Source organism: Magnolia sinica, chromosome 17 (genome assembly GCF_029962835.1).
Source record: "Magnolia sinica isolate HGM2019 chromosome 17, MsV1, whole genome shotgun sequence".
Lineage (NCBI taxonomy): Eukaryota > Viridiplantae > Streptophyta > Magnoliopsida > Magnoliales > Magnoliaceae > Magnolia > Magnolia sinica.
The window spans coordinates 21,515,381-21,570,531 of record NC_080589.1 but is presented as its reverse complement, the minus strand read 5'-3'; the positions used below and the strand labels follow the sequence as shown (position 1 = coordinate 21,570,531).

Genomic DNA, 55,151 nt, shown 5'->3' with positions numbered 1-55,151 from the left:
TATGCTGCACAAACAAGGCTCACAGGTAAGTATCCTTCTCACCACAAGGTCAAAAGGCCCAGGTGAAAAAGTACAAGTCAATGGCCAAAAGTCAAAAGCCCATTCCCAAGGCCCATGGCCCAAGCCCATTTTCAAAAGCCCATTTTTAAAGGCCCATTCTCCAAAGCCCATTCTCAAGGCCCATTCCAAAGGCCCATTTTCACAAAACCCATTCCAAAGGCCCATTTCCCATAGAAACCATGAAATCACATCCAGGGACCACATTTCCAAATCAAGGTCCACCTCAGCTAAATCATGATTTGGGGCCCACTCAAGGAAAGTCATCCAGGCATCAAATCAAATCACATGGGATGTACCACAAACGGCGGCCCGCCATCCAAGTGCTCAAGTGGGCCCTAAATCATCCATTTTACGGTCCAGATCATCCCACACACAGAAAAAATAAATAAATAAAATAAGTAATGAAATAAGAAAGTGGGGCTCCCTTTCTTATCACACCGCACTCTAACAATATATATATATATATATATATAAACAAACAAAATAGAAAAATCCAGCCAACTCTAAGGCCCAAAATAAAAATCCAGCGAGATCTAACAGTTGAGATCTGGTGACAAAGTCCAATAGTCCCGATCATGGCCTCTTAGGGTCCAAGAGAAAAATCCAAAACCACCAAGATCTTCTTCCAAAATTCGACAAAAAAGGTCCTCAAGCTTCAAATACATGATCAAATCACCTGAAAATATGGGAAAGGAAGAAAATACAAAAACACCACCAAAGAACTTCCAGGGACCACAATGGAGTCCCTGGACATCCAAGGGCCGATTTTAAATAGAGGAAGAAGCCCCACCGTTCGGACCAACGCACAGCTCGGACCACCGAACCAAGTGACGGACCGGCGGTAATCGGACTGTCGCTAGCGGTAGTCCGACTTTGCCCTGAACAAAAGTTGCTTCGGACAGTGGGCCTGTCCCCTATGGGGAGATGGGATGACTGAATCCTCCTTTGATCCGTTGGATAATAACCTCAAGTAAAAACAAAAAAGAAAAAAGTAAAAAAGCAAAGATTCTTTTCAAAATCCCGCGATAAATTCAATTTCTCATGAGAAATTGAGAATCTCAATAAAGCATATCTTGAAAATTGCTGAAAAATGCACAAAAAGAAGAAAAATGGATGGTATTTAATACCCCATTAATTTACTAGTGGAGGCCATCTATCGTGCAATAAAAACCGGACGATCACGACCATCTGTGAGATTAGACGGATCTTTCAAAAGTCCAAAAATATTTCAAAACAATTAGCCCCATTAATTTATTAGTGGAGGCCATCTGACTTTTTACAAATAAAACGAAAAAAAATGAACGACGACACCCACCCACGAGATCGAATGGATATTTCCCAGAAAATCCAAAAAAATATATTTTTAAAATAAAATCCCTAAGGAATCTAGTTTCGAAGGGAATAGCTTTCAAACAAAACTTTTAAAAAATGCACGCGGCGCGCGATACACTGAGGAATCTTCCATATTCTCCAGTTGCGGTCAGTGCAAATAGCTAAATAACATTCAATCTCTTATAGTTTCCCCAAAGGACGATCGAATCCATACGTGATACATATATGATCGGCCCGATCTCTATATCTGGACAGTTGTATAAATAGAAATAAGTGGATCAATCTCTGGGAAGAACAATCAAACTTAAAGTGACAATAATTCATTGTAACCAAAGTATGAGAATCAGCAGACTGTATGGCAAAAGATTACCTGCACATACCTAGTCCGGGATGTTCGAAAAATTTGATCGAGTCCAAGTTGGCATAGTGAGTTCCCCATAAGGCCGCACCAACGCGCAGGGCAGCTAACCACTTTGACGTTCAAATGGATCAAATATTCTTAGGGTGATTATGTAGCAAAGGAACGACAGACCAAACAGTATGAGAATCCTCGTAAAGCCGCACCAATGCGCAGAGGCCCTACTTTTGAAACTTACCCTCCTATGCTATTAACAATCCGACATGAAAAAGGTTGTGATTGGTGACTCGTAATGCCACATCAATGCGCAGGGACAATCACAACATTTTCCTCAACCCTCATGATATGTGCAAGTCATCTCTTCTCCAAACAGTCAGCTGACAATGATATGATGGCAAACAACATATTTGAATCACTGTATTTTTTGACCAAAAGGGTAGGGTGTCCACTCGCTTTGGCCTTCGGTTGCTCATAACCTCAGCCAAAGAGGGGCATCTATAGATACCCCACCCAGGCTATCATAAACAAGGATAATACGGACCATGATCAACATCCGAACCTGAAACCCTAATCTAAACCGTACCCGAACTCAAAACCCTATCTGAACCCGAAGCCCGAATCCAAACCATTGGAACTTCCCAAACCCAGCCTAAAATCCCAAATCTAGGACCCATTCAAGCTAAGATTGCTTAGAAATACACCCAGCCAAGCCAAAAACTCAAAAAAAGGACCACCGGACAAACCAACGAGGACCACAGGTGCGAGCCCAGCCCGGGCGGTAGTTGGACTACCGTATGTGGTACTCCGATTACCACCGCTTGCCGGACGCGTGTGTCCTCCGAGCAACAGCTGTCCCTTAGCCTGAAAGTCAACTTTCCTCCGAATTTACCCCTTTAGGCTTTACTATTTACCATTTTACCAACCTTAAGAGCTAATGGGAATACGCCACGTGGCACTTCTCTCTCCCCAACTAATCACAAGTTGTCGTGTCATCTTTTAACCCTTACCTACCTACCATTTATCAAAGGGCCGTTGGAGAAGGCTATAAATAGCCCTCTCCTCCTCTCATTTCAAAAACAACAACAATTTCTCATCCAAGAGAGAGTGAGAGAGAAAGAGAGTGAGAGAGAGAGTGAAGGAGAGGGAAGGAGCTCCCAAGCCTCCAAAGTTCTGATCTTTTAAGCCACCCCCTAGCCTCCCCTCTCGACCTTTTCCACCTCTTTAACCTAGCCCAGTTTGGTCATGGTTTGGTCTATGTGATGACCTATATGAGTTCAAAGCTAAAGATCCACTTATTTCATACATAGTCATGACATTTATTCCCTTCTCAACCCCCTTTCTAATTTAGATTTCTAATGAACGTATGCTCTGTGACTTGCCATACATCGGATCCTATCACATCAAAAATTCCCTGCATTCTAGTCCACTTTTATTACTTCCTTTGCATGAGCATCATTACATCAGCCTTCTAGACACACCGTTGATGTATACTCTGTGGCTTGCCGAAATCTCGGATCTTGCTACATCAGAAATTCACGTATATGCCTAGTCTCATCTCGACCACAGCATCCCTCATCCCTTGAGATTGTTTTACCATACTAAGTAGAGACCTTACATTCATACGGGTAGAGAGGGTGCCTAACCCCTTCCCTCTTTGTAATCGAGGTCCCTTATCCAGAATCCCGGATCGCAGACTAGGTGTCAATCTAAGGTAGGAGAATCTTCGGATTTCCCTAACCTTACGTATTCCGCAGTTCTAGCCGACCGCGGGATTCTAAGATCCATTGGCTACTGGCGACTTCAACATCCAAATCAGCCTAATCACCCGCAACACCAAACAAACCTTAATATAAAATCAGTGTGGGCATTAATTTTCAGTGTCTACAGATACAAAGCTAGATTGGTAGCGAAGGGTTACGCTCAGAGAGAAGGAATCGACTTCACAGATAAATTCACGCCGGTGGTTAAGCAGGTGTCTATCAAATTTATGTTGGCACTGGTTGTCCAATACGATCTCGAGATGGAACAAATGGATGTCAAGACTGCATTCCTGCACGGGGAGTTGGAAGAGCAGATCTACATGAAATAACCAGAGGGCTAAGAAGTTAAAAGGGGCAGAGAAAAAAGTTTACATGTTAATGAGGTCATTGTACAGCCGGAAACAGTCGCCTAGGCAGTGTATAAAAAATTTGATTCTTTCATGTTGAGTCAAAAATTTACTCGGAGTGAATACAATCACCGTGTCTATTACAAGACACAAAGTGATGACAATTCATCATCTTAGTATTGTATGTTGATGATATGTTGATCGTTAGTGTATAAAAAATTTGATTCTTTCATGTTGAGTTAAAAATTTACTCGGAGTGAATACAATCACCGTGTCTATTACAAGACACAGAGTGATGACAATTCATCATCTTAGTATTGTATGTTGATGATATGTTGATCGTTAGTCATGATATGTCTGAAATCAACATACTGAAGACTTAATTATCAGGGACATTCGAGATGAAAGATCCGAGGGCTGCAAAGAGGGATCTCGCCATAAATATTCGTAGAGAAATGAAGAGGAGCAAGCTTTGTAATCACAGGCAGAATACCTTGAAAATGTGTTGTAACACCCCAAAAATCGGCACCCGAGTACAAAGACCCCGATCCGGAGTTTTTGGATGTTAACCAAATAAAGTGCACATGTGACCTCGTTCACATTCACACTCATTTTTTTTCACACAAGCAATCAGAGTAGCGTAATTCAAATTAGCGGACCCAAAGTGAGGTAGAGATAACAAAGATAAATAAATATGGGGCTAATAGTAACAATATAATTAAAATATGATGTCTGCCCAAATGAGGATTATACAAGACATAATATACATACCAAAAGTGATTAAAGTGTAAGTTTTCGGTTTGGTCCAATCCTCTAAAACACAACATCGGTGGTGCAAGCTACTCTATGTCTATCTATTTAAAATCTCGATAGTACCTGCATCGATAATATTGCCTGGTTGGTGTTTTAAAATACCATCCCAGAGTGGGAGTGATAGATCAACTCAGTGGTTCCATTAACATTAAGTTGCACAAGCTAAGAAATCCACATGCACAATTAATGAAAAACAAAGTAAGCATACAATTCCTAGACACTCTTGTTAATGTACATGCATGATATTATGATATGATGCATGCTCTCACCATCTAACACTCCCTCAAGCGGCACCATTTAACGTTCGTAATGCCAAACACTCCCCCATAAGGCGACCTCGACTGCCGAGTTACAAACCTGACTAATACAATGCATGAATATTCATGTTAGTCAAGTATTTAATTAAGTCTGTTCATCCAGCAAGATTAGGGAAGCTGAAACACCTCTACTTAATTAATGGCCTTATCCAGATCACTTGACCCAAGGCGGCCGTAGCGGCTCTGAGCCTGCCATCCTTGATCCAAAATTAGGTTTCATCTATTTGTCTCGCAAATCAATAATTCCAAAGGTAAGGCATGATAACCAAAGGTATGAGGATCAACTCGGTGTAGGTCGTCACCCAAACACCGAGTATGATCACTCAGTTTCGAGGTGCGGGCTTACCACATAACCAAATCACCACAAGGAAAGGTTCGTCACCCAATTCCATTCATGTCCGGGTCGTTCGAATGGTACATGGCATAGAACTATCGGCCGGGTAATTTAACGGGGGCCATTTGAACAAAGACTTATCACCTCCTATGCTCGCTGGTCACTACGTGGAGGCTCGTCACCCCAGCGTAGGCCGAAAGCACGGACACATTGTCTCATACCACCATGCCTGGCTCCCGAGTCTTAGTTGTTCATTGGTCACTACGGGGAGGCTTCTCACCCCAATGTAGGCCGACAACTTAGACACTGTATCCTATACCATCATGCCTGGCTCATGAGTCTTGGGGATCGTATCACTAACGATTAATAGTAGGTCTCTCAAAGGTATGCAGTGCTTCAAATTCAAGCAAGAGTGACCATACATGGTGAATATACATGGTTGGCCAACTAGTGGACTAATTCGGTTGACTCGAAAAAATTCTGGCATAACTGGCATTGGGTGCAAGCATCCCGTGTAGCCCAATTACTGCTGGTTATTTGTATTTAGCCTGGATCAATTGGACTAGCCTGGGGCGACCAATCTAATTGGGGTCACCCTCATGGATTGGCAGTTGCCAGCCAACCCGACTACCCAGGTAGTCTCGGTCAATCAGTTGCACTAATAAATTGACTACCGTGACTAATAGGGAGGGATATAAACAGTGAATTAAGAGTATCCTAATTTATAGTACAATTCATCGAACATGCAGGTTGTATTATACTAGGACAGCAGTACATGAAAAGTAAGCGGCCATACAATTGTGTACTGGTTAGCATGCATTCATCTACGCATTATATCAATCATAAATCGACATTGATTATCATGCGTTAGCCCATACATTACTGTAACGTCCCCAAAAAATCTGTATAAAGACCTAAGTACAACCTCAGGCGGAACAACCTAAGGACCGCACTCGGTTGTATAATTTAAACAGGATTTAGTTAAGTGCTAAATAATCGGTGGATTAAGCTTGGGCTATCATTTTCACAAATGGGAAGGCCTAGAATCAGGAATACCACTGGCTCAATGTCATCTTAAGACCTATGAGAAATTCGAAGGGCCTGTCGCTATCAGGAGTACATTGAAACTCTATAACGGACCTATACCGCACGTCAGGAGTCCGATGACCCTGGAATTATAGGACAATGTCCGTCCTGCTGGGCTTGACAACCATAACGGGAACCAAGCTCAGATAGTGTCCAGAAACACCTAACTTGAGCCATGAGTTAAGTGCATGGGAAACGCAAATACCTTAAGAAAATGAACTGAAACTTAAGTGAAAAGCATATCCGTATAACCGTGGCCCCGATTGGACACATATGACCATTGATCTGACATAGACTCTCCATGGTCGATCGGCTTATCCGATCGCACCGAAATCATGTCCTGACATGGATCCATTGTCAGGAAGTGTACCCTATGACGTAGATGAGTTGTGGGCCTCCCTAAGAGCCTTATTCATTAGAAACATCCGCCCATAGGGTATAAACATAGTATATGAAGGCCCTGGGGTCATTTGCACCCCATCTGGGGCTATAAATAGCTCCCAACTCACCCTCTCTCCCCCATATACGAATTTGATAAACCTTAGAGAGAGAGAGAGAAGACAAGAGAAAATAGAGAAGAAGTTTGGGAGATCGCTGTAACTGTGGGGAATCTTCTCCCATGGATCCACGTGCCTAATCACTGTTACTTTTCGCTACCCAAACTCTTTCGGCTACAACCTAGGGTAAGAAATACCAACCCTAATAGTGATGTAAATCCACCGAATAGCTCTTCTCCAACCTGGCTAACCCGTTTAATCGTTTAGGTGCCCGACGTTTCGTTTTTGGAAACGTGATCCTAGAACCGAGTCCAAATCGAGTGTGTTACTGCCAGCTGTAGACTATAAATGCTTAGGTTGCGGTTTATCAATGCTTTTAAACAGCTAATGATTTATATATGCTATGATTGTGACTGCAAGAACTCGTATTGTCTTCAATGTGCCTAACTCTCTATGAAATAAATCGATGAATTACAAATGATGGACCACATAGGCTATGTGGTTGATGAAATGTCTAAATGAGGAATAGATAATGATTAGTGCTTGCCATGATTGTTAACCTAGGATTCGTTGTTGTCATATGCATATGGACTTCTATGTGTAATGAATTGATAAAATGTAAGTTGTAACTAATGAAGTCTATGTGTTTGATAAATTGTCTAAATGAAAAATTGATGATGATTTGTATTTACTACGAGCATTAAGGTAGGATTCTTTATTGTCTTATGCATATGTATATTTTACTCTATGTAATCAATTGATAAAATGCAAGTTGAGCTAACATGGTTTATGTGTTTGATGAAATGCCCAAATAAGAAATCAACTTGGATTATTTGTTGAATACTGGGATGGATATTACACGTGGTTGTTAGCAGCATTTGGATAGGATTGGGGCTACAATCGTAGTCCAGGCAATCGGTAAACATCCATGTTTGGGTGGCCGAATTAGTCAAGCCACCCTAGGTAAACTCGATGGATACAAGTCGTACGACGACTGCCGATAGTGGCTAGGCCACGAGGGACACTTATGTGCTCCATGTCGATTAAGTCAACGTGCGCCCGTACTATTTGAGCATGCCTAACAAACTGGTTGACTTATTGTGAGTTCACCATGTATGGATGAGACTGTTCAAATCTAAGGTACCCCTCACTAATGTAAGAATCCACCTTTAACCATGGTACCACGATCCTTAAGACTCGTGAGCTAGGTATGGTAGTATGAGACACCGTGTTCGTGTTGTCGGCTTACGCTGGGGTGACGAGCCTCTCCGTAGTGACCGCAAGCACAACTTCTTGCAACTTGCCTATCGTATGTGTTTATCTAGGAGTGACGAACCTAGATGGATCCAGAACATAGGAGTAGGACCACTGCGATTGTTCGATGCCTAATATTCGATTTGGGTCAATATTAAAAAGGGAAGTACCCTAGCTTCCCAAATTTACTGTATGAATGAGCATAATTAATCACTTGGCTAACATGGCATGCATCACACTGCATTAGTTAGAATGTTGCAAAAAGGCATTGGAGCTGCACATTTGAGGAAGTGTTGTCATATGCGAAATAGGTAGTCGGAGTCGCGTGTTAAGGGAGCATTGATGGGTGAGGGCATGGATCATTACTTACACTCCATTCCTGCATTAAAAAGAATATTTAGGAAGTGATTGTTATGATTGCCTTATCATTATTATTTTGATTGACTTGTAATATGTGTAACTTTTACCTTATAGAACCACTAAGTTGATCGCTCACTCCCACTCTGGGACTGTGTTTTAAAACACCAACTAGACGCTGATGTAGATGCAGGTACGACGACGTCTATGCATTAGAGCAGGACTTCTTGGATGAAGAGGAAGAATTCTCCTACTTCCAACTCTCAGGCGGGCCGACGTAGGCCACGTACCGTTACGTAAGGAACACTAGGCATCTGAGCTTAGTGAACACATTTACATGACCACATTTTGTTCATTTTGAAATTATACATGTATATATTGAACCTGGTCACATACTCATACTTTGGAAGAAATTTTGTGAAACATCTGCATACTTACATACACATGTTTTAGAAATCCACACTTGCTTAACTTCATTAAATCTGGACTATGATACGCCGTTCAGTAAAATTTCATGCATGCTTAATCAATCAACATGGAAGAAATCAGAACACTATCTTCCATTGGACGTAAGTGATGTTTAGAATCTCGGGAGTCGAGCCTTGCTCGACCCTCGAAATTAAGGGCGTTACAATGACCCAAGTTAATAATCGGCACTGGTTAGCATGCATCCGTCTACGTACTATACATTCACAAATCAACACCAACTAGCATGCATTCATCTATTCACCACGTAAATCATTAATTGTGACATGAGTTTGATAATTGGCAAACTAAAGGTAATGGTCCACACCTAGAAGTGGTTCGTCGATTTTTAGTGTCGCCCCTAGGGTTAGGGTCCATTGATTAACGTGTCGGTGTCCTCTCTTGTTGCCGGGCCATTTCCTTTCAGGGGCCCACTTCCAAAGGTAAAAATATCCATATGATAGTTATATGTATAGGCAAAAAAAAACTAAACTTCGGTTCTCATTAATCATGCATGCACAAGTATTTGTGAAGGCCCAAACATGGGTGCTTGGGAGAGATGTGCATAAAAACTGTGTAGAAATGACCCTTGGCCATTTTTGGGTGTGTCCCACGATCAGGTGGGGCCACCTTTTGACATGCCATTAGGTTCCTTTGGTAGCCCTATGTCGGGCCTTCAAAATACAAATAGTTCGGTTCATTGGATTTGCGCATATGAGTTTTGGCATAAGGCCATAGGCATTTCAATTTTTTTGCGCAGGATTTTCTACACAACTACACCCGGTCCTATTTGAGATCCACTCCCTAATTATATAGGGTTCACTAATTTTGAAGAAAAGAGGGAATTTGGTAGAGTTATATGTACTTCAAAACCCACAAGGTAACCCTACTTAATTATGCATATACAATTTTTGGTGAGGATTCAAACTTGGTGCTTAGAAGAACTGTGCAGGAAACACGGTGCAGAATTAGTTTTGGCCTGATTTTGAGTATGTCCCATGATCACAAGGGATCACCTTTCAGTGTTCCATGAGGTGACCTTAGTAGTACTGTATATGTACTTAAAAAATTATAAGCTAGGACTAGCTGGTTATGCACACATAATATTTGGTATAAGGCCAAACAAAGGTATTTTAATTTTCTGCACAACCGTGCCTTGCCCCCTTTTGAGATCCACTCTCTGATCATGTGGGGTCTTATTTGGCCCAAGTAAAATATAATTTCTCTATTAATTGGTATGACTTAAAGGTTCCAAGTGGTGGTCTACTCATATCTTGTGTGGGGGGTCTACAACAGAGGCCCAAAGTTGGTATAAAACACAAAAAGAATCAGATAGTTTTCAGCAATGGAGTCTGTTACAACTTAGCGCCCAATTTCCAAACACTTAGGGATTATTCCAGACAAAAAGGTGGGACATCCTATCTCAATGATATAAGAATTCAACATACCCCATAGTGGTACCCTTAACTACAGAGCGTGGGGCCCACTACAAGGTTTCAAAGAGGCCTACATACAATATAGTTAAGTACTTAGAAAAATTTCAACAAATAGAGTGCAAAGGAAATGAAATAGATCCAATGGCAAGTGGGGCCGATACGCTAGCAAACCATAAATAAGAGACACAAAACAATGTACATGGGTGTCTAGATTGGATGAACTAATAAAATGTATAAATCACAAGTGGTCCCACACCCAAGTGGGTCAATAAGAGGATAAATGTTATATACAACATAGATCCAACATGCACATCAAGTAGCACGTGAAATTTATTGATTAAATCTCTATGATCAGATCTTCTGTTAGAAAATTTCATCCAATGGGTTGTTTGAAAATAAGTCATTTATACTTTATATAGATTTCCAATCATACAGAACCTTAGATTCATCTGGACCATACAAAACAATTCAAGGTTTATCCTTACGAAAGTATCTATCGGTCCAGAATTTTTTAAATTTTATCATGAAATAATCTGACCATAGGGACCATATATATGATTAATAACTATCTCAAGTAAGTTAAGAATAAATATCAAATATATCTGACCGTTGGAATCACAAATATGGCCCACACAAGAATGGTTATAACAAACCCCCAAATACATTTTTGTATAAGGCCAAGATCTCAGTAGTCCGAACTCCGATCGAGGGTTATTATATGTCGTTGGAAAGATGCTTCGATTTTCTACGAATCCAATGGAACATATATTTTTATTGTATTCAATAAAGGAAATAAAAATGGTTATGTTTTTGGCAAATCAGAATCCTGCATGTGCTTCTAGATAACAGCCAAGTAAAGTTGATTTCATTGATGATTGAACCGTTGGATGGCTACAAAATTTGGCCCAGAGTTAGCTCATATTATGATTCATATTATTCTTAAGTTTCAACTCCAATCTTAGCATGATTGATTTTATATGATTTTTAGAAGTTACTATCCAGATACAAAAATGGGATTACGAGTGAAGGGTGTTGATACAATGTTCATCATGGTGGACCATACTGACGTGGGCCACCATGCTGACCACCATAGCCATTAATACATGCACTCATGGGGCTCCATACTATTGGGCCTCACATGCATCAAGAAAATATAAAAGATAAAAAGAGGAGGATGAGGAGGATAAAAGGTGGGGTGTATACTCATCTCAAATGGATGGATGACTTGATGATGATGTGTGGTCTACTCCCTCTAGGTTGATGATGGGCCACACCTTGGCCCCATCATCTCTTACTCTCTCTTAAAATCTCAGAATTTTTCTAAGTATAGCAAAATGATGGGTGTAAGAGAACTCCTACTCTTATATAGGGAATTGAGGGTTGAGGTGAAAAAATGATGTGGCAAGTTTATGGGGTCTTATTGGTGCTGAAGGTGAGGTGGAAGGTGGCGTATGGTATGGGTAGTAAATGGATGAGGTGGATGGTGCTAATCATGTATTGGCTAAGGTGGAAGAAATCTAGGCATGCATTAGCTAATGGATGCATAAGAGTTGTGAGTTGCAAGTGATGCATGGTGGATGATGAAGTGGAGTGTTACAATTGGTTGTTTGAAGTGATGTGGCACAAAACAAGGCATGTATTGGATGCATGTGTAGGATGAGGTGGACATGAGCTATGATTAGTTTCTAAGGCATGGGGAGAGGGCTAATGATGGATTTTGGGGTAGACCCCATTTTTTATCCCATGTGCATTGTCTTATATGTGCTAGCTCATTTTTTGTCATGTAGTAATTATCTTATTTTGTGATAATTTCTATGTTTTAGAAATTGGGCTTTAGGCCCACATGGGCCCAAGTCTAATGGGCCTAGCACAATAATGTTGCTCATGTTACAGGATACGTAATTTTAGCCGTGGATTTGATGGGTCATATCTTACTAACGGAGCATCAGATTGACACACGGTTTTCGCTGTGGTGACTGCAACGACGACGCAGTCCACATGACAGAGGTTTCAAAGGAATTTGGAACAAATCACTCAGTCGGGTGGTTTTGGTGGATCCAAGGTCACTCCTTTTGGTCCCAAACACGTGTAAATACACACACAGAGATACACTCAAGTCGATAAATCAATGATATTGCCCAAGGACATTCAATTCCCAGCTAGAAAAAATTCGGAGTGTTACAAGTGTTTATCAAGTATGGGATGGACCAAGCAAAGCCGGTGAGCATTTCCCACGCGGCTCACTTCATGTTTTCCTCAGAACAATGTCCTAAATCAAATGAGGAAAAGTAAGTTATGTCTCATGTGCTTTATTCGAATGCGGTTGACAGTTTAATATATGTCATGGTCTATACGATACCAGATATTTCACAGGCAGTTGGTGTTGTGAGCAGATATATGTCATACTCTGGTAAGCAACACTGGTAAGCAGTGAAATGGCTACTTCGATACATTCGAAGTACAAAAGACTACGTAGGCAGTGTGGATTCTAGAAAGTCTACTTTAGGATACTCATTTGTACCAGCGAGTGGATCAATTAGTTAGATGTCGAAACTTCAGTCTGTGGTGGCTCTTTCCACAACAGAAGCAGAGTATATAGCAGTGATGGAAGCGTTTAAAGAAGGTGTTTTGCTTAAAAGCATGATAAATCAGTTGAGACTTCAGTAGGAGGCCGTGCCGGTTAACTGTGATAACGAGAGTGCTATCAATTTGGCTAAAAATTCTTTTTATCACTCACGTACTAAACACATTGATGTTCGTTACCATTTTATCCGACAGGTGTTTGAGGAGGGAGGCGTAACACTGGAGAAGATTCATACCAGCGTGAATCCAACATACATGCTCACCAAGGTCATTCTTACGGAGAAGTTCAAGTTATGTGCAACTTCTCTAGACTTGGTGATGGTGTAAAAGAAGGACGGAGTGTGCGCGAGAAGCATTGATAAAGCTATGACGCAGTACAAAGATAAGAGAAAATGATAAGAAGCTATACATTTGAAGATTGAAGACATGGTTGAGATTGTTGTTAATAGATATCTTAAATCTGTCAATGAGGGTTCGATGACATCGAACCAGCTTTGATGTCATCGAAGCCAGTTCGATGATCTCGAAGCCAGTTGATGCCATCGAGTATTTTTCAAATTTTCGCCCCTGCTTGTTAGACATATTTTGTCATTTTTTGATGACATCGAAGGTTTTACGCATATTTTCTGCGAAAATGTAGATTTTGCGAAATTTGTTTCCTATTCCGTTTTGGCTTCTTTCTAAACCTATATAAAGGGGTGTATACGGGACTAAAATGTATCCTAAGGCATTCTAAGGTTTTTAAAAGGAGGCTCTAGGGTTTCAAGGGGTGAGAAAGGTGAAGTTTGAGGATTGCTCAACCCGGGTAAGTTCTTTATGTTTATAATCTGTGCTTTCATAGTGGAATTTTTATCGCTTCGTGCCGTGGTTTTCTCGATTTTTATAACGTCCCAGATTTTCGTTATTTTGAATTTTAAAAACCCTTAAAAACTTTTGATATGACCAGCCTACGTTGTCGCTTATTGACCCTTGACGCTTGAAGTGAGCCTATACGGGGGTGGTATCGGCAAAGAACCGTACAAATCTGATTAATCAACCGTAGGAAGCGAACGAATCCGCCTAATCACTTAAATATCAAGCTTATCCTCGGGATTTGTTCATGTAGGGTCCAAATCTAGCCGACCTATTACTGACTAATTGAGATGACTGTAACTAAATAAAGACCTTCTAAAAGTTGTGACAACTAAGGGTCAGATCTTAATTAATAAACCAAATTAATACAGTTACTCCTTTAGCCTAAGAACCAACGACTTAGACTGAATTTAACTGAATCGACATTTTCGCTAATTATGACTAGGCCACAATACAAACTTAACTAATAGAAACCCTAATCATTGCGCAAATCTAGATACCCAATTCATTCCAAAAAATGCATTGATTATCTTAACAAGCTCTAGACCGCTTGTTAGTGAGTCATTAAACCTGACATTCGTCTTAGTGGGTTTGACGTCCATCACGAGACATCGTGCTGATGTCGCATCTCAAATTGTTCAACTTGGACCCGCAAGCCAAGTGCATGAGATGTGTGAATGCCTTAAGTGAAAATCTGAAACTTAAGTGAAACTAGTCACTTTGTTCTTTCATGAAGTTGTGACTTTTGGACCATCAATTCATGACCAAAGTCGGAGTACCAACTAACTATATTTCCCCACATATATTTGTATAGTCGTGGCCCCGATAAACCATTGGAGACCGTCGAATAGACTTCTGATTATACTCGTCGATCGATGCGCCCAAATGGCAGGCCAATTGTGTCTGTGAGTGGATCATCACTAAGGCCAACTATCCAACGGTGGGTGTCGACTCTTACGCCCCGTAGTGGCCCTAAAAGGTAGAAATACACTCCCCTGGGGCTAGTATAATAAAAACCCAACCCTTGGGGCCATTTACACTAAATCTGGCACTATATAAGGGCTTCATCTGGGCACCCCATTATTCCATACGAATTTTTCCCAAGAATGAAAGAAAGAAGGAGAGAAAGAGAGAAGAGAAAGAGGATAAATGAGAAGAGAGGGAGAGGGAGAGAGAGAGAGAGAGAGAGAGAGAGAGAGAGAGAGAGAGAGCTTGGGGTGTAAGTGTTGGTACACCTCCACGTTTTCATCTCCTCTTTAGCCGCCTCGTCGTAGCTGGAGTCATTGTTGGAGCTTTCTCGACAATGATTGGGGATAAGTGTTAAATTCTACTTATAATTTAGGATTTCAATAGTTGTTTATCCCTAATCTCACAAGCTTGTATGCTTGTTTAAGTATTTCGACAATCTTTCCCTAACACCCTAACCCTACGAGCACTGTGAGTTGGGCGGATCGTCACAAGGTGCAGACCATTATCTCTAAGTTATCATTTATCGACCCTTAAAGGTCTTAGTTAATAATTAGATGCTTATAGATGAATTTGTACATGCTAATATGTAAATATTTTAATTTGTCTATAATATATGCTATTTGTTAGATATGAATGTTCATATGTTTGATGAAATGCTCGAATGGTGGAATGTATTGCTTTTTCGATACTCATGTGCTTGATTTAATACTTAAGTGATTGTATTATTTTATGCATGCTCACATGTTTAATTTTAATGTCTTAGTGAACGTAATATCCTATGTATGCTTATATGTTTAGTGAAATGCACAAGTGATTGTGTAGTAGAACCTATGCTATAATTGTGTGATGTGGTGTTTAGTCCATAGTGGTATTAGGATTTTTACGATGTTGGGAAAGTTAGCTAACTGCTTGAACTAAAAGGGTGGCCCAATTTAGGGCAGCCACCCTAGGCTTGTTTGATCGACCCGGGTTGAACATGGACAACTGACAGTAGCTGGACTACACGGGTTGCTTGCATCCAATGTCGGTTGCGTCGGGGTTCTACTAGATCAATTGAATTAGTCCACTGGCCAACCAATCATGTATGTTCACAATGTATGACACAACTAAATTAAATCTAGAATACTCTGTTCTCAATTGATGGTCCATTCATAACCGTTAGTGAGATACAATCCCACTAAAACTCATGGGCCAGATATGGTGGTATGGGACATCGTGTCTGAGCTGTCGACCTACGTTGGGGTAATGAGCCTCCTCGTAGTGACCAGTGAGCACTAATGGAGGTGATAGATTATTGTTCGAATGACCCCCGTAAAATAACTGGTCGATGGTTCCGTGCCAGAGTACTATTTGAACGACCCGAGCGTGAATGGAATTGGGTAACAAGCCTTTTCCTTGTGATGATTTGGTTTTATGTGATAACCCCGTAGCTTTATAACGCCCCAACCACTGTTCATCTCGGATGTGGTCCAATCGTGGGTTGGGGTGAGCTGTTTGATCCAGACCCCTTTCGAAAATAGCGCTCCAGTCGATCGAGACAGTATACTGTGGGCTGTTACAACCTCAGAACTAAGTGATCATACTCGGTTTGGGTGACGACCCATATCGGGTTGATCCTCATACATGTAGGTATCATACCGTATCTTTGAAATTGTTGATTTGTGAGATAAACGGGTGACACCTAAATTTGGATTAATGGACACTAGTAAGGAGTCACTACGTGCGGCAATGAGCCACGTGATCCAGATAAGGACCCGTGATACAACGTCGGTATTCTAGCTTCGCTAATATGCTGGATGAATTGAACTTAATAATTACTCAGCTATCATGATCATTCATCGCATCACATTAGTTTAGAATGTGGCGAAACAGGCATTGAAGTCGCATGTTAAGAAAGTGTTGTCATTTGCGAACTAGGTGGTTAGAGTCGTATATTGAGGGAGTGTCGAATGATGAGAGCATGCATCATATCATATCTTCATATGTGTATTTAACAAGAGTATTTAAAAAATGTTTAATTTCTTGTTTTATCATTACCTGCATTAATTGAGTTGATAATATGTGTAACTTAGAACTAATGGAACTACTGAGTTAGTTACTCACTCCCACCTGAGACGGTGTTTTAAAACACCAATCAGGTGTATCATTGATGCAGGTACTAGTGAGACCTCAGACAGGTAAACTTATATTGGGTTGTACCAACGCCGTTATGTTTTGAAGAATTGAGCGTAAACTGAAAGTTTTACACTTTAACCATCTTGGGTATGTATATTGTGAATTGTGGCTTGTATAATCCCATTTTGGGCGATTATCACTGTTAGAATTGTATTTTTGACTCTTAGCCATATATTTCTGAATATTTTGTTATCTCTACCTCGCTTTGGATTCGCTAAGTGAATTGTGTTAATCTGATTATCCGTGTGCATTCTCATTAGGTTAAGACCAGGGAACTGGGATCGAGGTCTTTATATTCAAGTGCCGATTTTCGGGGCGTTATAGTTTTTCACGTTAAATCTCCGTGTTCTTCTTTGGTTTGTTTAGTACTTTGGGATTGTTATCCTAGATCCATCTCTGTGTGATTCTGCCGCACAATTCCTAACATTTTTTTACCTTATAAACATGTTGGTAAATAAACATTTTGATTGAATCCATGAAGATTTTAATGGTAGGGATTCAATCATGATTATTTCATAAGGGCAAATGTTTCAAATTAACATATTCCAGACATTTCAGACATTAGTTAACAAACAAGTTGTTTTAAATCCAATACTAGGTTTTTGACTTCAGGTTCAAACTTCATATTCAAATTTCAGATTCAGACTTCCAACTTCAGATTTAACAAACAGGCCCTGAGCCCTATGACTTTTTTTTTTTTTACTTGTTCCAGATTCAGACTTCCAACTGTAGATTTAACAAACAGGCCCTGAGCCCTATAGTTTTTGTTTTTTCCACTCGGGGAATAAGTTTAAGGTCCAATTTGGATTCAATGAAAATGAAGGAAAAAAGGCTTCATGTGAAACCCTCTCTGCGACTATTTGGGATATATACCGAATTGGTCGAAAATGGTAGGAAACCGGATTTCCAATACACCCAAATTTACCTAATATTCTCTTAAAAATTCTCTCCCTCTCCCGTCAAAGATGAGATTTCCTTTCCCATGCTTTCCTTATTTAATAATAACGCTTGATGCAACTTATCTGTGCTGCACATCAACATCTCCAGCAATAGTAGAGGAATAACAGCATGTTGCAACACCAGGGATTCAAGAAAATTGAGAAACTGAAGCTCAAGCGGCCTGAAAGTCAGCCAGAATGTAAGATCACAGGGTTTCTACCATCCGTTCGGTTCAAAACTTCACATATGGCCTAAGGACCATAAATTAACCGTACACGTCAAATTTCGGCCGTTGGATCGTTGTGGACGTGGCCCAACGTTCATATCAGCCCATGAATCATCAACCTGTGGCCCACTGGATCTCTGGATACGCTGCAATTTTGGACTCAACGCCTTAAATGAGGCAAAAAAATGGATGGACGGCACAGATTTCTCTCGAACATCACGATGAACCCATATGTACATTGCATGTACATAGGGTACATGTGCACGAGAGGTGCACCGGACGGAGAGTCCGGTCAAGCAAAGGGCTGACCCGAAGTCCGTCTTTGAAAAGGAACAGCATCCGACGCTGTTTCGCCGGGAGATCGCTGTGGGCCCCACTCGCTCCTCAGTTCGATGATCCAAACCGTCCACTTGTCGTAGGAGATGGCCAAGAACAACGCCTAAGTGTCCTTTTTCCACCATGCAAGCATCTTCACTATCCCAGCCGTTCAAACGCAAGATGAATGGTGTAACGCCAAGTCTTATGGGCCGCAACGAAATCAAACCGGTCTCGTCCTTCTGTAAGACCCATGTCCTAGTGGACGGAGTGGATTTTCGACTCGGCCTTAATAAATGGGCCATCGCATGAACAGAGTTGACTTGCGGCGACTCTGTTCGTAACAGGAAGTTGCAGTCATCTCTAGTAGGCCACCATCATCAAACCTCATGTTGATCCAAGCCATTCGGATGGAGCAGGAGCGGAAACCGACCGTGCAAGGGAGTTTGCTCGAAGATATCCACGGTAAACATCACCGAATACGTCCTTCTTTCGGCTGCGAAATCTTTACTGCGTAGGCTCTTTCTGCGTAAACGGATGGGTTTCCGTTTCTAATACAACAACCTCTCTCCACCGTCCCTAGCAGGGGATAAAAGGGAAGAAAAGAGAGAGCGTCGGGAAGCTTGGCTGGGCTGGGAACGAGAAGGGGAGGCAGGGATGAGACGTGAGCTTGGCGGTGGCTGGAAAGAAAAAAGGCTTGGGACATCTTATTTTATTTTATTTGTTTTTGATCCAGCCCATTCATGTTGGGCTGAACATCTTGGTTAGGGCTAAGAGTTGAAGCTTGTGGCCTAATGGGGTTGATCATACGGCTTGGACGTATGTGAGGAGCTGACGTTGAGTTTAGTCTGATTAAATGGAATGCTTTCTGGTTTTTAATAATTTATTGTGACTTGAATTACAATATCTTTGCGAGAGCTTTGAGTATGTTCATTCCCTTATTGTGACTATGTAGTTAGGAAACCCTGTTGTTCACCATTGCCCCTTGGACATGGTTGGATGACGGTACTCTTCCTGATATTAATACATCACTCAGATTTGTTGTAAATTGGTTTGATTTTGTTGTTTGCTTTGTCTCATGGGCATGGTTTTGTGATGGAATCCACTCTAATTTACACCCGTCTGATCTCATGAAAACTAGATCAAGTAAGTTCAGTTTAATTTCCATAATTCTTGATGCAGGCATAAGATCTCCCTGATCTCCACAAGTGGGTTCCAGATTCAGACTTCTAACTGTAGATTTAACAAACAGGCCCTGAGCCCTATAGTTTTTGTTTTTTCCACTCGGGGAATAAGTTTAAGGCCTAGTTTGGATTCAATGAAAATGAAGGAAAAAAGGCTTCATGTGAAACCCTCTCTACGACTATTTGGGATATATACCGAATTGGTCGAAAATGGTAGGAAACCGGATTTCCAATACACCCAAATTTACCTAATATTCTCTTAAAAATTCTCTCCCTCTCCCGTCAAAGATGAGATTTCCTTTCCCATGCTTTCCTTATTTAATAATAACGCTTGATGCAACTTATCTGTGCTGCACATCAACATCTCCAGCAATAGTAGAGGAATAACAGCATGTTGCACCATCTGCCCCCTAAGCAAGTGCATTGTTGGGCCTGAAGATCTCCATCACTCTAGCTCCTCCTCCGTTAGATTCCTATGACAGGACTGGCTAGAGAAGATTACATTAGCAGATGGGAGAGACTATCTTGGCCATTCTTTGGACATTTTTGGTGCGGATTGTGGCTTTGTTGGCTGAGATAGGATTGTAGATGGTGAGAATTGTTGATAAACGTTTAAAATCCCAAGGTGGTGAATTATGATGAATGGAGGAGTAGGAAATATCATCCTGACCTAAATGGTGCTCGTGGCAAATGGGCTGTGCGTGCAAGATCTCATATGCTTATTAGGCAAGCCCTGCTGTGCAGATATCTTGGCCCAAAAGTGATGAATAACACATATTCAAAGTGCAGTTGTGGTCCACCTGATAAGGAGACCAATCTAATATTTTAGCCAGGGCAAGTACACGGTGGGGCCTACCCGAGAGCGCCCAGGACATCCTACACAATGACAAGTGGTTACTCTTGCTCGGCCCGGTAGTAGACTCTCGGGAGTTTCAACACCCGGTCAAGGGTTCAAGTATCTATTGGTGTTGAAATCCTACTACGGCTTGAGCGTGTGCGCATATGTAAAAAGAAAAAAAAACACGGACTCATGCCATTCATCTATATTACCCTTGCTATCAAGAAAATGAATGGTTTGAGGGAGTGACTATCTAATCCATCTACGTGCATATGAATCTAGACCGTTCAAGTTGAGGTGGGTAGAAAATGGTTAACTTTCACTTCATTGACAGTAAATTGGTTGGACGTAATTTATTTACTGGTTTGTTTGCTGTTACAATAACCAGTCTTGCACTAAGGTGGGGCCATGTTACAATTTTTTTTTTTTTATATAACTTATGTAATGAAAGTGGGCCCACTTTTTACAACTGGGTATTATCTTAGTACGGTTTATATTGTACCGTTAAATTTTTTTAAGAAAAATTATTTTTATAAACATCTCACTTGGAAATAATACAAATTTTCTTATGAAAATGTGATTTAAAAAAAAAAAAAAACAAACATGAAAAATATTTTCCTTTCCTACGCTTTCTTGAAAATGAAATTTCTCGGTAAATATAATTTTCTTTCTTATACTTTCCCCAAATCCAAACATGGCCTAAACATTGTTGTTGTCGTCACATGGGAAAGGAGTGCATGAAATTCATAGGAATGAAAAAAATCAAACACCTGCTTAAATTATGTAGTACATTTATAGGAGTTTGAATTTAATTACTAATCAACATAAGTATCCCTAATTAGCATATATATGTAATGTTTGACACGATGATTATAATAAGCTTGTTGAAATAAATACTTTGATAAAAAATAATGAAATTCCAAGCCTTAGGCCATGAACATATGGTTACAACTAGAGTTGGGCATTTCATACCCGAACCGGTGGATCCGATCCGATCCGACCCGATTCAAACAGAACCGATAGTCAAGATCGGTCAGGATCGGGTAGTATAAGCCAGATTCGAAATATTTTTGAGTCCAATCCGGATATGCCTTGTTCCGAACGACCCAATCCATAATTCGATCCGATCCGACCCGATCCAGAGATGTATATGTTTCATCCATTTTACAGATCATTCCAGGGCTTTATACAAAAAAAATGATATGGATATAAATCTCAGGTGGACCACACCACAGGAAAATAATAATGATTAGATACCCACCATTATAATCCTCCTACGGCCCACTGTACTGTTTATTTGACATTTAATTTGTTGATTAGGTCATAAGGACCCAAATGAAGGGAAACAATAAGTATCAGCTTGATCAAAAACTTTTATGGCCTCCAAAACGTTTTTAATGGTCAACGTTTATTCAACACTGTTTCCTATAATGTGGTCCACTTGAGATTTCGATATACCTCTTTTTTTTTTCTTGTAAATAAAATGATCTATAAAAATAGATGGAGGGCATGGATGTAACACATACATCATGGTGGGGCCCACAGAGCACCGACCACGGGCCATTTGCGGGTGGCAGGGGAATAGGTGAGTAGGTAGTAGCCCATCTATCAGTACGCGCTCCTCGAGCTCTGGGCATTCCTCGAGCTCTGAGTTGTACGAATGGTTCAAAGGAGATCAAAGTTATATGGCCCCCACAGTGATATATTTATTATATCTACACCGTTCATATACTTTTACAGATCATTATAAGACATTATCTAAAAAAATGAATAATATCAAAAGATCATCTGGACCACACCACAAATGACAGCAGAGAATGATTTTCACTGTTAAACAATTCGTGTGCTCTAGTTGATAGTCAAAGCTGTCTTATTGTTCGTCTTAAGCCTTAAGAAGAGCTCGCCAAATGGATGGATGCTTTGGATATAACACATACCCCATGATCAGACCTACAGAACTTGCAAGCGCCGATAAAAAAGTCATTATGTGGACGCTGTGCTTGCGTGAAAAGCAAGCCACTGCCATTTCGTGCAGTGCACCGTGCACGTCAAAAGTCAAAGTCCAGTAAAAACATGTATACGGTAGATTGAAAGTCTTCCGAGTCATGTGGGGCCCACCTTGATATATGTATTTAACTAAGCCGTTTATCCATTTTGAAATATTATTTTATACTATGGGCACAAAAAGTTGGTATATTAAAGACTAAAGTGGACCACACCACATGAAACAGTTAAATTAAAGTTCATACGATCCGAATCGTACCCAACCCGATCCGACTCGGTTTCCCTGACCGAGTCGGACTCGGTTCGGGTCAGGCCAACCATGTATCAGATCGGTCCGAGTTCAGTGACCCGAATTGGGTCTCGAATCGAATCAGGTTCGGGTCAAGCCTTTGAGATTTTGGATCGGATTGGGTTGGACGTAATCCGATTCGATCCAGATCGATTCCCAGCTTTAGGCACAACAGAGTAACTAACCAACTTTTTAAATGGTGGATTTATATGGCCAATATTTGAACTATTCAAATCATTATATTGAAGTACTTCCGATGATGCTGTTGACAAACTAAATTAGGCATTTATTAATTACAATTGTAAATGTCAATAACATGATTTTGTCAAATGCACTTTTTGTAGCTCTTGACTCAAAAAAAGAAAAGAAGAGATAGTCTATGTGAGCCCCACCATGATGTATGCGTTGTATCCACTCCATTCATCCATTTTTTTTTAAAACTCATTTTAAAGCATTAACCTAAAAATGAGGCAGATCCAAATATCAAGTAGACCACATCATGGGAAGCAGTGAGAATAATGAGGCCACCATTAAACCCACTGTTTTCTTTGGTGTTGTCCACTTGAGCTTTGGATTTACCTCTTTTTTAGGTTCTTGTGCTAAGATGATATGGACTGAAGTAATTACTACACTTTTAAAGTAGAACCTTGGGTATTTATATTGAAACAAACACGCTCTTATTGCATGACTATTTTTGAATTATAAGAGATTCTCAATGGAAGGTGCCAAATACAACGAGAATCTTGAATCCAGGTATTTCCGATTCAGGCATTCCCAATCCACGCTGCCGAACCTGGCTGTATACAAATCCAGGTATTTCCGATTCAGGCATTCCCAATCCACGCTGCCAAACCTGGCTGTATACAAATCCAGGTATTTCCGATTCAGGGTGCAAAACCTGGCTGTATTTTAATAGTACGAGCAGAAGATCTGCCCTACACGTGATGCAGTCACTGGATTGTCCACGGCATCTGATCCACGTGGTGAATCCATCACGAAGACCATTTTGTTGTGTACACACCATCCGATCCATGCATCACGTGAGTCCCATCATCTTAATGGGATAATTCAAAAACCAGGCATACAAAGTCAGAAGGTGGGCCACACCAGAAGAAACAATGCACAATCGTACAAAAATCTTGAACGGTTCGAAATGGTGCGAGTCCGTAATTTTCAGGGACATGGGCGGGTGGACGTGGGAGCTACTTCACGGTCCACCCCACCCTGCTAGTTCCGTACTGGACGCGGATTGGGTACTACCCCACGAGAACCTGGCTAAAGAGGGGGGACCTTGTAGGGCTCTATGAGGCCTACTTTGATGCATTTGTTTTATACAAGCGGTCCATTCATTTTTAAAGATTATTTTAGGACATGAGTCCAAAAAAGAGGTATACCAAAGGCTAAAGTGGACCACACAATAACGTAACAGTGGAGATTAAACGCTTACTATTGAAAACCCCTGCACGGGCATAAAAGTTTTGGATTAAGCTGATATTTATGTCTTTAGTTCATTCAAGGTCTATGTAATCTTGTAAACAGGTTAGATAGCAAATAAACATCACATTGAGTTAGGTTAAATAACAAATAAACATCACAGTGAAGTGAATCAGGTTAGATAGCAAATAAACATCACATTGAGTTAGGTTAAATAACAAATAAACATCACAGTGAAGTGAATCAGGTTAGATAGCAAATAAACATCACATTAGGTATTAAGTAAGATTTCAATGGCGGCCTAATTTTCTCTACTACCTACTTCAATGCATCATACTCAGGTTTGCAAGTGCATTAAAATAATTTTTTAAAATGAATAGAACAGCCCATATGTAACTAGTATTGGTACTAAAGTGGAGTCACCAGCTTCCGTGAGCTCCACAACGATGTATGTGTTGTATCCACACAATCCATCCATTCATTTAGAGATCATTTTAGCGTAGCAGTTAGATCCGAAGTCCAAGTGAACCCACTACAGAAAACATTAGAGACACTGATATCCACCGTTGAAATCTTCTTAAGACCTAGCATAATGTTTATTTAAAAAATACATGGAATAAGAGAAAACACGAATATAAATTTGATCAAAAACTTCTACGGTCCAAAGAAGTTTTTAAGTAGGCGTTTAATCCTTATTATTTTGTATTTGGCCTACTTGAGCGTTGGACCTGCCTTATTCTTTGGCTCATACCCTAAAATGATCACTCCAAATGGATGGGCGGTGTGGATACAACACATAACTCATGGTGGGGCCCACAGAATGTGATGACGTCACTTTAGTAGCGAGTCGCTACTGTCGAGATAGTAGCTAATCCGCGTCCCGGCAGGTGGGGGCGAATTAGGTGCGGCGCTGAGGTGGCGAGATTTGCTCGGTCCAGCCCTCGTGTCCGCTCGCACGTGCCGCAGGCGGCGTTACCGCGAGCCGGCGTGTCGGCCTCTCTCCCTGATGCCTCACTCCCTCTCTCGGTCTCCACCGGACGGCGGCGTTCTCTCCGTCCGTCTCTCTCTCTCTCTCTCTCTCTCTCTCTCTCTCTCTCAGATCGGAAAAGAAGAAAGGAAGGCGATATTTCGAGAATTTCTCCTCTCCTCTAACAGGTAATTTCTCCCCCATTCATTTCGGTAACGAAGTCTCTCTCTCTCTCTCTCTCTCTCTCTCTCTCTCTCTCTCCGTTATGGACTTCCGGGTCGATTCGGTCAACACGTGCACATCGACCTGTTCTCCTTTGAGGTGGAATTTTTGAAAAGCAAAAAACAATTAACACAACAACGAGTTGGATTCACTTGGGAGAGGAATCCTTTCCTCCCGATCCTTAACAAGGAAAAGATGCAGAGTTCATTGCTGATTTTCATTGATTCCAAGCATTAAATACAGATTACATCTAACAGTTACCACATCCAACCACACTCCTTACTACGCGTACCATAACACAAAAAACCCCAAAAAATGCTCAACGCCATCCCACTACTCCTAATCACTAGCAACTACTTATAGACATGCATATGAACCCCTAAGGGCACGTTTGGTGGTGGTATTAGATGGCATTAGGTGGGATGAAATTGCATTTGGTTTGTGTAAATTCCATCCGACGTTGGGGAGGATTGGAAGGGTTGGAATTAGGTGGGATGGAATTGCATTTAGTCCCATGCGGGGTTTATGTGGTTTTTGTAAACCAGCGGGGAAAGACTTTCCAAATCCATGTGAAATCCAGCAAAAGGCGGTGATGCTGTCAGCAAGATATGTGAGTCCCACCATGATGTCTGGGCTATATCCACACCATCCATCCATTTTTCGAGATCATTTTAGGGCATGATCACAAAAGAATGTGGGAAGGAATTTGGCGCGTGGATTTACCAGGTAAATCCATGCGCCAAACCTGCCCTAAAGACTTAGGGGGTGTTCGACACATGGCTTTACTTAGAATTAGGTGGGATAGAATTGCTTTAGTGCAATGATTACCCACTGTCAGAGATTGTCTTGAAATCTCTGGTTTGAAAGGACATTGTATTCCATTGTATGCCATGTTTGGATTGAGCCATGGATGCAATGAAAATCCACCATCCTAGGAAGTGCACTGTTTGGGGAAATCACGCACAACCGACTTTTCTAGTGTTGACCTCAACAACTGTTGTGGACCCTGCCGTGATGTATGTCTTGTATCTGCACCATTTATTCGTTTTGCGAGGTCATTTTATGGCGTGGGCACAAAAATGACGCAGATCTAGAGCTTACATGGACCACACCGTGGAAAGTAGTGGGGACAATGACACCCACCGTTGAAACCTTCCCAGGGCTCACCGTGATGTTTATTTTCCATCCAACCGGTTCATAAGGTCACCCAGACCTGGATGAAGGGAAAACACAAATATCAGCTTGATCCAAAACTTCTGTAGCTGTCAAGAAGTTTTCAATGGTTGGCCTTCAATCCCTATTAGTTTATGTGGTGTGGTCCACTTGAGCTTTGGGTCTACATGATTTTTGTGATCATGCCCTAAAATGATCTCGAAAAATGGATGGATGGTGTGGATATAGCCATACATTATGGTGGGACCCACAAATCTTGTTGACAACAATATCTCCTTTTGCTGGATGTCAAATGGATTTGGAACGTCTCTCATTGTTGGTTTACAAAAGCCACGGAAATCCCACATTGGACTAAATGCAATTCCATCCCACCTAATTCCAACCCATCCCATCCTCCCCAAACATCGGATGGAATTTGCATGGGACCAAAATGCAATTCCATCTCACCTAATCCCATCTAATACCATGCGCCAAATGCCCCCTTAGGGCCCGTTTGGATCGTAAGTTGCTTAAGATAAGTTACTTGTTAAGATAAGTTACTTATGCCACAAGTAACTTATCTTAGTTTCTACTTTCTACTTATTAAAAAGATAAGAACGTTTGGTAAACAACATACTTATCAGATTCTCCTCTCTTTCGTCTCTCCTATGCCTCTCTTCAGCAACTTACGAAAAGTAGAAAAGCTAAAATAATTAACTGAAGTGATTAAGTACTTTTAAGTAAAAAAGTTACTTATAACTAATCATAAATCAAACTTATCTGAAATAAATTACTTATCTACTGCTGTAAGTAGAAAAAGTAACTTATTTGGTGGTATCCAAACAGGCCCTTAACATCACCCCACCACTACCAATAACAAAAAATAACTACTTGAAGACATGCATATGGAAGGTGCATGTATCAATCCTCCCCTCTTACAGCAAACTTGTCCCAATGTTGATGTTTGGAAAACGCACGATGATAGAATGATACTTCTCCCATGTAGCATCTTCCAGTGGGGCCCCTTGCCATTGGATCAATATCTTAGTCACCAGACTCACCACCCAATTTCCATGCTTCACCATGCGACGCCTTATGATTGCCTGTGGCAATGGATGCATTACACCCTTCGTGGTACGAGATGGAAGATCTTCTTGGGCTTGAACATGTTGTCCTAGTTTCTTTTTAAGATAGGATACGTGAAAAACATGGTGTATTTTTGAGCTTGGTGGTAAGTCGAGCTTGTAGGCTACCGATCCGATTCGTTGGACTATCTTATATGGTCCGAAGTATCGGGGAGCCAACTTCATGGACTTGTAAAAAGCCATTATGGTTTGCCGATAGGGTTGCTGTAAGACCGCCATTCGCTTCATCCTCTCTTGCGCTGACAATAGGTTCTCCTTCAAAAGAGATAATATGTGATCTCTACTTCATAGCTCTGCCTCAACAGCTTGCACCTTCGTGGTGCTAGGCACATATGCTATTATTCAAGGTGGTGGTACTCCATATACTGCCTCATAAGGTGTGAGCAATGTTGAAGAGTGAAAAGTGGTATTATACCACCACCTGGCCCATGGCAACCACCTGGCCCATTCCTTAGGCCTTCCATTGGTGAAGTAGCATAAATAATTTTCAAGGCACCTGTTAACAACCTCGGTTTGCCCGTTGGTTTGAGGGTGGTAGGCCGAACTCATTTTTAGTTGAGTTCCTTGAAGAGGGAATAACTCCTGCCAAAAGAGGCCAGTAAATGTCTAGTCCCAATCGCTTATTATGGATCTCGAAATCCCATGCAACTTAAATACATGTTCTACGAACAATTGAGCAGCAATGGCTACTGTATATGGATGTGTCATGGCCACAAAATGAGCGTACTTAGAAAGTCGATCAATCATGACCAAGATGACACTTTTTCCCTGCGATACGGGTAATCCTTCAATAAAGTTGATCGAAATATCAATCCAAACCTGCTCAGGTATTGACAAAGGTTGATGATGGGGACATTAGAGGATCTACTCGGGTGTACCAGAGACGGAGATGACCACCACATCAGCGCAACTTTCTTTGTGGATAGGAGACGAGTTTCCGATGGGGTTCGCTGGGCCATTTTGAACACCCCGCATGTATTGGACGTGCATCAAGAAAACCCCACTTTGGGATGATGCATGTGGGCTGCTTAGGAGACTATTTTAGTCATATGATTTTTATTTTATGTTGATCCGACCGATGGATCTTGTCGACCAGGCTATTGGGCTGCCAGATCTTCCAGATCTGGGCCCCTTGGACTCTGATCTTGCTTCATTTATTATTATTATTATTATTATTATTATTATTTTTATGTTTTATTTGATGGTTGAGATTGATAATAAGTGTTTTAGCTTTGTTATTTTGGATGGTGGGCCATTTCACTTAAGTGAGTGGCATAGTTATAATTATTTCGAATTTTTAATTATAAAAACATAGGAGGGGTGGAGGTCCAACCTTAGTAGTGTTATTGAGAAGAAACAAGAAAGAAGATAGAAGCTCTCTTGTGTGAATGAATTTTCTTCCTTGTGTTTTAGGGTTCGTGAGAAACCCTCAATTCCGATTGAATTGTGGAAGGGTAGAAGCTTGTTTGGTGGTGGATTCCCTAACGTACATCCTTCCTCTTTCTCTTCTTTAAAATGTATTATTCTTCTCGTCTCATTCTTCCCCCTTTCATTAAAACATTCTGAACCCATCAAAACCCCACCCAATCCTCCATCTCTTTCTTCTCTTTTACCTAGATACTTGTGGGCCCCCGTTTGGGGTTTTCCCTCTTTGATTTTCCTCTAGAACTCCCTAATCCCTAGATTCTTTGAATCCCTAAAAACCCCATTCCTAAATCTCCATGCATGAATACAAAACCCCAATGAAAATCTGAATTTTTGTGAAACTTTCCCCAAATTAGAATTTTGCTTGAATCTTTGATTATCTTGCACTACCCACGCTAGATTGGAAGTCCTTACTTCCAAGTGGGTCACTCTTGAATTATTTTATATTTTCGTGCACCGCGTATGTGATAACCTAAGACCTTCGTGTTATAAATCTGAATTTTTGAATCTATTATGTGGTTACATTTGACTTTACATGTTGATTGCTGAAATTAATGTGTAAATTGATCTCTCATCTTTTATCCTAGGATAGTTTCCATCATCTTACATTAGTTGAAGAAGGCTTGGAGAAGCCACATTTTCAGATTTATGACCTTGACAAATATTGCATTCCCGAACATGCTGTTTGATGTCCTTCCCCATCCCACACCAATAGAAGTTGTGGCCACACGTTTGAGTGTTTTGTGATATCCCGAGTATCCACTAGTAGGACTTTAATGGAATTCTCTTAGAATTCGTTGCCTCAAAGATGATGTGGAACTAATTAAGAGTTTCCCATTATAATAAAGTATTCCATTAAGCATAGAATACTTGGAAGAGTTCAAATGACCATCTCTCCAACATTGTAATTTTTTTTTGAATTTCCAGATCAACCTCGTACGCCTATCGCACGCCATCCAACCAAGAGGGAATGGGAATTGATATGGTGTTGAGCATCCCAGCATTGACAACCCTTGAGAGGGCATCTGCTGCTTTATTTTCCTTCCCTTTCTTGTACTCGATCACGTAATCATAACCAATTAGCTTTGCAAGCCACTTTTATTGGGCATTAGTGACATTTTGTTGCTCCAACAGGTATTTTAAACTCCTTTGATCAGTTTTGATCGTGAACCGATGACCTAATAGATATGGTCGCCATTTTTGTACAGGGATAACAATAGCCAGAGGTTGATAAGTTCAGGTTCTTTCCTTGCAGCGCTTGACTGATGAAGGCAATGGACCGTCTTGCATCAATACTCAGCCAGGCGCCAACACCGATTCCAAAAGCATCACTTCTACAACAAATTGCTTGGTGAAGTCTGGCAAGGCTAGAATTGGGGCCTGTGTCATAGCTTCTTTGAGGCACTAAAAGGCTTGTTCAGCTCCTTTCGTTCAGCTAAAAGAGTTCTTCTTAAGCAACGCAGTTAAAGGAGCAACTGCCCTTCCATAATCTTTCACAAATTTCCTGTAATAGCCAGTGAGTCCAAGGAACCCACGTAAGGCTTTGGGTGTGGCTGTTTGATGTAGGACACACGATTTAATCATAGCATGCAACATGGAGATTATGAAAGAGCCCATAAAGTAATTCAATTAACAAAAGATGCTAACCCACCACGTAATTAAGAGTAAATAATAGAAATAAAATATGATTTAACCTAAATCACATGCCCGCATGCTAAGAAATCACATAAATCAATGAAAATTAGGCCCTATGGAAGGATAAGACTTCCAATTTATCATAGGCACGTTCCACACTTAAGGGACTGACTTGTAGGATCTATGATTAAGGTCAGGAAGGGAAAATTTTGAAATTTGGAAAATTAGGGTTCATGGGAATTGGGAAATTTGGAATTAGGGTTTTTTAGAATTTGGGGAAAAAATGAAATTAGGAATAAATTGGTTGAATAGGTTAAGGGGATTGATGGATTTAGGTATTGGTAGAGGGGAATTAAGGTTTTTGATGAAGCAAAGTTAGAGATTTTGGGGTCCTCAATTGTTAATTTCGGTTGTGGTTGAAGTTGGATGATGAAAAGTTGAAGAAAAAGTTGATTTGGATGAATTTGGATAGGAAAGGAAGAAGAGAGATGAAGTTTTTGGGAAAATACCTCTTTTGGATAGAAAAGAAGAGAGAATGAAGATGATAGATGGAAGCCTCGCACCTCCGTTGAATGGGGAATGGAATCACACCACACACAAGCTCCAAGTCACATGAAGTATTCTTCATATCACATGAAGAAGAGAAAACGCAACTTTTTTTTTTTTCAAAATAATGGCATTAGGGCTTCACTCACCTTCTTTTATCTTTTATAGTTTTAGAAAAGATCTTTTGCAAAAAGGCGCTCTCAAATAAGATTCTCAACATAAAAATGCTTAATAAATTAAAAGTTGTTCCTAACTCCCTAATCTCAACACAAATATAAGTTATATCAAAATGACAAAGCATGTAAACAATCTAAACAACTAAACTATTTTGTAGCTCATGAGGGGTCCACGATTAAGATGTTCAATAATGATCCAACAGTCTGATCATCATGTCCACCTGATCCAATGGTCTGATGTGTCCATCAAGCTCCTATATGCAGCCCACGTGCATCTTCCCAGTGTGGGGTCTTCAAAGATGCGCGGACGTGCACGTGGGGTCTTCAATGTGGCTGGGAATGTGAATTGGATCAAGTGGGCCCCATTTAATGGTCGTCTACCCATAAGGAGACTGGCTTAGCCCTCCTCATCCGGTATGGTGATTGGATGTCCTCATCAATTCCCCTCGACTGAGGGGATTTTGCCTCTGGCGAAATAAAGCCGCGATGATGCTCGAGGAGATCTGGGTCTCGTTGCTGAAGCTCTACCTTTGTGATCCATGTACAGTCTGACTTTGGTCCGCCCTTCCACTTGACAAGGTACTCCTGGTAACCTCCATGTTGTGTGGAAACCGCTTCTTCATCTAAGATATCCTCCACCTCCTCTGTTCTCGTAAGTATGTATGGTACGGGTGGTAAAGGTTGAGAAGATGGGTTACCTAATGGCCATGAGTTATGGGATAGGTCGGGCATCATCATCAAAGTTCATGTGAAGGTTAGGAGAATGTCTATGAAATGGTACAAGATCTTCCACATTTAATGTGGAACTGATACCCATGTTTGGTGGAAGATCTATCAAGCATATAGACCTAGTCTTTTCAAGATTTTATATGGTCCAACGCTATGGGCTTATAATTTTTTTATGGTTCCCTGTAGAACCTTTTTAGACGTATTCTAATCTTGATTTCATCATCCATAACAAACTCTTTTAACCTATGGTGTGAGTCAGCAATCATTTTGTATGTTTCATTACTTATATTGATTTTTTTTCCAATCTCCATATGCGAGTCATGCATATGTCGTATAGATGCATGTGCAGACTCTGAAGGCCTATGGAACACTGACATGGGTATGCAATCTATAGGGGTCTTAGGCTCATCTACTTGTCTTTCCAGATCCACTTCCTCACCGGGACTCATTTGATTGTGATGAATATCCTGCATGGGTGTAAGCTCATTCGTATGTCCTTTGGAATAACAACACTAGACTCCTCCAATGCCAGACTCACCTCAGATGGTAACTCTACACTACCCTCGGGTGTAACCTCAGGTGGCATCTCTATAATAACCTTAGGTGTTACCTCACTTGCCACGTGGGCATACAATGTCAAATCAGTTTTAGTCTCTCTTTCAGACTCTTTGGCATTAACTATAGGAAGAGACTCAAGCTGGAGTTTCGTCACATCTTTAGGATCACGTTTCTTGATGTTCTCCTTCTTTTCCGGGGTGCTTTTGGGCAGGAGGGGCTTCAAGACAATCCTTTTGCCTTCATACAGAAACGAACACGTATTTGAGTGACCGAATAGTGTTGCATCCTTGTCATAGAACCAAGGCCTGCCTAAAATGATGTGGCCTATATTCATTGGCAAAACATCACACCACAACATGTCCGCATAGGAACCAAACTGGATGGGAATGGGACAACATTAAGAAATTGGAATCGAAGATGCATCAACCCATGAGACTCGATTGGGTTGAGCGTGAGGAATGACTAGTATACCTAAGGGGTCTACGGTGCTAGCAGAGACCACATTGATGCAATTGCCACTATCAATGATCATCTTACAGTTTTTGCCATCACACTTGGCATTAGTGTAGAAAATTGAATTCTTACGCCAATCATCACTTTCTACAATATGGCTTAAGGTATGGTTAACAATTGCAAGTGGCATAGTCTTAACTTCTTCAATTTGATCCCCGGCTTGTGATTGGACATCTTCTTCAGTATCGGGGTTCACTTAAAGGGAGGCTTTAAGCTGATTGACACGCGTATTGGTCACGGTCAATTGAGTCGTGGTGGTCCTATTGTGCGCTTCAATGGCCGTCGGACGGTTGTTGATAGCGTTAAGGGCCTCGACAATCTGTTCTAGATCCATAGTGGGATGTGGGCCAAAACCACGTCCAGAACGAGTGGGCATACATAAGATAACTCTTAGGGGAAAACCTAAATCCTAGGGTAATGTTATGACAAAGACAAATCAACCTAAAAATCAAGTTGGACATGCTATGGACACTAATTTGAAAATTTAGCAAGCTGTTAACCTAAAATACTACGTTGAAAATTCAGCAGGATAGCAATCTGAGAGTACCAAGCTGAAAATTCAACATGAGTGTAATATGAAAACTACAAACTGAAAATTCAGCAAGGCGATGACCTGATATTACTACGTTGAAAATTCAGCAATGGTAATTTGGAGAACGCAAGCTGAAAATTCAGCAATGGGACATCCCAAACTAAGAACAAATTTCAGCAAGATGAACATAAATTCTATATCTAATGTATGTTCTAACAACCCTAGATGTAAATTGTACCCTAAATATGACTTTATCCTAAGTGCAATGCAAAAATCCTATGCTAAACCTATGGCTCTGATACCAAATTTGATGTAGGACACATGATTTAATCCTAGCATGCAACATGGAGATTATGAAAGAGTTCATAAAGTAATTCAATTAACAAAAGATGCTAACCCACCACGTAATTAAGAGTAAATAATAGAAAAAATCTGATTTAACCTAAATCACATTCCCGCATGCTAAGAAATCACATAAATCAATTAAAATTAGGTCCTATGGAAGAATAAAACTTCCAATTTAACATAGGCACATTCCACACTTAAGAGACTGACTTGTAGGATTTATGATTAGGGTTAGGAATGGGAAAATCTGAAATTTGGAAAATTAGGGTTCATGGGAATTGTGAATTTTGGAATTAAGGTTTTTTAGAATTTGGGAAAAAGATGAAATTAGGAATAAATTGGGTGAATAGGTTAAGGGGATTAATGGATTTAGGTATTGGTAGAGGGGAATTAAGGTTTTGGATGAAGCAAAGTTAGGAATTTTGGGGTCCTCAATGGTTAATTTCAATTGGGGTTGAAGTTGGATGATGAAAAGTTGAAAAAAAAAAGATAATTTGGATGGTTTTGGATAGGAAGGGAAGAAGAGAGATGAAGTTTTTGGGAAAATACCTATTTTGGATAGAAAGAAAGAGAGAAGGAATATGTTAGATGGAAGCCTCGCACCTTCGTTGAATGAGGAATGAAATCACACCACACCCAAGCTCCAAATTCCATGGAGTATTCTTCAAATCATATGAAGAAGATAAAACACAAATTTTTTTTCAAAATAATGGCATTAGGGCTTCACACATCCCCTTTTCTCCTTTATAGCATCAGAAAAGACCTTTTACAAAAAAGGCGCTCTCAGATAAGATTCTCAACATAAAGACGCTTAATAAATTAAAAGTTGTTCCTAACTCCCTAATCTCAACATAAATATAAGTTATATCAAAATAACGAAGCATGAAAACAATCTAAACAACTAAACTATTTCGTGGCCCATGTGGATCCACTATTTAGATGTCCGATAATGATCCAACGGTCTGATCATTGTCCACCCGATCTAATGGTCTGATGTGTCCATCAAGCTCATATATGCAGCCCATGTGCATCTTCCTATTGTGAGGTCTTTAAAGATGCACGAACATGCACGTGGGGTCTTTAGCGTGGCTAGGAACGTGAATTGGGCCAAGTTGGCCCCATGTAATGGTCATCTAACCATAAGGAGTCTGACTCAGCCCTCCTCCGATATGGTGCTTAGATGTCCTCACCACTGTTTGTGGCCATTCTAAGATGCTTCAGATTTTAGTGGGGTCTAAGGCTACTCCCTTATGAGAAATAATGTCGCAGAGATAGTCAATCTCTTCTTGCCCGAACTTACACTTTAAAATCATTTCATATAACTTGTGAGCCAGTAATAGATCCAAGGCAATTCGTAAATGAATTAAACGATCTTCCCATGTTCTACTATAAACTAAGATATCATTAAAAAATACCAATATAAATTTTCATAAATGTGGTTAAAATTTCTCGTTCATAAGACTTTGAAAAGTTGAAGGTCCGTTGGTAAGGCCAAATGTGATGCGGACACCAGGCCATTCAAAGTATATCAACGCAGGAGGCGTGCGTTACCCGTGTCAATGTGGTTAGATGACGGATATGGGTCGGGTCTTTACAGGTTGAAGACCTTACACGTGTTCGTGACATGTGTAAGTTGCTTAGAGGAGACATTTGGACCGTTGGATCGCGAGAATGGTGTGATCGGACCGTTGGATCGTCACGGCCCACCTTCATTACGCCACCTTCACGGCGCTATCATCGGGGCCCATTGGGCATCTTAAATTTGCATTTAGTCTATGAACATTTGATTTATTTAAGTTTTGAGACAGTTTGCGCACAATTTTGTGCGAATTTCTTTTTTTTTGAAACTTTTTTTAGTAGGGGTATTTTGGTAATTTCATGTAATTACGAATTTATAAGGGTTGCTCTAAACCTATAGCATGTTATATTATGTTTATGAAAAAGAAAAAGTGAGCTTTTTGCTTCTGACAATTTCGTATTCGACTTCCAGTGATTGGAAGAGGGCGTGAGACCCAGGTAAACGATTTCTCATCCTCTATTTCTTTTTCCTTTTCTCTTTTCTCAAGGTACTTTTTTCTTTAACCCCATTATCTTCCTTTTCTCCTAGAGTCTTTAGATCTGAAAGCCAAATCTTGTTTCTTTTTATCTAAATTATTAGATCTCAAAAGATTTTCATCCCCATATAAAACCCATCACCCAAATCCAAATTTGAAGAACCACCAATTCTTTTATGAATTTTCCAGATTTCCCAATCCAGGGAATTCCTATTTTTCTGGATTAGAAAATCCACTTGGATCGTTAGACGGACCTATTGCAAGACGAAAGTTTTATCTTTCGCCGGATCCAACTAAACTCAGATTTTAAGATTCAATACTTCATGTTTGTGATGGATGGCCATAATCAATACCATATTAACCTTATTTCTTTCTTGTTTTATGATGTATAAGGCTGATATTTTATTTGTTTTTTAATTTTAAAGATTGCATAAATCTACCCCTTTCATATACCATGCTCATTTAAGGTTGGATTAGGTCGTCCTACATCAAAATGGCATCACCAGAAACTCATAATGACTTTCATGGATTTATTTATTTATTTATTTTTATTTTTTATGAGAGATAACATTCACTTTCATTAAAAAGAAAAAGGACAACAGAGGAGAGAGAACCCGCTGAGATAGCGAGAAAGTTACTCTCCCACAGAGAACAGATTACACGCTGAGGGAAGATTAAAGACAGCCCATTGAATTGGACACTAAGAATCCGACTGAATTGGAAACACCCTTAAAACTAGGGGTGCATATGGTTCGGTTCGGTCCGGTTTTGGGGTGAAATCGGAACCGAACCGTTCCTTATGGTTCCAGGATTTTCGGAACCGGAACTGGACCATTAGCACCCTAGAACCGAACCGGAACCCGACCATGAAAACTGGTTTGGTTCCGGATCGGTTCCACGGTTCTGGGCTTTTTATAATCCGGTCCAATTGCATGTTCTATTTTATAATTTAGCCCATGTCCATTTGTGTTGTGATCCACTTGATGAATGGTTTAGGTATTGTATATGGTGTGAAAAAATACATTTATGAAAACAGGCAAAGGGTGCATTGTAAACAATAGTCATGAGTCAAATATACAACTAAAATATATTGTAAACTCATGGTTCCAGGTTCGGTTCCAAGTTTGGTTCCACGGTTTGGATTCACGGTTCGGATCACGGTTTGATTCGGTTCTACATACCCCCAAACTGGAACCGAACCGAACTAAACGGTTCTTTAATTTTTGGAACCGGAACCGGAACTGGTGCACTCTAGAACCGGACCAAACTGGACCGTTTGGTCGGTTCCGGTCCGGTTCCACGGTTCTACCGGTTCGATGTGCATCCCTACTTAAAACATCTATCATTTCTTTCTTTCCAAACTGCCCACCAAACTGTCAAGAGGACCATTCTCCAAACAGTAGTTTTCTGCTTTCTGATGGACACACCATGCCACGCTTTTAACAGCTTTCCCATCGATTGAGGGAGAGACCAAGATAGATCGAACCAAGCAAACACAATCGGCCAGATCTGATTGAGGAAGGGGTAGTGTATGAATAGGTGATTAATAGATGTAGCATTACCCATACAACAGAGGCAGATATTCGTGATCATCATTCCTTTTTTTTTGCAAATTGTCAACTGTCAGCACTTTCTCTTTTCCAACCAGCCAACCGAACGCAGCGATCTTAGGGGGCGGCTTGTATTTCCAAACTTTATCAGTAAAGATCTCGACTGAAACCGCACTCGATATGGAGATGGAGTTATAGAGAGATTTAACTGATAAAATACCTGATTTGTCTAATCTCCATTTCAATGAGTCAGCAGAAGATTGATCAGGTTTGCCCATACTAATATGAAGGAGAGAAGCATATTCTTGAATTTCCCAATCATATAGATTCCTTCTGCAAGGCAAGATCCAGATAATATCAGTCCCTTGTATATGATAACTGTTAGCTATGGAGATGGACCGATTTGGAGCCAATCAGTATATGTTCGGGAATTCGTCTTTAAGAGCTGTTTCTCCCATCCAGATGTCTTCCCAGAAGGAAATTTTATCTCCTTTTCCTACGAAGAAAGCAATACCTTTCAAAACCTCTTGCTTCGAAGCTAATACACCTCTTCATAGGGCGGAAGCTCTATAGGCCGAGGAGTCCTTAGTCCACCATCCTCCTGCTGAAGTCCCATATTTCTTTTTAATCAGACGATTCCATAAGATCCCATCTTCCATGCCCAGTCTCCAGGTCCATTTGGCTAATAATGCCTGGTTCATGCTTCTGAGGGATCTGATACCCACTCCCCCATGTTGCACCTGCTGACATACCTTTTTCCAATCCAAGAGATGATATTTCTTCTTTTTCACATTACCGTGCCACATAAAATCATGCCTTAATTTTTCGAGCCTGTCTAGGACCCCACTTGGACATTTAAAAAGGGACAAAGTATAACGGAAGATTAGAGAGAGTCGCTTTGATGAGGGTGATACGACCGCCTAAAGACAGATATTTGCATTGCCATCTTGCCAAATAAAATTCAAATCTGTCTAATACTCTGTCCCATAGAAATTTTGGAGGTTTCCCCACACACAATGGGAGACCAACAAAAGTTGTCGGCAGACTCCCCAAAGAACAGTTGAAGATCTCTGCAAACTGGATTAACTCAGCTTCTGCCAAGTTCACCCCGAACATCTTAGACTTGGCTAAGTTGACTTTGAGCCCAGAAACCGCTTCGAAACACCGAATGATCGTGCGAAGATTGTTGATTTTGTCCTAATTGGCTTCACAGAATAGAAGAGTATCATCTGCAAATTGGATGTGCGAAATTGGGGAGTCCAGGCCACTGATATAGCAACCAGAAATGATACCTGCATCCTGACCTTTTGACAACATTCTGGAAAGAGCTTTCCCTACTATGAGAAACAGGAAAGGAGAGAGGGGATCTCCTTGACGCAAACCCCTTGAACTACCGAAAAAACCTTGGGGAGAGCCATTGAGAAGGACTTAGAAGAAAGCGGAGCTGAGACATTCCTTAATCCAAGCACATCATTTAGCCCCGAAGCCCATCCACGACATCATGTAATGGAGAAAATCCCAATCTAGGAAGTCATAAGCTTCTTCCAGATCGAGCTTGGAAAGAATATTTTGGACTCCCGATTTATGGCTGGAATCGAGACATTCATAAGCGATTAAAGCACTATCAATGATTTGTTTACCTGGAATAAAGGCACTCTGATTGTCAGAGATAATCTTTTCCATAACCCCACATAATCTGGTAGCCAAAATTTTCGCCAGAATTTTGTATGGGCCACCCAGAAGGCTGATCGGTTTGAAATCCTGCATGGAAATAGCTCCTGAAGATTTTGGAATGAGAGATAGGAATGAAGCTCCAAGCTGTTTTGAGAGACGACCTCTAACATGAAATTCATCGACGAAAGCCATAATATCTCCCTGAATAATATCCCAAAAGAACTGGAAAAAGAGAATCGGGAATCCATCTGGCCCCGGGGCTTTATCTCCTCCCAACGCATCAATAGCCATCTTGACTTCATCAGACGAAAATTTTGCTTCAAGAGAGGAAGCTTCTTCATCTGAAATGGAATCGAAATGGAGATAATCAAGTTTTGGTCCGACCCAATCTTCTTTGAGGAAGAGATTGCTAAAGTAAGAGACTGCTGCATCAGAGATGGCTTCCGTATCTTTTGTACATGTCCCATTGATAGATAAGCTACTGATCTTGTTAGCTCTAGCACGAGCACTAGCAATGGAGTAGAAATATTTCGTATTTTTATCGCCTTCCCTAATCCACTTGCAACGAGATTTTTGTTTCCAAACCAATTCGTCTGACAGAATTCTAGTGAATAACTTTGAATAAGTTCTGTTCCTCTTTTCCAGACTTCTTTAGACATGGATTAACTTTGGCTTCTGCATCGATTACCTGAAGCTCCTTCAGAATGGCCCTGATCTCCGAGTCCCTTTTTTGAAGATCTGATTTCTTCCACTCTTTAATATTTTCTTTTAAAAGACTAAGTTTTTTGCAGATTCTGAACCCCGCGTAGCCATTAACAGCAAAACCTTCCCACCAATCTTTAAAACTATCTGCTTAAACCCTTCCAACCGCAGCCAGGCAATCTCAAATCTGAACGGTTTTGGACCCCGTTTATCATCATCAATGGAAAGGATCACAGGACTGTGATCGGACGTGGGTCTGGGAAGAAGAGATTGGGAAACGAGCTGGAAGCGTTCCAGCCAATCTGTCGAGACTAAAAATCTGTCCAGCCTAGCGAGGGTGGGAGGAGTCCTTTCATTGGACCAGGTGAAACTGGCTCCTTGCAACGGAAGATCCACCAATTCGTGATCATCAATCCATTCTAAGAAGAGTCACATTGCTGTAGAGACTCTTACCCCCTGAAGATTTTTCCTCCGAATATTGGATAATATTGAAATTCCCTCCTAAACACCACGGCCCTCTGAATTTCTCTCTAGCGGCGGAGAGTTCCTCCCAGAAGGCTTGCCTACTATCAGCCTGATTGGGACCATAAACCGAAGTGAAGAGGCAACTGTCTTTGGAGCTAACCTCGGACAAAACTACTGAAACCGAGAAAGTACCGGACCAGCTTCTTTCGAGAGTCCAAATCAACGGATTCCAAGCGATGAGAATACCTCCAGCACTGCCTATCGCGTTTGAGACCACCCAAGATACACCTTTATCTTTCCACAAAGAGCCCATAAGAAACTTTTTAAAGTTATGAATCTTTGTTTCCTGCATGAAAATAATGTTTACCTTGCTTCTGATACAAATGTCTTTGATAAGACTTCTCTTCTTTCTGGACCCCACTCCTTTGACGTTCCATGATAAAACTTTCATTTAGGAAACTGATCTGCCTGCGGTCCTTCCAAAGGATTCCCCAGTGGGGGAAGATGAGAGATTCTGCAAGTCCCTACTTTTACCTGTCCTTGATTGAGGCGCTCTGGGAGATTTGGGAGATGTCAGAGGGCGACCACGGGACTCGATGCAGTAGAGTAAAGCCAGAAAATCTTCCGGCTGATCCCCAAAGGAAAGGCCAATAGTTCTTCCAACATACCCCATAACGTCTCTTATCCATCTTTTCTTCTGAATGGTACTGAGAAGCTGCTCCCTTTGATCATCGCTGTGCAATCTCCCCAGCTGATCTTTCCCCATGTCTTCAAAAGAAGTCCCATCCCACATCTGTAACGGCTTTGCCTCTATGATACCTATCCCGGCATCTTCTTGGAATAGCGGGATGAGCGCATGGTCTGTGAAATCCTCTGACTGCGTATTGGATTTGGGAGAAAGAGATTCAAAGGAGTTATCGCAATCTGACGATGAAGAAGAATCGCGTCTAACATCGCAACCCCCTCCATCAATCAGGCCTTGGGACAGAGTGGGGTTGCTGGAGAGATCGATGTATTGGGCTTTTGGAAGAGGGATAGGGTTGGAATTTGGTAATGGGATAGGTTTGGGGATCAATTGACGGTCGAGATTAGGGTCGGTGAATAGGGAGAGGTTTAGGTTAAAAGGCTGAAGGTTCGGATAATCCGAACGAGGAGGTTTGGAGTGAGATGATAGATCGAGGCGACCTTCATGGGTTCTGAAAGCAGTTTTTGGAATGTCTTCTTCATGGACCCAAATCTGGTGGTATCTAGATCTAAGATCCAACTTTGAATAATATTGTGACCCATGGAGTTCATCAAGCAGTTCATCAATAACGGGAGTTGGGAACTTATCTTTGATTGTTTCTTTATTGAACGTTCTGTAATCAACGCATAGATGCCAACTGCCATCATGTTCGTGAACCAACAACACTGGAGATGAATAAGGACTCACACTAGGCCGGATGGTGCCTGCTTCCAACATTTCATGAACAATTCTCTCTATCTCGTTCTTATAAAAGTGGGGGTAATTGTAGGGCCTAATGCTGACTGGGCAGTTTTCTTATGTTAATAGTATTCGGTGATCATGGGCTCTTAGTGGGGGTAACCCACATGGCTCGGCAAAGATGTCCCCATAATCATGTAATAAGGTCTTGAGTTGCGCCTGATTCCACGTTCCTGTTGGCTGGCCGTTAAGGCTATATAGCTGTAGAATCATGCCCTTCCCATGTTTTCTAATGCTTTTCACCATTTGATGACAATCAACTGCCTTCACGGTTGCAGCTGACACTCCTTTTAAGGGTATACTCCCTTCCATGAAGAGAGAAATGTATTCATAAATGCGTGAAATCCTAAAGGATTGGGCCTAGAGTGTGCAACTAGTGGGCCCCTAGCACTATGTCACAATCTCCAAGTCTCAAAAGGTAGAAGTCAGTTTGAATTGTGAGTTCTTGGATGGTGAAAGAGACCCCTTGGCACTTCTCTTCGCTGGCCATTTTGTCAGCATTTGCAACCATTACTGGGAAATGGTCACCAATTAGCACCTTGATCCCATTTCTTTTAATAGCTACGGGGTCCACAAAATTGCGGGTACTCCCGGAGTCGATCAAGACTGTGATGAATTGGAAGCTGAGTTTACCTCTGACTCGCATAATTTGTGGTGCTAGAGCTCCGGCGATGGCATGTAGGGAGATCTCAGAGGGTTCTTTATGCTGCTCCACTGGTTCCTCCGCTTGCTCGGTAGCTTCGATCTGATTCTCAGTCTTCTGGCCAGCCTCCAATTAGAAACAACTTTTGGGTCTTACAACGGTGGCCTGGGTGAAACTTTTCATCGCAATTGTAGCAAAGCCCTCGTTCCCTTCTTTCTTTAGCTTCCATCAGGGTCAACCGTCTGATTGGTGGTATGGGTAACCTGACATTATTAGCGCTTACGGGTTGTTGGTTCTTGGGCACCTTGGTTTGAGCTTATCTTCTCCTTGCATTGTACTTTTCTTCTTGTAATCAAGCAAGCCCTATAACAGCAGTAAGAGAGGCTGGATGAAACATCTGAACATCCATCTGTATTTCTTTGAGTCCACATACGAAACAACTGATGAGAAAAGACTTGGTGAGTCCCTCTGTTCGGTTGGCCAATTTCTTGAACAGTGATTGACATTCTCGACAATCGAGGCCTGCCTTAACTTAACAAGGCTGCCAGTGTAATCCTCAAATTCTGTGGGGCCAAATCGAGTATTGAGGGTTGTTAAAAATTCTGTTCGTGTTGGCATGCCTTGCGATTTCTCCAACCAACGGTACCACTGGAGCACTTCTCCTTCCAAATGAAAGGAAGCAATGGTAAGTTGTTGCTTGGGTGTTGTCTGATGGTAGGCGAAAAATTGCTTGGTGCAGTATACCACCCTGATGGGTCACCACTTTTGAATCGTGGAAAATCCAGCTTAACAATTCGGCCTCGTATCGAACCAAACGACTCGGCTTGCGAGGACCCAGAGGCTTCGTCAACTCTTCAGATTGATCCCCACGTACAACTTGAGAGTCACTCGCCAGCCGCTCATATTTTACATTGAGAGCTGCGAGTTGCTGCGAGATTTCTTTCAGTAGTTGGCTCTGCGCTTCAAATACTGACTTGAGGGTTTGTATCCCTGCTTTGTGTTGATACAAGGAGTGCCATGGTCCCAGTTGGCTCTGATACCAAAAATGTTATGGACTTCCGGGTCGATTCTGTCAACATGTGCGCGTCGACCTGTTCTCTTTTGAGGTGGAATTTTTGAAAAGAAAAACAATTAATGTAATGACGAATTGGATTCACTTCGAAGGGAATCCTTTCCTCCTGATCCTTAACAAGAAAGAGGTGCAGAGTTCATAGCTGATTTTCATTGATTCCAAGCATTAAATACAGATTACATCTAACAGTCACCACATCTAACCACCCACCCTACTACACGTACCATAACACAAAAAACCCCTAAAAATGCTCAGCATCATCCCACTACTCCTAATCACTAGCAACTACCCTATAGACATGCATGTTAACCCTTTAAGACTCTCAACATCACTCAACCATTACCAATAAAAAAAATAACTACCGGAAGAAGTGCATCTGGAAAGTGCACAAATCACTCTCTCACGTTGAATGTCGAAACCCTAATTAGGGTTTTGCAATGGTGAATCTAATTGGGGATTTTTGATTTCCTGACCCTAATTAGGTATTTTCAGAGTCGAAATCCTAATTTTGTTGTTTTTCTTGGCAAAGTTGATAATTATTACATACATATATATGTATATTAATTTATAATAAATATTTTAAAATTTACATTTTAAGCAAGATTTTCAATATACCTAGAAAAAAGTGAAAATCTAAAAATCTCCTGAGAGATTCCTACCAAAAATTTGTTGAGAATGAGATTCGTCACTATGATGATGTTAGAAATTCTTTTGAATAGCTCCTAATGCTTTAAATGGTGAAGAGTTTGTGTTCTTTTAAAAGAAAGCTTGAATGGTTAGATTTCAGAATGGAATTTGTACGGGGTCTCTCTTGCAGGGATGTGAGAGATTTCATGTGATGTTACAAATTTCTTGAAATAGCTTCTTTTAGAGCTGAAAATGGCGTAGAGACAGAGTTTTACTTTCTTCCACCCCCCCCCCCCCCTCTTTCTTTCAAGAGTTCAAATATTGATACATACAAGCTATGGCATCTTTTTTGTGAGGAACTTTCATCTTGAAATTTTGATTTTGTTTTTTTTAAAAATAAGTTTCTTCTTCAGGAAGTGAAATTGGTCTACAATTCAATATTTTCTTCTTTTTGGAGAGTTGTTTGAAATTGGTTTGTCGTGGTGTTTGTAACTGCAACAGGTTGGTATTCCTCTGTCTAATTCATTGAATTTTCCTTGTTGATGGGTTGAAAATGAATGCCTTTCATGTCCTTTTGATGAATTGCAAATATTTTATTCTGTTGTCTTTACAATTTCTTGAAAACTGCTTCTTTGAGAGCTGAAAATGGTGTAGAATCCGATATAGGAGGCCCTAGTCTTGAATTGTTGAATTTTTTTGCCTTCCTCAGCTTTGAGCTGCTTGGTGTTAATTTCTGATCTCTAGAGCTCGAAATGGAGGGTGTTCATCTGTGATGTTGGAAATTCTTTAAACTGCTTGTTTTGGAGCTAAAAACAGGGCAGAGGACATGGAATTTGCGACAATACTATTTTTGTACGAGATGGGTTAGTTCAAAACCCTACCTGTCTGTAGGCCCTTGCAAGGAGATAATGCCGATGGATTGATTATCCATTTAGACCTGAACTGTGTTATATGTCATCTTGTTACAGTGGAGAGTGTAGAGTATGATTCTGCAGTAGACATTTGGAGCTTGGGAGTCTTGTGGTACAAGTTTCTGTATGATGTGCCTCCATTTGAATCAAAGGAATACTCAGATACATATAGAAGGTATGGTCTGGATTCCAGTTAGGTCCTTAGTTTGGTAGGACTCTTTGTAGTAAATGAAATGGACTGGGAGGGGAAAAAGTGGAAAGTAATGCTGCATTGTTTTAAGTAAATGATTCAGACCGCTTTACACTGTTGCATTTGGATGTATTACTGACCTGAATGGTCATAACTCATAACCAGTTAAAATACAGTAGACAGACTAAATTGTAAATATTGTAGGAATATATGAAAATTATATTCCCACAAATATATTAAAATAATATGGGCTGACAATAAAACTCCGGTTAATAAGTTTTTCTTTCTTTCTGGTTAATGGCCGTTTTGCAGGATGTATTATAAAATTCTTGGGTATGGAGTTTATATAGTTTGTTCTGGGTTTTAAGTATGTATGAGTGGGGTCCATAGTGTGGTTGTCATCTTAAAGTTTGTTATATTGGGAGTAACCATGGATGGTCCATGCACCAATATTTTCCTGCATAGAAATTTCTATTTTCCAATTTTTCATTTGGATGCCTATTCTCCAATCATATATAGGTAGTAGGGATCTCATTATTTTTGTTTATCAAACTGAATGAATGTCACTAATAATGTGTGTTTAATCTAAGTTGGAATTTTAGTTATCTCTTGCAATATTTTTCATTTCATTTTGAGATTGAGAGGCCGGCATGAATTGTGTAGGACCAAGGTGTTCCATAACAGTAATGCTGTTACTGTTACAATATAGGCTCTAATGGCTGTTATGGCCTTTTTTTCCTTTGAAAAATCTATTTTGGGACCATTATGTTTTTTTTTTTTTTTTTTTTTTGTAACAGCCATTTTGGCCTCGTAACACGTAATGGTTACCACTGTTACCATTGCGTGAATGTTTTGGCATACCATGTGGACACCAAGAAGACTGCAACAAAAGCATAACTCCATGTTCTTTTGTTTCTTTATGCATTCCTGATATATTCATGGCAGAGTTTCTACTGGCATGTAATAGTAATAATATGTATTTTTTTTCAGGCCGGTGGGTTGGACAGTCTCACTCTTGATAGCTTATACGGCTAAGCAATATCTGGACAAAGTCGGCTAGCATTTGGAGTTGTCCCTCCGAATCCATTTGAGATGCAGGATCCATTTGCACCGTCTTGGCTGAGGCCAGGGCTGTACCTAATCCAGGACATGCTCCTGATCCGAACCGAGTAAGTGTACCTGTCAGTTGAGTCCGTGAATTACAGCAGCAGCAGATGTTAGTGAGAAGAGGTCGTTCGTTCTGCAACTTAGTTTCAAGCAGCAGATCCTTCACCTGTAGCAGAGCTTTGAGAAGTGATGTTTTAAGTTTTGGAGACAGCAGCCATGGCGCCCTTGGCTTTGGAGGCGGCGATGCCTATGAGCCTACATGCATCCCCGACCTCCCACCTGATATATCGGCCATTGCTGCCGGTCATTACCATTCTCTCGCTGTCACGCATGGTGGGGAGGTGTGGGCCTGGGGCAGGGACCAAGAAGGTCAGCTCGGGAGGGGACTTCCCTCCCCAAGGTGCAGTTTCTCTTCAAATTCCATTTATTTATTTTAAATATAATTAATAAGAATTAGAGGTTTTTTCTTATATTTTTACGTATTTCAGTGATAACCCGTCTTGAAAATATCATTTAAAAAAAAAACTTATTTCTTGATATTCTGATTAATGATAGCAAATAGATGATATTTATTGTTATAGGAATTTTTCTTAGAATTTTGAGTACCCATTTTTTTTTGGGTACCTATCATAGGGGTCATTTGGATGCCTTGGCTGGGTGGATTGGAAGGGATTGAATGGTATTAGGGTGGATGGCATAGATTTCTAGGTAATGATGGTGTTGTCAGTGGATTGTCTTGAGATCCATGGGATTGCTATATCCCTGAATTGTTATATCCAGTCTGTTTGGCACGCCTGGCCAATCCCGGGATTAAACCTTCCCATCCCTTACAATCCCTCGAACCAAACACGTCTCAGGCAAATTTGAACGGATTAGGGTGGATTGGATGGGATTTAAAGGTAATGATGGTGTTGTCAGTGGATTGTCTTAAGATCCATGGGATTGGGATCAGATCACCGACTCTGTTTGGCACGCCCGGCCAATCCCGGGATTTAACTTCCAATCCCTTCCAATCCGACCGGCCAAACGGGCCCTAAGTGACTTTCACCTGAAAGTGACTTCCACCTGAAAATCACTTACAGGGAAGTTACTTGTCACCCCCAGCCCCATGAAGTTTCCTGGCTGTTTTGCTTGTAAGTGACTTGCAGGTGAATTTCCTTCCCCCAAACATCACTTATGACTTAGCTACGAGTTACTTCCCACTTACAGAACTTACAGGCATCCAAACAACCCCTTACTGATGAATCCCATTCTTGTATTTTGTGTGTTAAGGCTGTGTTTGGTTGCACCAAATTTCATGATATTTTATGATAAATCAATCTCTCTTTGGTGCAAACTATCTTGATAGAATTGATTGTCCATCCACCGACCTTTTCTTCCAAATCAGCGCCTTCTTTCTGATATTTTGTTAGTTGGGTGATGCCAGAGATTCTTGGAACCAACCAAAAAGAGTGGAAGGCTTGGAACAAGTTAGAGTCAGAGCCGCATTTGCTTCTGGCGTTATTTCATCGGCAATTGGCGATGATGGCTCCTTATGGGTCTGGGGAAAATCCAAGCGCGGACAGCTTGGTCTGGGTAAAGGGGTGACTGAGGCTATGGTACCTTCCAGGGTTGAGGCACTTGCCGGGGAAGAGATAGTCAAGGTGATCTTCCTACAATTTTTACCTTATACCATATAGTACAGAAAAAATTCAAAACCAACTGATCAATTCAGAATTCAGTTTTTCAGCGGACTGATCAAGTCAGAATTCCCAAATATTTTTATAAATAAGAGTTTTGCGATGCTTGTTGGATATCTTGCTTATCTGATACAGGAAATATTATATGATCCTCAACCAACGGATACATAGTATCCTAGGATGTTTGGTTGGTAGAATTGAGCCCCAAGGTTCAGTCTGTTTGTAGGCCACCGAATCTGATTGAAGGCTTCGGACTGCACCTTCAAAAGAGATTTTGGAACATGATCTGCCCACACTGGGGCTCAGGTCAACTGTCTTGATCACTGAATTGTGTGGCCCACTTGTACAAGATAGTATCAGGTTGAGGAACATATAATTCCTCCTGATACAGATTCGCGTCTGTATTTTTGACTTGCATAGAAATTATCTTATCATCTTCAACATGATATTCTATCCTTCTAATATAGGTGGCACTTGGGTGGGGGCATGCTCTTGCACAGACTAGGAACGGGAAGCTCTTTGGTTGGGGTTATGCATCAGAAGGAAGATTAGGACAACTTGGGGAATCTTTGGAAACATCGTTTTCAAGTTCAATCACCTCTAGAACTAATGGTGACTCTAGTTCAATGCTGGAGGTTGCGGAGAAGATGGTCTTGGAAGGAATAGAGAAAGAGAAGAATATGCCAATCATTTGGGAGCCACTTCTTGTGCAAGAACTACATGGCTGCAAAGTTTCAGATGTGGCATGTGGCCTTGATCATTCTTTAGTGATTTGCTGTAAGTATTTATTGGTATATTGTTGTTTGGTATTCGTAGCATACTAGTATTTTCTTTGATGATTCTGGAAGACCAATTAAGGGTATTGATGTCAACACCCAACCAGATTGATTTCCTTACGCCCATTTTCCATTTTAGGGTATTCAAAATGGTACAATTGTGGCACTATTATCTTTATTAAAAAATGTGGTACCATTTTAAGGCCCAAAATTGAAAATAGGGTGTTGCTAAATCAATTGGAGCAGGTGTTAATGGCATCTCCCCTGACTGATGCTAACCTGCAATGTATAACTTTCTTTCAAATTCAAAGAATGCCATAGATTTACTGTATCTGCATGAATCCCTACTTTTAAGGTGCTGGCCCACTTCATGCACTCATGGTCCCACTACCTTTTGTTTCCATTCCCGCTTTCTTTCACTTCTCGTAATTAAGTTACAAATATTCAACTTATGGAACCATACCAGACATGCCCGGTGTCCATATGCCCTACCAATGTAGCACAGTGCAATATTGCAGATCTGAATGCATCTGCATCCCCATATGCATGTATGCCCATGTTATATTGTAACTTGGACACCAACCAAGAGGTTTTAGTGTTGGACACAAATATGGTTTATTTATTTATTATTATTTATTTAAGAGATCACAAATACCTACGGGGTATTAGATTTCGCTGCTCCCAGAAGCCCTATTGATTGACATTACCATATTGAAATATTATGTTACTGCAGTACATTGTGATTCTTTGTGCGCCCCAAAAAAATAATATTATTAGTTAAGCCTAAAAGCTAGTTTAATGCATTGAGCCATGTCCAGGAGTGATTGATACATTTCAAATGCAGCACAATTTCTAAAGTTGCCATGTCCTTGTTACATGGTTGTCTGCACATACATGGCTTAATTGAAACTGATCAACTTGTGGTTCTTGATGACTCTGTTCATCTCATTGAACAATGGATGCATTGTAGTATATAGTATGGTTGGATTTGATTTTATCTATTTTTCATGCGATCTTATGTTTTGTTGTCTGTATTGAATAATGCATGTGTGGTATGGTTGGGGTTGATTGATCTGTTCTTTATTCAATTCATCTGTCTTGGCATCTCTCATTGAAGCTTCATATGAATCTGTCATGATGTAAACATCTTACTGATCAGTTTTCATTTGAGTGATTTGTTACTATAATTGGCTTTTGAGCTGACTGCACGTGTATCCACGTTAACATGTATAATGTATACTTTTGTATGTATGAACATATGATGCATATAGAATTTTTTTTCCCAGGTGATGGCACGCTATTGAGCGGTGGAAGCAACATATATGGTCAGCTGGGCAGAGTCACGGAAGGGTCGAAAATGCTGCCGGTCAACATAAGTTTTGAGCCTATATCTATATCATCAGGTCTTGGACATTCTCTAGCAGTGTGCCAGATTCCGTCACCTGAGGTTGCAGGAGAAGCCACAAGTGTCCTTACATGGGGATGGAACTTGACCTCTCAGCTTGGACGACAGGGGCCAGAAAATTTTCCAGCACTGGTCCACATGCTGGATGGAGAAAGGCCGGTGTCAGTATCTGGCGGACGTGCACATTCCATTGTGCTCACTTCAAAGAGGGAGGTGTGGGCATGGGGCTCTGGCAGAAATGGCCGGTTGGGCTTAGGAAGCTCAGTTGATGAAGCTGAACCAGCATTGGTGGACTGCTTGACTGGCTTCGAGGTTCAGCAAGTTGTGGCGGGTTTTGATCATACTCTAGTCCTCTCCGATTAACAGCTAAGTGTAAAATCTAGAACGAGCTGCTTCTGGTTTTTCTTGTTTATTCACTCAGAGAGATAAATCCTCTCCTCAATGCTAGAAGGAAAAAATAAATAAAATAAAAAATCAATTTTAACTCTCCCCACGTCACTACAGGACACGTGCAAGATCTAGGCTCTTTGTCTGGTGGGCCATTGTTGGCCCCATCATTATAGCCTGAAAATCAGGTCAGTCGCGCACAAAGAGAGAGAAAAGGAAAAAGGACAGTTGAAAAGAATTGATCAGCAGTCCACCTCATGCACCAACTTGATGTCTCGACAAACCCGAGAACTGAAAAAGATAAAAGAAAAAAGAAAGATTATTGCTGAACTAAAACATTACATCCAAATTCATCACTTATATGAAAAGATGATCAGAATCATGGAATCCAATAAAAAAAAAAAGGTATCTATCTTTACATTCCAATTACCAGACTTTCTTCAGTACTAAACTGGAATAGAATACACAAACATGCACGAGATCAATAAATTCACATGCACTGGGCACCAATGTGTAGATCTGGCGAGTCGTATTAGTTGATTTTGTTGACAACCTTTATGCTACGGCAAGTCTGCACTTCCAAATGGATTATTCTGAAGGGGTGGGGATTGGATAGCTCACAGGAAAGGACCCGAAGCCTGCGTCCCTGAAGGGGTTTGATGCTGTTGAGGGTGGTTTTGTGGCAGAAAAAAGGGATTCGATGGCGTCATCATACACATCTGCTGCTGCTGTGCCAATGCAGTCAGAGAGGGGCTGCTACGCCCTTCGACGTAGCAAATGGATCCTGCATATGCTGGCTGACTTCGTTTGTATGCTGCTTCATTGTATGAGCTAGCAATATTGAGACTGTCCAACCCATCAGCCTGAAAAAAATACATATTATTATATGCAAGTAGAAATTTTGGCATGAATTTATCAGGATACACATAAAGTAACAAAAGATATAAAGGAAGTTATGCTGTTGTTGCAGTCTTCTTGGGGTCTTACACAATCCATGTAGACCTCTCTTATCTCAAATGAAATGAAAAATATTGCTAGAGCGATAACATTCCAATTTAGATTAAAGATAAATTATCAGTGACATTCATTAGATTTTGATAAATAAAAATAATGAGATCCCTATTACCTATATATGATTGGAGAATAGGCATCCAAGTGAAAAATTGAAAAATAAAAATTTCTACGTAGGAAAAGGCTAGCTACCATTTTTATGCAGGAAGATGTTGGTGCATGGGCCTTCCACGGTTACTCCCAGCACATCAAACTTTTAGATCACAACCACACCATGGACCCCACTCGTATGTACTGAAAACCCAGAATAAACTGTACAAACTCTATACCCAAGAATTTATAATATACATCCTGTAAAGCAACCATTAACCAGAAAGCAAGAAAAACTTATTTAACCACAGGTTTATTGTCAGCCCATGTAATTTTAATGTATCTGTCGGAATATAATGTTCATATATTTCTAAAATATTTATAATTTAGTCTGTCCACTATATTTTAACTAGTTATGACTATTTAGTTCAGTAGTACATCCAAATGCATCCAAACTTGTTATTTTCTACTCCAAAATAAGAACTTCCAACATCAAAGTTGAACACCCTCCATTTCAAGCTCTAGAGATCAGAATTCAACACCAAGTAGCTCAAAGCTGAAGAGGAGAGAAAAAATCAACAATTTTACATAGACTCAAATGCAAGTACTAAAATTCAAGACCAGGGCCTCTTATAACAAATTCTACACCATTTTCAGCTCCCAAAGAAGTTTTTTTGAAGAAATTGTAAAGACAGTACAAAATATCCATAATTCATCAAAAGGACATTAAAGCCCTTGATTTCCAATCCATCAACAACGTGAAATCAATAAATTAGACAGAGGAATACTATCCAATATGTTGCAGTTAAAGACATAATATCAAATTCCACACTAAAAGTAGCTATTTCAAGAAATTTGTGACATCACATGAAATCTCTCAGATTCCTCCAAAAGAGACCCCATGCAAATTTCATTTTGAAATCTAATCATTTAAGCACTCTTTTAAAAGAACACAAATTCTTCACCATTTAAAGCATTAGGAATTATTCAAAAGAGAATTTTTGACAATATAATTTTTTTAGCATCTCAACTTCGAATTTCCTTCATTAGGGATTAGGAAATTGACAACGTATTACATTCACTATTGCACAAACCTAATTAGGGCTTCGACTATGAAATTCTCTAATTAAGGACCAGTGAATTGAAAAAAATAATTCCAATTACATTCACCATTGTACAACCTTAATTTCAATATTCAACTTGAGAGAGAGAGAGAGAGAGAGAGAGAGAGAGAGAGATTTCAATACTATAATGAATTGATTATAAGAATTACCTGTGAGGACGAGTTTTGCTAAGCCCTGATACGTGTACAAATAAACTAATGCACATGCCACCACATATAGCAAAACGGCTAATATTGCTAACTGGTGAAATATCCAAGACGTCCATCAAAAGGGTACTACTATGTAGACTTTCTATCACATGAATGAGGTTGGTCCATTGGTTTGGTGGCCACAACTAACCAAACAAATGTATGGTTGTGAAAAAAGTTAGTCAAAATTTTCTAGCTCATTAGCTTATTAATTATCATGGCAGACTTCTTGAGTTAAGCACTTTTGTCTTTGTAGTAAAATTTACTCGAGGAGGTCAACCAGATTGATGGCTTGGATATTTCATTTGTTCACCTTGCTCTCATGTGTAGTGCCTGTGCATTAATTAACTTGTATGCACTTATAGGCTTTACAAGGTCACTAATGAATCATTTAGTTATATTATTACTACTCTTAATATTGAAAGTAATATATATGACCATCACTATAAATTTTAGCTAATTCCTCACATGTAGATAATAGGATTAAAGGGCACATCGTAAAGGTTTCAAAAGCATATTTTATTTTTTTTTCGAATGCACAACAACAAAATTATGCAAAATTTAATCTTGGTTTCTCATATATACTTTTATTATTTAACCATACATTACAATTATTATTAAATTTATATTAAAATTAACATTATTGGAAGATGGATAAGATCAATTTATAAATGATATGGTGCAAGCGTTCTTATATATTGCATGTGGGTGCTGCACAAAAATCATTGGAGGTAAATAAATCCAGGGGTTACACAATTATTACAATGGAAGATAAGGATTTGTCAACGTAAAGTAAAAAGTTGTTAAAAAATAAGATAATTATGTAAGAGTTTTCTCTGAGGACGGCCGCGCATAGATCATAGGTGAACTAAGTCATGGCTGAATCCGCTATGTTTTGCCGTTTGATGAGGTCACTAGAGAGGATGTCGGTACTAGTCTTTCGCTCTTGATAACTGCCAATCGATGGGGTTTTCAAGTTTTTGGTAACATGTGACAAGGGAGGGGACTAATGCTGGCTTTATAACAATGGGTTGGCGGTGAAGAAGTCTGGCCCATTGTGGACTCTCCACTGCAACTTCTTTTTTACAGGTTTTTTGAGAGAGAAACCTTTTTGCAAGTTATGACTCTTGTAAAAGAGTCCATATGGTACTCTGAAATCCATCAAGGGTCTAGACACGACCAACTTCTTTTAGGCCCCACTTGATGCATGCCTGGATTATCCAAACTGTCTAATACATTTCCTGAAGGGCCAATGGCATGTGTGGTCCGCCAATTTCAACATTCTCTCACTTAGGACATAGTTGACATTCTTTAATATGCAATGAATAATCTAATATAAAATTTACTAGATATTTTTAATGGATCATAGGCAATACCCTGTATAATCCAATCCATTGAAACTACTGATATAGAACCACAACAGTTGTCCCTTCATTTATCTAAGTGGGACTAGGTGTGATCACAAAATTCAACACCTCATACGACATGGATCTTGATAGCATAGGTGCGTGGTATGGAAATCTCATACTAAGTGCAACTCATATGCAGACTCCCAAGTAGTCCTATTATCTCTACCCAAGAGATGCTTGGCACCTCAATAATAGTCAAACCCAATTATTCATTGTACCTAATACATGCACACTGAGTATACTCAATGAACAATAATAAAAAGTAACACCCAGATCCATAGCTCAACTGGCAGACTGAGTGGAGATACCTCGTTTCAACACTTGAGGTCTTGGTATCGATCCCTAGTGGGGGTGGCTAACATGGAGTGTGTGTACACACAAAGGTGTGTACCAACAAGCTAACCCAAAAAAAAAAAAAAAATGTAGCATAAACTT

General features: G+C 40.4%; 1 protein-coding gene across 4 annotated transcripts; it reads left to right on the top strand.

Moving 5' to 3' along the window:
- Positions 1 to 25,268: 25,268 nt before the first annotated feature.
- LOC131230229 (ultraviolet-B receptor UVR8) lies at positions 25,269 to 51,863 on the top strand. Of its 4 annotated transcripts, none has more exons than XM_058226056.1 (8): positions 25,273 to 25,379; positions 45,149 to 45,302; positions 45,408 to 45,525; positions 46,531 to 46,709; positions 46,746 to 47,047; positions 48,074 to 48,290; positions 48,794 to 49,103; positions 50,389 to 51,863. In XM_058226056.1, the coding sequence occupies exons 5-8, from the start codon at positions 46,755 to 46,757 to the stop codon at positions 50,868 to 50,870; spliced, it is 1,302 nt and encodes a 433-aa protein (XP_058082039.1). In that variant the 5' UTR covers positions 25,273 to 25,379; positions 45,149 to 45,302; positions 45,408 to 45,525; positions 46,531 to 46,709; positions 46,746 to 46,754; the 3' UTR covers positions 50,871 to 51,863. The 4 variants fall into 4 exon arrangements, 3 of the variants coding, with proteins under 3 accessions (XP_058082038.1, XP_058082039.1, XP_058082040.1); XR_009163915.1 differs by lacking the exon at positions 25,273 to 25,379 and having other exon boundaries at positions 45,153 to 45,302; positions 50,389 to 51,299; positions 51,465 to 51,863; XM_058226057.1 differs by lacking the exon at positions 25,273 to 25,379 and having other exon boundaries at positions 45,164 to 45,306; positions 45,413 to 45,525.
- Positions 51,864 to 55,151: the final 3,288 nt, after the last annotated feature.

Coding starts and splice junctions, on each gene's coding strand:
- LOC131230229 (XM_058226055.1), top strand. CDS start 46,755: ATGTTAGTGAGAAGAGGTCGTTCGTTCTGCAACTTAGTTTCAAGCAGC. Junction 47,048..48,073: donor AGGGGACTTCCCTCCCCAAG/GTGCAGTTTCTC, acceptor GGGTGATGCCAG/AGATTCTTGGAACCAACCAA. Junction 49,104..50,388: donor TCATTCTTTAGTGATTTGCT/GTAAGTATTTAT, acceptor TTTTTTTCCCAG/GTGATGGCACGCTATTGAGC.